Here is a 72089-nt window from a genome sequence, read left to right as displayed (position 1 = left end):
ATTTCCAGGCCCTTGGCCAAAGGCAACTTGGTCCCATGGCGCCCGTTACGTGACGAATCCGTATCCTCTTTGCGGGCTGACGACGGTCGTGCTTGAATCTGGAGACCTCATAGTACGCGCCTCAATAGTACGTTTGGTGTGACACACTGCCTCCATTGCTAGCGTGATGGCCTCGGGCACCTTCACATACGACAGACGGTAACCTTAGTAGTGATATGAGAGTTAACAACGGCTCAGCAATATGTACAGCGCATCGTTCGGTCACATGGGTCGTCACTCACGGCGGCGTTTTCAAGCGGTCCATTCTAGCTCGGCCGCACACAGCAACATTGTCATAGCAATGCCTCCGCAAGCTTGTTGCATTGCCGTGACCTGTCCGATCACCAGATTTTTCACCAATCGAACATGTCTAGGACCCCCTGGGACGCCAACTTCAACAGCCTAGAAGTTTACAAGATCTGGAGAGTCAGTTACAGCAATTCTGGAGAGATATGCCGCAGGATACCATAAGAAAACTTCGTGACACAACACGCATCCGTATTACAGCCTGTGGAGGTGGACCAACAGGATAATAGATCCTATATGAAGGCAGTCATTATTCCTCAATAAAATTATTATGACTTACTATCTGGAAAAAGAATACTGTGGGGAAAGAAACCCCAAACACCACTAAGGGAAGGGGTATAATGTAAAAATAACCGAAAACGACCTATATTATAGTCGAATCAATAGTTTTCAGGTTCATTGAGATAGTGATACTTTGGATGCCATTTAAGTCAAAGTTCAGCACCAATCGGAATGGGTGTTAGAAGGGGTGGAAATGGCTGGATTATGAATGTATGAGTGTGTGTGTTCCAGCATATCTCTCATCGAAACTTGGTACATATTTGACTTACTAATTAAGAAAATGAGGGGCTGCCTGGCCGAGGCGGTAAAGGCGTGCTCGGCTCGCCCGGAAGGACGTGGGTTCGAATCCCCGTCAGGAAGTCGTAAAATTTAAGAAATGAGATTTCCACTTCTGGAGGTGCATATGGCCCTGAGGTTCACTCAGCCTACACCAAAAATGAGTACCAGGGTAATTCCTGGGGGCAAAGGCGGCCGGGCGTAGAGCTAACCACTCTACCCCATCAAGTGCCGAGGTTACGGATAGTGGAAGCCTTTACCTTCCACTCCTCCAAGGGCCTTCATGGCCTGTAGGGAGATGACTTTGCTTTGCTTTGCTTTAATTAAGAAAATGAGGGTAAGGCACCTCTAGCACCCCTAGGGATGGGGTGGAAAAGTGTGGAATATAAGAATTATAGAAAATGACCAATATTAACGTAGAATCCATAGTTTTCGTGGTCGCTGTGATGAATAGTGAAACTGCATGTGTCATTTAAGTTCAAGTTCAGCCCTTATTGGTATGGGTATGAGAGGAGATCTAAAAATAAAATATACAATATGACCGAGATTACGGACGGATGTGCGTTTGTTCCAGTATAACTCTTAACCAAACTTGGTATACACACGACTTACTATCTGGAAAAATTACTGTGGGTACAAGACACCTCTTACACCTCTAGGCGAGGGTCTGAAATATAAAAATAACAAGAAACGACACATAATCTTGCCGAATAGATAGTTTCCGGGGCCATGAGATGAACTGTGACAATTTGGGTTCCGTTCAAGACATAGTTCATCCCAAATAGGAGTGAAGTTTGAGAAGGGGCTGAAAAGGAATGTCCTAAACGACTGAGAATATGGATGTAGCTTATATGTGTATGGTACAGTATACTTCTTAATAAAACATGGTGCACATATGACTTACTATATGAAAAAATTACTGTGGCGGCAAGACACCCCTAGTACCCCTAAGGAAGGGGGTGAGAAGAGGGTTACATATAAAAATAATATAAAACGACTAATATTAATGTCTAATCCATAGTTTCCGGAGTCGCTGAGATGAATTGTGACATTCTGAATTCCGTTTAAGTCCAAATTCAGCCTCCGTCGGTAGGAGGGTTGAGAAGGAGTGAAAAATAAAATATCCAAAATGACCGAATTTGGTGCTGAATTTACAGTTCGGGGTCGCTGGGCTGTCTGGTGACAGCCCCAGTGACAGTTGGAACGGTGTACATCTATATATATAAAATACGAGTGTTGTCTGTACATTGCTCAGAATTTAAAAAGGATGGTATTTATATATCAGTAGTGTCCATAGTAACAAAGAAATGCACTTTTTAATTTTCCGTAATTTCTGTCTGTCTGTCTGTCTGTCTGTCTGTCTGTCTGTCTGTCTGTCTGTCTGTCTGTCTGTCTGTCTGTCTGTCTGTAAGTATGTACGTATGTACACGCATCACGAGAAAACAGCTGAAGAGAATTTAATGAAAATCAGTATGTGTAGTCCGGGAATAAGTCGCTACAATCTAGGCCACAAATAATCTTATTCACGCTGAGAAAAATGGTAGTTTACGGGAAGGCCTAAAATTTAATTCTCAAATATTTATGTTATTAGTGGTCCTACTTTAATTTAAAAGGTATCAAAAGTCTGGAAATAAGTCGCTAGAATCTTAGCCATAATTAATATTATTCACGCTGAGATAAATGGTAGTTTAGTGGAAGGGTTAAAATTTAATTCTCAAATATTTATGTTATTAGTTGTCTTATCTTAATGAAAATCGGTATGCAAAGTCGAGAAATAAGTCGCTATAATCTAGGCTATAAATAAGTTTATTCACGCTGAAATAAATGGTAGTTTAGGGGAAGGTCTCAAATTTAATTCTCAAATATTTGTGTTATTAACGATCCTATCGACAAATACTACATAACTAAAGTTGTATAGTATTATATTTCCGATCATTTATGTCTTTTAAATTTTTACCGTACCGGCTATGATAACAGAGAATATTCATGAATTTCGATTTTTGTTGCTAAGTTCGTATAAGCGCCGAGTCACGAGAAAATGGGTAAACAGAATTTAATGAAAATCGCTGTGTAGAGTCGGGGAATAAAGAACTACAGTTTACGATATAATTAATTTAGTAAGACGCCATAATATTACAGAGTCGAAAGAAAACTAAATGTGAAGGCCTACAATACAGAAAGCTCATTATATTGATCAACAATAACATTACATTGACCATTGTTTGTTGTGATGTGCTTTGTGTGACTGTTGCCACTCATCTCCGATAGATCGGATTACTGTTGGATAACGAATTTTTTGAATTTGCTTTACGTCGCACCGACACAAATGGGACTCATAGCGACGATGGGATAGGAAGGGGCTAGGAGTGGGAAGGAACCGGCCCTGGCCTAAATTACGGCACAATCCCAGCACATGCCTGGTGTGAAAATGAGAGAACACGGGAAATCATCTTCAGGGCTGTCGACAGTGCGGTTCGAACCCACCATCTCCCGGATGCAAGCTCACAGCCGTGCGCCCCTAACCGCACTGCCAAGTTGCCCGGTCGTACCGAGTATAACAGCCTGCCTGAATATTGGCAGGAGGTAGCTGGGGAGTCAGGTAACTTTCTTCATTAGCATGGTCTTCCTCTGGTTCATACATTTTCTGATACTACTGGTACGTAACAAACTGGTTCATCATAACATTTGAGCTATTCAATCCCTACTCTGAGGCACTGATTGGAGTGAGCAGTGTACATATTTAACAGAATAATAGCAGAGGAGTGATCACGGCTGTCTGTGGGCTGGTCATTCCAGCTCTGAAACTTCGGAATCATAGATCGGCACCGTAGTTCTGTTCGTGAAAAGTGACAAAATGTGCCGTTTTTTATAAATCGCTACTTTCCTACTGATGTTTTTGTAATGGCCTAAGTTGACTTCAGCTAAGAAAACCGCAAAGTTAGTCTTTCTGAGGATCTCATATCGAAGCATGGGTACATGAGCTAGTCATATCTATAACGCGTCGCTTAAGTGCATACAGCTATATCTTACTTTTATTATTTACAGTATTGGAAAGGATCAACTATTTCCCAGACAATCTATACTCCCACAAGGTCAACGTTTAACACGCATCTAAATAATCTCAAGCTAAAACTTAAACAATAACGCTACATACAAAGCAGTTCAAAAGATATTAATCAACGTGACAATAAAATAATCTGCAAGAAGTAACTTCAAACAGGTAAAGAAAATGAAAATCCACAGCCTGTTTCCAGTCATTTTGACCGGGTCAGGAATGGAATGAATGAAGCCCCCATCTGGCGGCAAAGATAGGAATTGTGCCGGCTGCCGAAGCCTGTCGCACTCCTCTGGGGTAATGCTTAATAACTGACAGATGGTATGATATTGGAGAGTGTTGCTGGAGTGAAAGATGACAGGAAAAATCGGAGTATCTGGAAGAAAACCTGTGCCTCTTCCGCTTTGTCCAGCACAAATTTCACATGTAGTGACCGGGATTTGAACCACGGAACCCAGGTGTGAGAGGCCAGTGCGCCACGGAGGCTTGTCAGACAGGTAATACAAATCATAAAATTTAACATTCAAGAAATTACTCGAGCCGGGTACTAAAGCTAGTGTTCTGCCAGGGCAAGTCAGTACATATCTGCAATTTGGCTCTAATTGTCTTTAGGTTGATTCTATGGCTGTGTGTGCTACCAGCCGCTAGATGGCTCCGTTGTCTATGTCTGCGGTACGTTCAGAGTTATCACATCAGTTCAGCTTGCGCTATTGCGACGTAAAGATGGCCGCGCTTTTCTGTTTGCACCAAGGAAGAACAACAGAACCAAGGCTAATTTGCATAGGGTTTGCCACGTCATCAACAGCCACTCCTCTGTTATTCATGATCATATCACGTACTTGTTCAATACTGGCATCAGTTACGGCTGCTGATGGACGCTTGGATTTTTCCTCATCCTTGACGCTTGTGAGACCCCATTTCAACTGCTCAATCCACTGGTAAACACTTCGCTGTGGCAAAACATTACCCTTATTGTGCTGAAAGTCTTCTACGAATTTCCGCTCCTGATACACCCTCAGACCACAAAAAATGGATTACGGAACGCTGTTCATTCTTGGTGCAAACAGAGCGTGGCGCGGCCATCTTTACGCCGCAACAGCGCAAGCTGTACTGATCTGATAGCTCTAAAACCTACCGCAGACGTAGACAACGGTGCCATCTAGCGGCTGGTGAGCACACAATGCCATAGAGCCAACCTAAAGACAATTAGAGAAAAATTTCAAATACTTATTGGCTCGCCTACGTATATTCAATGTTATTCCATACCCTACTCAATTTGGACGAAATCTCTCGGTTAAACATTTAAGAGTACTTTGGGAGCGCGGAGAGGAAGGGAGTAGGTAATGATGGTGATTACTGTTTTCATGGGAAATTCAACTGCGCGACCATCCTGTCTTAACTTTAATCAGGAGAAAAAGAAGAAGGAAGTCGGACAATTCGAAGAACAACGGTATTGGCAAGGTAAAGCAAGTCCTCGAAGAGGGTGGAAATGAATCACGCTTTAGGCCACGACAACGTAATAACTTTGGAAAGGGAATGGGGCAAAGTTGGAATTAAAGAGGACAAACTGGGGCAAATATTCGTTTATAGGAAGGGGCGTTAGTGATTGGAATTACTTACGAAGGGAAATGTTCAATAATTTTCCAAATTCTTTGCGATCATTTAAGAAAAGGCTAGGAAAACAACAGATAGGTAATCTGCCACCTAGGTGACTACCCTAAATGCAGATCAGTAGTGATCGAATTGATTGAAAACTAGGATTGGCCAAGAGAGGTTGGATAGTAGGGTGAAAATGAGGAGCCCAGCACAAGCAAGTGTCATCTAGAGGCTCCATGGTTATCAACATACTCTTTGGAAACTCGTTGCCCCTTCATAAGAGGGAACAAACTCTTTCCAATGAAATAATTCGTTTTCAAACAAAAACAGTAGTGAAATTAGTATCAGCTCTTCAGTTATTGTATTATACTGTACTGACATTCTCCTCCTCAGTCTTGGCAAAACAAACCACAGTTAAACTTGTGGCAGCGTCTGAATTTAACATGGGTTAGTCGGATAAAAATACCTACACTGCGATGGTATGTTAATGCTCAAGTCAAGTGTTTTAAAGAATAGAAAATCTGAAGAGATTCTCTTCGTAATGAAAACCTCATGTTTATAGCCTCAATTTAAGTTTTAACTAAATTAATCGAATTCACAGCGTGCCACTGACTCTAATATCATTTAGAAATTCCCACAAAAGTTTGTTATTAAATTATATTCAAGCATATACAAATGAATTCCTGAAATGGTTTTCCTGATATCTGTCTTTAAGGGGGGATGCATTAACTGTGCAAATGTGATTATCGAGCGCTCCACTAATGCTGACAGTGGGTGTAATTATATTACATTGAACTTAGGCCTCGAGAGGCTTGCCAATCAACTCGCGATTAAACCCGGCGGGCCCAGTCCAATAAAACAAACCCACACAATCAAAACTGCTGTATTGCTCTGCAGTCCACACCACTCCATAATCAGCAACACAGCTACTTTTATCCGCCGTCCAATGTAGTCAGTATTTCGTTCCTGATAATTTTCATCAAACTCAGGACTGTATGTATGTATGTATGTATGTATGTATGTATGTATGTATGTATGTATGTATGTATGTATTTATGTACGTATATATGTTTATGTGTACGTATGTACCCCTTAGTCCCGTTTCATTTTTACTGGTTCGGGGATGAGGTGAGATGAATGTACATCCTTGTTTTTTACGTCTCAATGCCATTTCCGACGAGAAGTTAATAAAGATTAAACGAACGAAGAGCGTCGAAATGAAAAACTACCTAAGCGTCAAATCTTGTACTAGTCTACCGCCGGGGTAGGAAAAAAACAAGAGTTGAACAGGAGAGGTCAGGTGGAATGTATAAAACTGAGCAGCCTGGCACAAGTAAGTGGAAGCATTTCCAGGTCTCAGCTAAGGGTTCCGTTGTAAATACCCCACGCTCCTGGAGCCCCGTTTAGTCGCCTCTTATGACAGGCAGGGGTACCGTGCGTGTTATTTTACCACCGCGCGCACCCATAGCGGGATAACTGATGATGGTGGTGGATGTTGTTGGCGTAATTTATTTTATAAGCTGCAAAACTGCGTAGTCATTCGCCTCTGTTGATCAGGAAGACATATATATATATTTGCAATTTGCCTTACATCACACCCATCGCAAGACACGTATATTTGGCGACTATGAGATAGGAGAGGACTAGGAGTGCGAAGGAAGGGACCGTGGTCTTAATTAAGGAACAGTTGGTCTCCTTGTTATCAAGATGGGAAACTCCCTAAAACCATCTTCAGGGTTGCCGACAGTGGGGTTCGAACCTACTATCTCTCGAGTGCAAGCTGTCAGCTACGTGACCACATCCTCGCAGCCACTTGCTCAGTGATCAGGAACATAACGAAGATGGCTATCGAAATGAGTAGATAACCGTGAAGGAACACTCGCTCAATATGTAAAGAAAAATGGAGTTATAGGGGGCAGGGAAAAGAAAGGAGATTAATGTCCTAATATCGTCAAGCAGGAGGAAAGTAGTATGTGGTGACATGCAGTGCCGTAAGTTATTAAAACGTGTCGACAATAACATTACACTGACTGGCTACTAATATTAATTGTGGCGTGTTGTGTCTCTCCAGCGCCACTTCTCTCTTTACCAGTTGGCATTAAATCTGCAGTTACAAAAACTAACAAGTCAAAAACACAGCAGCTAATATCCTACACGCAGAGCACTCAGTAGAACAACCACGTGTGTTTCTGTAGATTCTCTCGAAGTGCTAGGCAAAATAAAGCAAATGTTTCAATATACTGCTAGCCCGGGAACACTACACTCATAAAGTACATTCGTGAGTACCACAGGAAGATCTGCTCGACCCAGTCAAATTTTAGTCATTCATATCATATCCTTTGTATTTCATCAGTTTTTCTTATTTTAGTTGTCTGTTGCATATTTAGAGGACACCAGTAAATGACCATTATGTTCTCTAGTGCTTACATATTTTAACTAATTAAATTAGAATGACAGTGGAAGTAGTTACAGTCTGAAAATTGCGGAGGTACATAAACACATACATTTTCTCTAGCACAGTGGATACAATTTCTCAAGGATAGGAAAGAGCTGTGAGTAGGACGGAAGTAGCCCTGAACGTAATTAAGTTACAGCCCCGACATTTGCCTAGTGTACAATGAAAAACCATGGAAAACTTTCTGGACTTCCGACAATGGGATTCGAACCCACTATCTCCAGAGAGCAAGCTGACATCTAGGTGTCCCAAACCGCGCAGCCAGTCGCTTGATTACAGTATACTAATAGTAAACATTTTAAGAAGTTTTAAAACAGTCACTCTGAATAAATAGCACTGATACATCGAAACTTACTCTCACATCTACAGAACACTTGGTCATGCAAGAAACACCAAACATGGCACAATGCAAAATAATCCTGTTCTCTGAGAATTTAACACTACAATAGTTCACAAATAATGAGGAAATGACTCTGCACAAATAACGTATCAAAATATCACGAATTTAATTTTAGAAACAATCAAACGAACGAGCAAACAAACAAACTTTCCCTAAGAAAAAACAATTGACTTCAGATTTTCTCCTGGCAATTCGGGCATGAAAATAAACACAAGAATTACCCCAACCGTTACCCCAGAAACACGACTGGAATGTCACCATACGTTGTTTCTCATGTGAAGACCGGGTTAGGGAGTTCCATTATAATGGCAGGGCCCTCGCCTACCGACAGGCATACTCGTGGTGGTAAGTTTTCTTTATACCGAGCTCGATAGCTGCAGTCGCTTAAGTGTGGTCAGTATCCAGTAATCGGGAGATAGAGGGTTCAAAAACCACTGTCGGCAGCCCTGAAGATGGTTTTCGGTGGTTTCCCATTTTCACACCAGGCAAATGCCGGGGCTGTACCTTAATTAAGGGCACAGCCGCTTCCTTCCACTTCCTATACCTTTCCTATCCCATCGTCGCCATAAGATATATCTGTGTCGGTGCGATGTTAAGCAAAATAGCAAGTTTTCTTTTTTTTTTTTTGCTAGGGGCTTTACGTCGCACCGACACAGATAGGTCTTATGGCGACGATGGGATAGGAAAGGCCTAGGAGTTGGAAGGAAGCGGCCGTGGCCTTAATTAAGATACAGCCCCAGCATTTGCCTGGTGTGAAAATGGGAAACCACGGAAAACCATCTTCAGGGCTGCCGATAGTGGGATTCGAACCTACTATCTCCCGGATGCAAGCTCACAGCCGCGTGCCTCTACGCGCACGGCCAACTCGCCCGGTCAAGTTTTCTTTATAATGGCAGACACTCACTCTCCACCTGCCTTTTTATATCCTCTGAAATACTTTATCTGCGGTTTTCCCAAAGTCTTGAAATGTCTACCAATGGACAGAAAACCAACAGCAATGATCAACGCAGTAAAGCTGTTTTATAAATACAGCGTGTCCCAATAAAATGTGTACACTATTTAAATTATTATAACACTAACAATTATTATTGTGCCGTGGGAAATCTTCCTCGGCCCCTTGTATTTTATTCAGTCTGGCCAGGCTCTATTGTACCGGGAACACCGCTACGACAGAAGTTCGAAGTATGTTTGTTGAACTTCGCGCGAGATGGAAGGTAGGCAGCCCGCCGAACGCAGTGACGTACCCAGCGAGTGACGTGGCCGCCGTAAGCCAGCTCTCCGCTACCATATATGGTAATGATCCAGCTCGTCCCCAAAAGTACATCTTTGAGTTAATTTATCGCTATTTTGACACTGCCATCTTAAAGGCCCTTACAATAGACATCATCTGTTCAGATTTCAAGAAAATCCACCGAGTATTATAGAAGTTATAAGGGTATATAGTACCCGAGTTCTAGACACTTCCATGCGAACGTGTATAAAAGGAAGACCACCCGACCTACGAATTCAGTGTGTCTGTCACTCCGCCGTCTCTGTGACACGGGTGACAAGAGAAGTCTTGTGTGTGTCGAACTTCTAGTCGACAGTCTGCGATATCCAAGTTCGGTATTTCTCTAAGTGTGTATCAGGACTTTGCCATATTCTTGAAGTGCCTGAATGGGACTTTGTTTTCTGCGAGCATCGTATTGGAACTTTGTCATATTGACACATTGGGACTTTGTTTTTTTGTCGTGTGTCGTGATTGGACTTTGTTTTTTTTCTTAAAGTGCCATATAAGAACTTTGTTTTTTTTCTGAAGCGTCTCATTGAAACTTAGTTATTTTCGCCAAGTGTCGCGATAAGACTTTATTATTTTCTTAAGGTGACATACTGGGACATTGTCATCGAAACTTTATTTTCTTCGAGTGTCGTGTTGGGACTTTAAAATTTCGACACGTTGGAACTTTATTTTCTTCGAGTGTCGTGTTGGGACTTTAACATTTCGACACGTTGGAACTTTATTTTCTTCGAGTGTCGTGTTGGGACTTTAACATTTCGGCACATTGGAACTTTGTTATTTCTACACATTGGAACTTTTTTTTTTTTTGAAGTGCCACATAAGGACTTACTTATTCGACGACGATTGAATTTTCACGTGTGTTGTGTATCGCATTGAACTTACGCGAACTTATATTTTTGAATCAATTTCTGGAACATTGAACTTAGGGGACATTAAACATTACGTTTAATTGTGAACTATGCAATGCTTTCCAAGTGCTGCACAGGGACTTATGTTTTGATTCTTAAAGACTGTGACAATTCGGAATACGCATATCGCATTTCCCTAAAGCCTAGAACTTTCCAGTATTTTGAGTGATCCATAATTTATGAAGCCAGACTTTTTCATTCAAATATTATTTTCTTTAATGGCTATTCACTTCGCTTATTAATGCAACAGGACAGTTTCCGAGTGCTACTTATTCAGTTCATTGCCAATATGTTTTCAACCTTCAGAACTGTGCATTTAGGACTGCAGTAACAGTAATCCTCTAGAACATCCTGACTTACAGTGAGCTTGCCTTATGAACTTGCATTTCTACCAGTACTTGTTCTTCGAGTGATTATTCTAGAACGTTTTTGCAGTAATCATAATTAAAAAGGTCATATCTGTTCAGCCAGTGCCCTGAATGTGTGGAGTGCCGTACAGGAAATTCAGGTGTGAATTACGTCTCGAATCGAACCCAGGAACGCGTACCAATCTTCGAGACATTCCAGAACGTCGAGACTTCCAGAACGTCGAGACACTTCCAGAACCTCCAGACGTTCCAGAACTCCTCATCCGAGCAGGTGTGGTCCCTGCCCAGTCGATGTCCAGCATCTTCCCAGGACTTGGAGGTACCAACCAGCCACGACATTTCCACGCTGCCGTATGAAGGTGATATGAACTTGCTTTTGATGATAAATAAACTCAATTTATCAAAATAATCTCTCAATTTGATAACTATACCTCTCTCTGTACCAGCTCCAATGATAAAGCCACAACTGAGATTAAGCATCATGCTCGTTCATTTAATATCAAGCGCCTTAAAGATATGAACACATTTTTACGGGTACACTATTGTTATGTTTAACTTTATATTTGAAACTGTTTTCTTGTATATGTACAGTATATATATTTATGTATTAATTTCCAGCCTGCCTTCCTTCCCTTTCCTTTCATTTTCTAGAATTACCTGTTGGTACTTGGCAATGATATGAAGTGGGATACCCTCCTCTTTAAGCTTGTATTAACTGTATTCTTTAATTACCTGGGCTGGTTCCCTAGGTTACCTTATGTGATACTTGCAAATCGTGTATTATACGACAGTGTTCTCAATGTATATTCGATAGAGAGTCTTGACAGAGTTTACGATTAAGGTGCGAAGCAATGTTGTCATCGAAACAAGGCAAATTTAAAACATTTACATAATAAAGTTTTGGCACTATGATCCGAGTGCTTATCTGTCCAGCCCCATAGACCCACCACTTCCTTCTCATTCGCTAAGCTTGCCAATTGTGACGCAGAACTGATAGCAGATCATGGTTGAATGGGGCTGGCCTAGCACCAAACGTTGTATGAGCTTGGGAGAGTCATGTGGCCTAAGGGTGTTTCCATCAGTGGGATCTCAGAACTTCCTAATTTTTGTGTGTAGAATGGCTACTCCAGATGTAGCCTATCCTGGGGCTCTCCGGAAGGAGGAACTTTTGTACGAATTAGCTATTTGCGGCTTAGAATCTAGAGGCACTGTTGAGAGTTACGAGGTATTGTTAAGAGCTAATTTAGACCAAGTGATCTCTGTGCCCAACCTAACTGACGGCGAGGTTGGTGGAGCGGCCTCGTAGACTGAAGCAAACCTATCTGACATTTTGTCAGTAATGGTGTTTCTAGAGAGCGATGTAGCATCGAACCACCACCTTAGAAGAGTCCACGGTCGCATTACTCATTATCTTCACCGTATCGAAGACCTACTCTCAATAACCTTGAAGGAGTAAACTAGGAACCAAGTTAAGGATTCAGAAGCTAAAGCCGGTGGCCTTTTAGAGAAGGTTAACTCGTGGCTTTGTTGACAGTTAAGACCAAATCTACCCCGCTTTGTGTAGTTGTAGGTGAAGACGATTTGGGTAAACAGAGAGAATTTAGAATCGGTAGAGCAGCAACCGTTACAGTCAACCTTATCGTCATATAACTCGCCCTTTTCTAATATTCCCCATCCGTTGACCTTGATGTTAAATGGGGCTCCATATTATTGTGTAAATTCGGCTAGCGATACTATTTCTTTCCTGCATTTTCTCGTGGAGTTCCATGACCATGCCTCGGTCTCTGGATTATCACACGCTCATATGTTACAGATTATTTATCTACTTGCTCTTGGTGTTTTGTCGCAAAAGATAGTTAATGTAATTGCTGTGCATATGTCCCTTCAACAGTTTCATGCATATTTATTGCCACATTTCATTCCGGCTCGCGCACTTAATTCCTTTATTCAAAGTTACTATTTTATTGTACAGCGTGTTGATGTGTCTTTATCGGACTTCATTTCCGACATCAGATTTCATACGAGAGTCTTTGCGTTGAACTACTCAGAAGACAAATTGTCTCAACCATCGTAGAGAGGATTTCTCCTATGAATCGCTCCTGTTTGTGTTTTGCGGCCCATCCTCGCAATTTTTCGGAGTTGGAGGCGATGGTAGTATCCGCCGAAGGAGTTCGTCACGCGGACTCTCTGCCTACGTCGAGTGATCCCTCTGTGCCTAAGGCCCTTAGTTCTCCTTCGTCACGCAAGTCAGGGAATGTAAGGAAATGCTATGCCTGCTGCTCATCAGAACATCTGCGAAACCGCTGCCCAGTAAAATTTTCGGATGCGCGGTCTTCTGGAGTCAGCACTGGCGCAAATTGGCAATCAAGGACCAGTAGGTTGGTTTGCTTTAAGTGTGGTCTCGCTGGCCATCTGGCGAGAGATTGTCTGGGAACTTCGATTTTCAGTTGAATAGGTAAGGGAACATTCGTTGATATTTTCACTGATGAATCCCCGTGTGTCAATGGTGATAAAGGTCTGCCTATTTATCATCCTGCTAGTAAGTGTCCGGTAGAGTGTTTAAGCATCTCCTCCAATCTTAAAGGTAACGAACCCGTGTCTGCCCTGTTAGACTCTGGCAGTGTGGTTTGCCTCATAAGTGAGAAGTGGTATGCCACCCATAAGTCTATTTGTAAGTTTTCTGACTTGGAACATGTTTAATTTTCGTGTGTATCGGCCACCTTTCCGAACGTAGATATTAGGGGTTTAGCTAGGGCGAAAATTCGTATCTCTAACTTCTCTTGGAAATTTCCTTCGTAGCTGTAAATTTGTCGTGCCCCGTCATCTTAGAAACACATTTTTCTTATTCGGGATTAATTTTAGACTTCCAGAATCACACCTGTTGCTTTAAATTTTGTCATTCAGTAAAAATGCCGCTAAGTTCTTTTAATTCTGCTTCTATCCTTTCCGTTACGCCCCCTCAGAGCGAGATGGTGTGTGACCTTAGCCATCTGCCTGAGGATCAGGCGCAGAGTGTGAGGGAGTTTTTTGACGCATTTTCCGATGTTTTCCCGAGAAATTGGGTATGACTAATGTGTTGGACTATAAAATCGAAGTCTCGGATCCTACTCCTGTAAGAATTCCTCTTTATCGATTATCTCCTCCTAAGGTCAAGGCCTTGAAGGAGATCATCGATAAAATGCTCGATCAGGGAATCATTCGGCCTTCCAGCTCGGCCTACTCGTAGCCCATTTTTCTCGTTCCTAAACCTCAGGGCGGGTTCAGGCCGGTTCTTGATTATAGAGCCCTAAGTAAGAAAATTGTGTTACAGTCGGTACCTCTCCCTGATTTACACTCGTGCTTTTCAAGGTTAAGAAAGGCCCGCTATTTTACGGTTTTAGATCTAAATCAAGCTTATTATCAGATTCCCCTTGCCGAAGAAACTCACAATTTAAACGCATTCGCCACCGACTGGAATTTATATAAATTCTGTCGGCTCCCTTTTGACCTTCCTTCAGGCGCCGCGGTGCTAACGAGGCTTTGGATAAGATAATTTTCTTTTCTTAAGTTCAATTACCTCTAGCATTATTTGGACGATCTAGTCGCCTATTCGGAAAGTTTTGAGGAGCACCTGGTACACCTCAAAGAGGTATTGACCCGTATCCGTAAAGCTGGGCTCACGGTTAAGCTCTCGAAGGTATCTTTTGCGAAGCCCCAAATGTTATTCCATGGGCATATAGTTTCTCCTGGAGGTGTTTCTGTCGATTTTTCCCGAACTCAAGCTATTCGCGAGTTCCCCCCTGCCAAGGACGTGAAAGGTGTTGCCCGTTTTGTTGGCATGATAAACTTTCTCCGGAAGTTTATCCCGGATTTTGCTTAGCGCACTGCCCCACTGAACGCTCTCCGTCCGAAAGGTATTAAATTTGAATGGGGTCCCTCCCAGCAAGCAGCCTTCGAAGACCTTAAGCTATCTATCTCCAATGCCCCCGTCTTAGCCATGCCTGACTTTTCAAAAACAGTTGTGGCTCAAACTGATGCCTCTTCCTCTGCAGTCGCCGCTGTTGTAATGCAGGACTCCGAGTTAGGGAGACATCCCATCGCGTACGCATCCTGAAGCTTTTCTCCTCTTGAATCTATGTACTCCATATATGAGTTGGAGGGACTCGCCGTGCTATTTGCCCTCGAGAAATTTCGTATGTATTTGGAACACGTCAAGTTTGAGCTTGAGACTGACAACCAGGCGTTGAGCTGGGTCTTGGTAGGCCCAGAAGAACTGGTCGTTTAGCTCGTTGGGCAATTAAGATTTCGGCTTTCAAGTTTGATGTCCGTCATATTCGGGGCACGGAAAATGTAGTAGCCGATTCCCTGAGTTTTACCCCAGCGTTGAACAGGAACACGACTTAGGCCCGGATCGTATAACCTCGTTGTCGATTTCTGGGGCACTTTTGTCTGATGCTCCTCTTCTATAGCATGATATAGCTAAGCTTCAAGTTGACGGTTCCGAGTTAGGACCAGTTATTCAGGAGTTAAATAATGGGAACTCGGTCGTTCCTTATATTCTCAGAAAATGAGTTCTACCTTGTCCTTCTCGCCACGATCAGAAGATGAAGGTGGTGGTGCCTTCGGTTTTGGTTCCATTGATATTCAAATATTATCACGAAACTCCTCTTGCTGGGCATCAAGGAATATTTAAAACTGGGGAATAAATAGGCAGTATTTTATTTGGAAAGGATGGATGGAGAAATTCGAGAACTGCAGGATCAGTAAGCCGGCGATTAGTACCAAGGTAGGACTATTGTCATCGACTCAGACGACGCGGCCCATGGAGCGTATCTTTATTGACTACGTCGGGCCTCTTTCCAAATCGAAAGGAGAGGGGAACCGTTTCATCCTAGTTTGTGTGGACAGTTTTTCTCGCTTTACGTGGTGGTTTCCGACTAAGTGGGCTACTGCTTATGCCACCATAAAATGTTTATAGAGCATTTTTTCTACCTTTGGGCCCTGTCAATTTTTAGCCTCTGACAATGCAAAAGCTGTTACGTCTAACTTGTTCCGGAAGTTCTGCTTTCGCCTTCCATCTCTCATGTTACGACCTCCGCATACTACCCCCAGCCGTCGTACGTAGAGCAGGTGAATCGTAATTTACGTTCCGCTCTCATTGCCTTCCATCATCAGAATGTTTTGAGGTGGGACACATCTATCTCATGGTGAGCCTTTGCTTTCAACACTGCTATCCATGAAGCGCATAAAATGTCGCCCTTTTCACTTATGTTTTCATTCGTCCTAATTCTCCCTATCCAACTTATGGAGCATGAATGACTTATTACCCGAGAATATTCACCCTCCTGATATTAGGGCTACTTGGAAACGTGTTATGCAAAATTTGAAAGTTTCGCATTTGAGAAAGCAGCAACGCTACAATCAGGGGCATAGGCCTACCAGCCTGGCCGTCGGCGATAAGGTTTTTGTAAAAAAATTGTTTCATGTGGTAAACTTGCTCCTAGTTTCTGGGGGCCCTGTACTATTTTGGAGCTTCTCGCTCCTGTTTCGCTGCTACTTAGGGACCCGGTCGTACAGAGAATCTTTAGGGCCCATCTCTCCCAGGTGAAACCGGCGTAGTCGCTCGTTTGAGCTGAGGTTTATTATCCTCCATTTGCCTTTTTTCGAAATACTTAAGGAGGGTTTCCTAGTGTTATATTGGCATTCTAGTAGTTAGCCTATGTTTGGGCGCATTATTTATTGTCTATTGTCTCTGTGTAATTTTGCTCCTTCCACCTGACTCCTTTATCCCTACATCTCGTTTGCTATCTTGTTCGCTCGTTACCTCCATGTCAGGTGCCTAGTCACCCCATGTGGCCTGACCTGATGCCTTTCCGTCGGTCCTTCCTCTAGACAGCAACACGTTGAAAATATACTGTCGGGTCTGTATTGATTGTTCCAGCTTTTGGAGAACCCATCTTGCCTAAGTTCGCCGGGAGGGCCCTCCGATGCTGCTGGCTGGCGTATACCACGTATCCCGGAGCCGATGTTACTTGTTTATTATGTAGTTCAATTATTTACACTGACCTGTCTTCTTTCGAGTTGGCCCTGCCCTGCTGCTCAGCAACTCGTTATATGGAAGATTACTACGTTCTACTGTGCTCTGTGGAAGGACTGTTCGGAGATTCTGTCCATATAATCTTCGACCACTTGTGTCGAATTCGCTTCTGTTGACTTTGTTGCCTACCTTCCGGCGCATTACTATTAGACCTGCACTCTGGGACGTGTTCCCTGCTGTGCCGAGCAAGTTGCTTGCTTTGAAATAGGCCCCGTCTTTATTGCTACAAACAAACCGTGTGCTCAAGATACTTTAATGATGATGAAACATGGTTTCTCATTCAAGAGGCTAACTTCCCGTGGTTCGGCTTAAGGCGAGGAGATCTATCCCATGGGAAGTCTTTCTTGGCCCCTTGTATTTTATTCAGCCTGGCCAGGTTTTGATATTATGTGTAACTTTATATTTGAAACTGTTCTCTTGTGTATGTATATATGTTTATCTATTCATTTCCAAAGCTGCCTCTGTGGATCAGCGATAGAGTGTCGGCCTCCGGATCCCAAGATAGCGGGTTCAAACCCGGCAGAGGTAGTCGGATTTTTGAAGGGCGGAAAAAGTCCATTCGACACTCCATGTCGTACGATGTCGGCATGTAAAAGATCTCTGGTGACACATTTGGTGTTTACCCGACAAAATTAATTAAATCTCAGCCATAGACGCCCAAGAGAGTTTCGGTTTACTCGGTCTGCCACCTAGTGGGGGCCTAGAGAAAAACGGAACGTCGAAATTGACGAGCAGACAGCCAGATGGCGTCAAATTGAAATGTCTGCACACGGTAGCTGAGGCCATACGATTATTATTATTATTATTATTCATTTCCAGCTTGCTTTCCCTTAATAAAGTGTCATTCCTTAATTATTAACTATGGCTCCAGGGGAAGCGGATCTCTCCCAGTCTGGAAGCGTTTCCCCTCTTCTCATGCCTCAATGTCTTTGGGCTACTTCCCCTGTCCCTCTCCGAGGATCCAATTGTTGTTGATCCACTCGGCACGTGACCTCGCCCCTTGAGCAAGGTTACGGTTGACCAAAATCAGAGAGAACACTCTGCTTCTCTTGCTTGAAGGCGACACATTACGGGCCGGTCCCGTGTGGAGGTCGAACTAGGTTCCACCGATATGGAGGTAAGAGTTGAAATTTCTAGAGTTCCCCGATGTCTTACCAAGTAAGAATGGGTATGAGGTGGTTGGACTTTCTTAATGAAAATCAAGGTGTTAGGTTTACACAGAAACTCATTTGTAACTATTCTCTGTAAAAGTCCAGTTGGTGCGTTTACGTAGAGCTAATGGTCGTTATTTCTTGTACATTGTTTCACTTCTGCCGTGGCAGTTGTTTGATGAGGCATGTCCTACCCCTTGCATGCGGATGTTTAAATCATAAAGTTCCTGATTATGAAATGTAAAGCCATGGGTAATGTTATTTGAGGTTCCTTATGATGAAGTGGCAACGTTCTACGCACCTTCGTGTAATGCCAAGTAAAGTGTGTATTAAGTCGCATCTGTTGGAAACGAGAAGAGTTTCTCCGCAGTTCTAAGAGCTGGTTTGATGTTGTTATTGTAATCTCGTGCTTACGTAAAATGTAATAACTTAGTTAATTGGATTGTTAGCCACGTTATTTTTTAGAATTACCGGTTGGTACTTGGCAGTTATATGAAGTGGGATACCCTCCTCTTTAAGCTTGTATTAACTGTATATTTTAAATTACCTTGGCTGGTTCCCTAGGTTACCTTGTATGACATTTGTAAATTATGGATTATACGAGAGTGTTCTCAATATATATATTGGATAAAGAGTCTGACAGAGTTTGCGATTAAGATGCGAAGCAATGTTGTCATTGAAACAAGGCAAATTTAAGTCATTTATATAATAAAGTTTTGGCACTATGATCCGAATGCTTATAAGTCCAACCCCGCAGGCCCACCACTTCCTTCTCATTCGCTACGCTTACCAATTGTGGCACAATTATGATACAGAAAAGTTTTATAATGTGAACGAATGTAGAAACCAGCCAATTTTCGAAAGTGTTCAAATTGTTGGCCATTGTTGTCCAAGAACAGAAGATAACGCTGAGTGAGTGAATCTAAAACGTTCGTACTTATTTCAATTGGTATTTCGGTACATTATCTTTCTATGACTGCTTTCAACTCATTGATTGTAGCTGGTCTTGTGGTTTAAACATTGTGTTTTCCATGCCCCCACAGAAAAATTCATGGGGTCAAATCCGGTGAGCGTGGAGGATACTTGACACTTCCTCTTTGTCCTACCCTTACATACCGATGGTAGTGGGGAGGTTCTCCATCCTGCTGGAAGTACCATTCTTCATTCCTAAACATCTCTTGGATGAGTGGCATAGCGTATTCTTACAGGAATTTGAGATGATTTGCACCATTAACGGTATCATAAAGAAGGAAAGGTCCAATTAAACCAAATGCTGACAAACTACACCACACTGTAACTCCAAGGTAAGTTCACATAGTGTTCCAGTGTCACATGAGGATTATTAGCTGCCCAGTAGGCGCACACGTGACGGGTAAATGAACCACTTATTTTGAAAGTAGCCCCCATCAGTCAAAACAATCTTGTATGGGAATTTATTGTCCTCTGCAGATTTTTCTTGGTACCACTCAAATATTTAATTCTCCCGTCATAATCATCTTCATTATGAGCGTGGACTAATGTAGGAATAATACCATTTTCTCCACTGGGCACGCTTCATAATGCGATGGACACTCGATTTTGGAACGCCTGTCTCACGAGCCGCTTGTCTAACAGATTTTCAAGGCGACTGCTGAAATAGCGCCATGACTGCTGTTTCTCTTGTGGGGCTGGTGGATGATCGTGTTCTTCCGGAATGACTCTTATGGCCATCCTTAACAGTTCCTTCATCCTAAAACTTATCTCGCAAACAAGTAACAGTGATTCTCGTTGGTGCACCGTATTGAAAGTCCATTCTAAAGCGTTTTCGCACTTCACTTATATTCCGAGCCTTCCAGTAGCAATTTGTAATGATTTTTCTTTCCTCAAAATTTAGTCTGACTCCACCCATTATTTTAAGCAGCTACAGTTGAATAAAGGCAAATGAGCAAGGATGTTATGAACAGTCAAAGAGTGTATACATTTTATTGGGACATCTTGTATGTATCTGTGTAAGTACAAAATCAAAAGGAACATTATTAAAGATCAAGATTAATATTTTATTACTGGAGTATATATGGAATAATTGGCCTGCGTGTAGATAACGTGCAAAACGGTTCCTTAAAGAACAGTATGTTTCCAAAGCATATCACTAAAATTTGTCATAACAACTTGGAGAAAAGAATCAGGAAGGCTGTGACTGATCAAGAGGTAAAATGATCTGTGTTCTATTAGTGCTACATCTTTGCAGTAAATATACAAGCTGTAATAGCTGACCGAGTGTGTTTTTATTTTTGTTTTGTCATTTGTTTAATCTATTCATGTTCCTTGACAATCGAAGGCATTTAAACAAAGTAAGTCACAAGGGGCGCCAGTGTACGGTCCTCAAATTGCAGCAGATTCTGTTGTATATGATTTGTTCTTGATTAATGATAAAAGTAAAGAAAATACGAGAACGAGACTGGTCGCCGTAAATCACACACGAATGTGTGTAACTGTTCTCGGATTAAATGGCGCAGCTTCCGCCATTTTTGGCTTATTATATTCGTTCAAAGTAAGGACGTCACACTCCAACCCTCCAAACTATACGCCAAAACAGATAATTTGTCTCTAGAAAGTTATTAGACTTAAGAATTAATTAACTTTTAACAAATTGTGGCAATTCGAATTTAAAGTATACTACTCTGTTCCCGCGTTTAATAGAAGTGACCGTTCAGGCAGCTTATTCACTTTTAAGAGTTAAGGAGGTACGTTTTTTTCTGACTTGATCCGCATTTTCTTTCGCTTGATGGCAAACACAGAAAAAGAGAAGAGCAACTTTTTCTGGGATACTCTTAGAATTACTAAGTAAATGCTTACAAATTTTTTCTAGAGAATCGAATTATAAATACACTCGCTAACTCCATTATTTAATAGGACTGGCCGTTTAGGCGAAGTATTCATCTTTAAGAGTCCGAGGCGTACATTTTCCTACGACTTGCTTCACATTTTATTTCTCTGCAGGGTCCTCTAAAATTCACTGCAGTAGTAAGAAGAACTAAGGTTCCAGTTGCATGTTTGTCAAATTTGAGCACGATCCGTCCAGTAGAATTTTTCGTGAAAGAAGCGAAGACAAAGACACCAAGGTTAAAGCACACAGCAAAACACTTTATCTCGGAAACTATCAGAGATACAAAGGAAATTCATAAAAACCTTTTTTCTGAGAAATCGAACAACAAGTACAATCAGCATGCTCCATTGCTCATTAAGACTAAGAGTTTAGGCAGCTTATTAAATTTTAAGGGCCCCAAGCGTCCGTTTTCAACTAACTTGTGTGATATTTTCTTTGGCTACTTAGCCCACTTAAAAGGTAGCGCAGTAGTAAATACCCTATGTGTTAACCATGAGTCTAGTAGACTAGTAAGGTAAACACCGGTTCTAAAACCATTGGTGCTGAGTCAGCATTTTCCCACGAAGTCATTGACCCCTAGTAGTGTTCCTAGGGGATTCTGACCCGAGGTCATTGACCTCTAGTTGAGTAGTAGGGCACTGGGGTTCGCGGATTTTGCGTAAGAGAGCAAGTCTAACCTCACAATCACCACCTTGGAGGAGCCTAAAACTCACAGGGTGTAGTTTTACAGCCAGATGCCTTTTCCGACACCAATGGCCTAGTTTGACGGACATGTGCCCTTCCCGACACAGTCGTTAGTGTGGTTACATTTAGATGGAGGATATTATCACCTATCAAAAAACCAAGCTTCAAGAGGATATTTTTACATTTTTTGCGATACCTTTAACACCCGAATATGTATTCTAACAATATTTCACAGGGCGAACTTTTTTCTCTGGAGTGTCGGGTGTTTAACGGTACCCATCTGAACTTCATGATGGATACATTGCAACTTGAACCCGGTACCTCATCCTCAACTTCGGTATCTCTTTCATACTCTGCGTACTTTCGTGTTCATTGCCCTCGAACACACCGTCAGATTTGAATTCTGGGTCACTACTGATATCGATATCCTTCTTATTGTCACTATACTTTACTAATAATCCTCTAATGATACGATCTGACAGTCCTTCCATGGAATTAGCCATTTCATGCTCTGTCTCTAACAATAAGGAAACGCGTATCAGCTCGTCAGTCACTTACCTAGAAGTGCAGCAGGAAGGGTTACACTAGGAAAAAAACAGAAGTATACCCTACACTGGGATTTCCGGAATCCTGCGGTATATAATATTCTTTCTGTCCCAAGAATGTTTGCTTCCGCTGACAGACCTGAATTAAGCAGACGGTCTGTGGAAAGAGATTTAAATTTACAAACATGACCCCGTATCCTACAATTTCACATACAAGATTTATTCAATTAAATATTTTCCACAGGTTGTTCAGGAATAGAATTGCACATCACCGAGTAATTACATAGCGTTTATTTATTTAATATATAACTGTAGTTACATCTTTTCTAGAAATGAAAATTAGCTACCGTACATAGCTTCAGGATGATCTTCCAATACAGAATGTTATCAATTCATCCCTTACAGCTCTGACTGACTTTACACTAATTAACGTCGTGTTAACGGAGACTTACGTTCCTCTACAAGGGACACAGGGAAAGAAAAATTTGAAGACGCTTTTAGTGTTTGGGTAGAACGCATATCGCCGAGAGTATTTAACTTACGATTATGTTCAATTTTCAATTGACATGATGAAGCTACCTGTCAAAAAATATTAAAATCTAAAACGTAATTTTTGTCAAATACTACTACGAAGTAGGGCAAAATTCGTGATGTCACACGCATACTATGTTATAATATGGCCCTGTGATGACTCGCGCCCTCAGTTGGAGGTAGGCTGTCGTTGTGAATACATCGTGGTCAGTTTTATAGAATAGCAAATGTAATAATGAAGAAAAGAAACGATTTGATTAGGAGTCGGCAGAAAAGTGCAAAAGAAAGAGTTGAAATGAGAAAAGTGAATGTTAAAGCAATAAAAGAAGAGGAAGGAAAACAGCGTAATAGGAGTTACTACGAGAAATTGAATCAGCGAAAACAGTTTACAAGAAATAACTCTTAAATTATCTCTTGTGTTTCTCATATCACAGACACAAACTACACCGAGTTATTGCCCATATTCCAAGTGTACTACGTTCTATGGAATAATTTATTATCCACATAATGTTTGTCTTTTATTTCTAATACTAATAAGTAAGTCTTTTTTTTTTTTTTTTTTTTTTTTTTGCTATTGGCTTTACGTCGCACCGACACAGATAGGTCTTATGGCGACAATGGGTCAGGAAAAGGCTAGGTCTGGGAAGGAAGCGGCCGTGGCCCTAATTAAGGTAAGCCCCAGCATTTGCCTGGTGTGAAAATGGGAAACCACGGAAAACCATCTTCAGGGCTGCCGACAGTGGGGTTCGAACGCACTATCTCCCGAATACTGGATACTGGCCGCATTTAAGCGACTGCAGCTATCGTGGTCGGTAATAAGTAGGTCTATGAAACCGTCAAAACCTTGCGACGTTACGATAGTTACAGCCTACTGCCAATATAGCTGTCTCTGTGGATCAGTGGTAGAGTGTCGGCCTCCGGTTCGCAAAACATACCGAGTTCATACCCGGCAGAGGTAGTCGGAATTTTGAAGGGCAGAAAAAAGTCCATTCGACACTCCATGTCGCAGGATGCCGGGATGTAAAAGATCTCTGGTGACACATTTGGTGTTTGCCCGACTAAACTCATTAAATCTCAACCATAGACGCCCAAGAGAGAGCTTCAGTTTACTCGGTCTGCCATCTAGTGGGCCTAGAGTAAGAGTCGAAATTGACGAGCAGACAGCCAGATGGTGGCAAATTGAAATGTCTTCACACGGTAGCTGAGACCATACGATTATTATTATTATTATTATTATTATTATTATTATTATTGTTATTATTATTATTATTATTATTACCGCCAATACTTTATATAATAAAGCACTGTATGTAAATGGTAACAATACTTCAGTAATGCCACACAGATATCAAACTTTTAACAGAAACCCTACTCTTCTTTACCAATGCAGAGAAACAACAAAGCACTTCATTTGGAGCGCGAGATGCTTCCCTCCGTACCGGAGCTTGGCTGCAAAATTGTAAAGGCAGTGAAAAGAACTGACAAGTCTTCCTTGCAAACAAGCTTGAATTACGAAACAATAGCTAAGGAAGATTCTTTTACTTGCTCCAGGGGTAGGTCTAGTTCATTAACTTGGATATTTAATTGAAACCCTTCTCCGCAGAACATGTTGAAGTTAAGATTTTATCGTCTTTAATTTAAACTTTTCCAGAAAATTCCCATATTCAATACTTCCTAAAAATGTATATAGTGTGTATCAAAAATAACAGTATAACGAAACGGTGCTCGTACATGACAGGAGAAACAATAAACTCCTCAATGAATCTTCTTCTTCTTCTTCCCAGTCACATAACTTATGTCTGTGTATCCTGATCTCATGTTTACTTTGCTATTTACTGGGAGAGTTGGCCGTGTGTTTGGGGCGTGCAGCTGTGAGCTTGCATCCGGGAGATAGTTGGTTTGAACCCCACTATCGGCAGCCTTGGAAAAGGTTTTCCGTGGTTTCCCATTTTTAACACCAGGCTCTACCTTAATTAAGGCCACGGCTGCTTCCTTTCTACTTCTAGCACTTTCCTATCCCATCGCAGCCGTAAGACCAATTTGTGTCTATGCGATATAAGCAAATTGTAAAAATAAAAAGTTACTATTCAATGGAGTTCATCAGCCTCCGCCATTGTGCACGGTCTTCTAGGTGCGTGAGTGGCGTCTTTGATCTGGTTTATTGATCTCCTTGGAGCTCTTCCACGCGGCCTAATAACATTAACATTCCCATGGACAACTAATTTTCCGAGGCTATTGTCTCTCCTTGTAACATATTCACAGAACTGCAAGGTTCTCTATCTAACAAGAGTTGAAAGTCCATTCGGGATACAAAGCTTGTAGATTATGAAGGAGTTGATTCTTTCCTCCGTCCAAGATATTCGTAACTTTCGTCGCAACCACCACATTTAAAATTCATCGATGCTCCCCACTGTCTATGATTCACAGGCATAAAATAAAACTGAAGAAACCAGGACAGAAGCCAGACTTTCATATGAGTTTTTACTGATTACTCGGTCACGCTAGATCGTTTGGAGCTTGTCCATAGCAACTTTTCCAAGATAAATTCTTCATATAATCTCTTTCTGGTAGCTGCCAGTGTTGATCAGCAAGGAATCAAGATAAACAAGTCCATTCTAACAATTTCTAGGACTGTTAGAGTCCACGAAATTGGAGCGTCTTTCCTCTATTAACAACTATTACCGTGGATTGGCCGCGACTCACTACCAGTCAAAGTTGAATACTTTCGCTTTCTACCCACTGCGACAGTTCACGACTTTCATCTTCACTGCTTGTTAATAGATATAGAATAGAATCATTAGATTCAGCAACATCCTTCCTCCAATTGACACTGCACAATTTATTGCCAGCTGTCCACAGCCCTACGCATGATGTATGTATGTACGTAGGCAAGACAATAAGTAAATGCAATTTTTCTCTTATTGTCTTTGGGCTGGCTCTATGGCATTCTGTGCTCACCACCCGCTAGATGGCACCGTTATTTACGTCTGTAGTAGGTTTCAGCGTTATCAGATCAGTACAGCATGCGCTGTTCCGATGTATAGATGGCCACGCTACTCTCTGTTTGCACCAAGGAAGAACAGCGTTCCATAAACAGTTTTTTTGTGGTCTGAGGGTGCATATGGTTTGCCACGACACCAACAGTCACTTCTCTGTTATTAAGGATCATATCACGCACTTGTTCAATGTTGGCATCAGTTACGGCTGCAGATGGACGCTAGGGTTGGGCACTTGTTTCGGCACACTGTGCCGGTGCACAGTTATGTTCCGCTGTTCCAGAACACCGAGTTTCAATTGTTCCGAAACATGCTCAAGCGAGACGGAGACGCTGACTCGCTGTTCCGTCAGAAGCGCCACTATGCACTGCCCTTCGCCTACTAGCTGAACTGTGCAGTGGGCACACGGGACTGTAACTGCGCAGTGTAGAGAGAACTTCGAGAGGCAACATGACATGCTCCGCGTCTGCTGGAATGTGCCTGTACCGAACGTGCTGTGTGAAGGCCGCACTAGATAGATTAGTTGGCCTTGGCTGTGTCTGACTGTCGATACCGGCGGCTGTGTGCCGCCCTGTGCTTGAGTGTAAAAATTTTTTCATCCAGTTATCTTTAATTCCAAAGCAACGACCTATGTTTTTCTTGGGCTTAAAAGTTTCCTTAAAGTCCAAATTAATTTTTAACGTCAATCCCCGAGAATGTGTTGAGGGAAATTTTCGAGATATTAAAGAAAGTAAATGGAAGTTGAGAGGGAAGGAATTCGAAGTGCAGAGAGCATAACAGCACGAAAGTACAACAATGTTTTCATCCAGTTATATGTTTAATTCCAAAGCGATGACCTATATTTTTCATGGGCTTAAAAGTTTCCTTAAAGTCCAAATTAATTTTAAAGTCAACCCCCCGAGAAAATGTTGAGGGAAATTTTCGAGATATTAAAGAAAGTAAATTGAAGTTGAGAGGGAAGGATTTCGAAGTGCAGAGGGCACAAAAGCACGAAAGTACAACAATGTTTTCATCCAGTTATATTTTTAATTTCAAAGCGATGACCTATATTTTTCTTGGGCTTAAAAGTTTCCTTAAAGTCTAGATTAATTTTTATCGTCAATCCCCGAGAAAGTGTTGAGGAAAATTTTCGAGATATTAAAGAAAGTAAATGGAAGTTGAGAGGGATGTAATTTGAAGTGCAGAGAGCATAAGAGCACGAAAGTACAACAATGTTTTCATCCAGCTATATTTCTAATTCCAAAGCTATGGTCTATATTTTCTTGGGACTAAAGTTTCCTTAAACTCCAAATTAATTTTTAACGTCAATCCCCGAGAAATTGTTGATGGAAATTTTCGAGATATTAAAGAAGGTAAATGGAAGTTGAGAGGGAAGGAATTCGAAGTGCAAAGACACTTTGCATAATGTCGCATCGGAGTCCTGTTCAGGACTTTTTTACTAGAAGAAAACCGACAGAGTTAAATGCAATTTATGTTTATTTTGTCTGCAAAGGGACTTTCAACTGGCACAATGACAAGACATTTCAAACTTAAACATCCCACAGTTTTTATTTTCGTGTTCCGCTTGTATATTGTGTACATGAATAAAGCACTGACGAATGTTTCTTCAACTATGCGAGTATACTTTTAATTGCTGAAAATAACATTGTGACATTTGTAAACATCTGTACTGCCAGTGTAATCGTAACAGGTGTATTTCAGAATGAATGAAAACATTCTTATCCTAAAAAGAAAATTTAGACATGATTTTTTGGGTGAGTATTTTATTCAGAGTTCCGACTGCTTTCTCACGTGCCGTGAAGTTTTATCCTGGCCCTAATTACACACAATACAGGCCAATACATTCAACCAGTGAAAAGATGCTTGGATTAGTTACTTTAAAACACCTGCACTGCCATTGTAACCATGTTATGTGTATTTCATGTTGACCGGAAAAATCTTAACCTAAAAGCAGCCTTTAAACGTGATTATTGGGCGCGAATTCCAGTGTTCCGACTGTTCGTTCACGTTCCGTGCAGCTTTATGCTGGACATGGCCATAACTACACACAGGCACACACCACACAGCACGTTCCGTACAGGCACATTCCAGCAGACGCGGAGCATGTCATGTTGCCTCTCGAAGTTCTCTCTACGACGCAGTTACAGTCCTGTATCCCGTGTCCCTACATTCTGTACCGGAACACTCCGCCTGAAGCTCCTAATGTTGCGGAACAACTGAATGTTCCGGTCTGCCCAAACCTAATGGACGCCCGGATCTTTCCTCATCATTCATGCTCGTGCGACCACTTTTGAACTATTCAATCCACTGGTAAACACTTCGCTGGGGCAAAACATTATCTCTGTATTGTGCTGAATGTATTCTATGAATTTTCGCTCCTGGCGATATCGTATTTTATAAACAATAATAGTGGGGTGAAGTCGTCCACTGAATGAAGAATAAATACTCTAATTCAAATTATACTCAGAGGCGAGACGAATATCGATTACAGTGATACAGAATAATATTAGAGAATGACCCTTTGTCAGCAAGCAGCAGTTAACTTTCGGATACCGGGCCAATTGGCTACGCGGTTAGGGGCGCGCAGTAGTAAGCTTGGTTCGAATCCCACAGTCGGCAGCCTTAAAATGGCTTTCCGTGGTTTCCCATTTTCACACCAGGCAAATGCTGGGACTGTACCTTAAATAAGGCCACGGCCGATTCCTTCCCACTCCTAGGCATCTCCTATCCCATCGTCGCCGTAAGAGCTATCTCTGTCAGTGTGACGTAAAACAAACTGTAAAAAAAGAAAAAAAAACCTTTCGGACAGTGACACCGGATAACTAGTTTTATGTCTTTTGCAGGATAAAGATATTGGGACCAAATGTATTACAAGATGTTTACGCATATAGAAATAAGTTTCACAAAATGTGAAAAATATGCATGGAGAGGGGCCAGTTCCAGATATTCGTAAACTAGTCCTTAAAGGGTTAACTTTCCGAAACTAGTTTCTATTTACATTTGAAATCCATTTTATTGCTGCGATGTCATCTATACAGCCAGTCCTTCGTGATGGCAATCGTTTCTCCCGGTGCGTTTCCTTCTTCTTTTTACAAATGCAGGCATGCTATACAGAAATATGATCTGAGATTGTTAAAGAAATTGTACGCAACTGGGTTACTTAAAGGAGAACGTCCAATAGCGATGCTACTGAAAAATACTGACTTTGAATCGGGACTTACAACTAGCACTCCATTGATGATGATGATGATGATGCCTGTTGTTTAAAGGGGCCTAACATCTAAGGTCATCGGCTCCAGCACTCGATTCGATATGCGTAGTAAGTTTCAGTATTCGTTACATTTAGACATTATAAATGATCAGGCGACTGGCAAAATTGTTCACTTCACACGCATTGTTGTCTCCATACCACCCAATTTTGAAAGAAAGCAATTCTCAATAAATAAGAATTGATTCTGTATCATGAATTACGAAGATTAGGGGCAAACCGTAAATTTACATTTTATTTATTTCAAATCACCAACAGAGATTTCCTTGAATTACAGGTGGCTGAGTCATTAACATTAATGATTAAAAATAACATGTTAGAAAGAACCTAGTATCCGAAAATAAAATAAAAATACACAAAATTATTAAGAAAGAAATAATCGGAATATGCAGTACATTGTTTTTAAAACTCGAAGTAGACATATCTCCTAAAATACTTAATATGTAAAAGGTATAAATAAAAAATAAAAAATTAATGAAATTAAGAATTAGTATGTACAGCACAAAGGAAAGAAATGTAGTCTTAAATAGACACCAGTTATAAAAAGCTGACATTTAAAAAATGGTGTTAAATTTCTCTTTGGGAAAGTCAAATAATCGTAAGTATGCCTTTCAATCAATTAAACTCAAATTTATAAAGATTAATTTATTTACATCTAACGAATTGCTTTTGAGAGATATCTGTACAAAATTTGGAGTCGTCAAGTGTGGGATTCAGTTCATCAAAAGGGAGAAAATGACTCAGGGCCTTTGAAACTACTGCGTATGAAATAGCCAATTCTGTAAAGTATGATGAGACGAGCCTCTTTGATAAAAGAGCCATGTACTGTATATGTCTCGTAGTCATGTCCATCCATCAGTACTGCACATTACAGTCTGCCACGTTGCTAGGTAACATTGCGCGACACATTCTGTATCGCTAATTTCTGCACTTTCCTGATCCTGCGCGGATGTGACGTAAGATCACGTAGACCATTTCTCTCTGTGGCAAACCGAGAAGTGTTCAAATTTCGCTTTACCTTACGCCTTTGAGCAAATTTCTTTTTATCAGCACGTCACACAGTTTTGCGATAATTCGTCCTGCTCTTTGATGAGCCTGCTTTATAACGCGTCAAAACATCTCACTTGATATTTCCTCTCTCCACTTGCCGGAGCCTTCCTTTGGACACGACCAGCTGTACGTTTGACACAGCAAGCAAGCGTACTTAAATGTAGTTTTACGTAATTCTTGTTATCTATCATAGGCAAGGGATTTCTAGTTTAAGTCGAATCCAAACGACGACGACGCGACGGGAAACAGAACTTTATACATTGTGTATAAGGAGATTCTGACATAAACAAACTATTTATACTAGACTAACTAAACTTGGCGTATGACAGGTAAGGTTGGAGGGAGGAGCATTGCACGTGGCATTTCACGATGTTGCAACATTCCAGCATTCCTTTCTACATTCTCTTACCCATCGCTTCCGGCTCAGTTGTTCCCTCCTTCATTCTGACCGCTGTGACATTATTATTCTTTAACAGGAGTGCTACCTATAGCCTGACAAATCCTTCAACATGTCCTTTGTCCTGTACTTTGTCTCTGTACATCTTATTGGCATAAGTGCAGGACGTAAAACAAATAAGAAAAAGTGAGTTCAAGGGCAAAAGTGTGCGCGGGGAGGACGGGGAGTCATAAATCATGTGTACTCTTTTCCACACCAGCCAGCTGTAGAGTACCTCGGGTGTTTCATCGTACTCGAAATATAAATTAAAATACAATGATTGCACGTACACGTACGTACGTAAATAGTATTTAAAATACAATTAGCAACTTACTAACGACCACAAAACAGAAATAGAATGCCACTCACACTGAACTGCTTGCGACAAGATCTTACTCACAAGTGAAGTGAGAGGTTTGGCAACTCCCAGCAAGACGAGCTGGCTAGAAGTTTTATCTCCATGGCAACCGCAGTCGCCCCCACCCTCGTTTCCATGGCAACCATACCGCCACTCCCTTTATCCCGCCCCGGCAGGCAGTAAAGGGACCTCCCTCTAAGAAACGTCAGACACCAACTTTCATTATTACTAGTATAGTTTTTAAATTCATTCATATCCTAAATTCCGTTTCATATAGTAAGCATACGGTATGCAGTTAGATGATGACGTCAAGAAATATGTTATCATTTTTACATTTTTGTACAGTCTAATTTATGTCGCACTGACATAAATAGGTATTATGGCGGCGATGAGATAGGAAATGGCTAGAAGTGGGAAGGAAGCGGCTTTGGCATTAATAAAGGTACATTCCCAGCATTTAGCTGGTGTGAAAAAGGGAAACCACGGAAAACCATCTTCAGGGTTACCTACTGTGTGGTTGGAACCCACTATCTCCCGAAGGCAAGCTCCCAGATGCACGCCTCTAACCGCGCGCCCAACTCGCCGCTTTTAACGTAGACTTACATTCCTCGACAATGGGTACATGCAGAGAAACATTTTAAGGTGCTCTTAGTGTTTGGGTAGAAAAAGAATATCGCCGAGAGTATTCGACTTACTATTACGTTTAATATCTCAATTGACAGATAAACGAGGGGGCTACATGTTGCAAAAATAAATAAATAAATAAATAAATAAATAAATAAATAAATAAATAAATAATGAAACATGAAACGGCGCTTCAACGTAAGGCAACATTTTTGCTAAATATGTGACGTCACACGCATCTCTGTTATAAGATGGCGCCGTGTTGACTCGCGCACTCAGTTGGAGGTTAGCTGAAACAGTGTAAACAGTTTAATAAGTACTATGACACCCTCTAAACCCAGTTACAATAATGACAGCCTACCACCATTGCTTTCTTTCGAAAGTATGACAAAATTGTAGTAAGGTTACATAGATTCATAACTCAATAAAAACAATATTTGATCATGAGATCAATCTATATTTAAGTATTGTAAATCGTCCAACAAGAGCCTTGTCAAAACAACTTTTGTGACCGAGAAACCATAATAATTACCACCACCACCCTATCGTGATCACAGGCACCTGTAATCGAGAACAAACAGCAAACCGTCTTAGTTCGTGTTAGTAGTAGCGTGACCAAACACAATTACATTGAAGGTAGAAAAGAGTACAAGACGGTAAAGAAACAAGTGGAAGAAAGTAGAAGTCTCAGAGTCGTTTCACCGGAGTCTAGAGGTTGGCAGATTCTTGTTGTAACACAACAAACTTCTCATCTGGAAATAGCCAAGAAGCACGGCAGTTACCCTGCCCTTAAACGTTATTTGTCGACGTATCATTCTCAAAAGAAGTTTTAACCTCGTTTTCCCAGGTAGAGAAAAGGAGATATTTTTAAATGTGAATGAGTGGTAGTGGTGTTTATTTTGGGATACGTACAGTAAGTACTGTAGGTGCGTATTGAGACGAACGTAAACACCCAGCTCACGAGCTTAAGAATTAACCACACACACCTAAAAGAGGAACCCCAACCGGGAATCGAACCTGAGACTCTCTGAACTCAAGGCCTTTACGCTGCCCGTTCAGCCAACGTACTGGACTTTCGTTTGAACATAATGAAAGAGAAATATTAAATTATAACTGGTAATTATATTTTTGACATTTTATACTTAATCATCCACAATTATCTTGACAATTCATTCTCTCCCTCTGCAGGTATAGTATACAGCCCCCAATAAATTCTTCCTTTTATAAGAGGCGATTTCGACTATCCCGTACTTAACATGGGAGCATGGGCCACCATGGTTTTCCTAGCTGAGCCTAGCATTGCTTCGACTTACTTGCGCCAGCCTCCCCACTTTCATCTCTATTATCCGATCTTGCTTGATACTCCCGAATCTTGACCACGCCCAATGTTGCTTAACTTCGGAGAGCTCACGGAATCCGGTGTTTCAACATGGCTATGGCCGTGGAGTAGTATCTTCTTTATACTAAACAGAAGGCAAAAGAGAAGAGGTCCAAACTTTCGAACTTTCGAAGAAAGGGAATGGCCACAAAGGGACTGCAAAATGAATACGCCCCACGAACCTAATACCATCGAGGTAGGAAGTGAAGAAACTGCATTTATATTGAAAAAATTGGAAATTAATATTCATTAAATAAAGTACACAATCGTCGAACCTTGTACTCACACTTACTTCTTACCTGCTTACTTACACATACGTTATTTGATGGGCGCCAGCTACCACTCAGTGCAGCAAAAATAGAATGAGAATCTTGACTATTTCTAGGGTGTGGGGTAACTTTTGACAACATACCATATAAGTTCTGGGAAAAGGAGATTGGCGTTCGGTTGCCCCATTAAATTTGAGGTTAAGGAATTTTACTGTATAAATGAAACGAAATATGAATTTGATAGAACAAAATATATTCTTGAAATGGTACATAAAAATAGTAAGTATTGTTGCGATAAAACAGATGAGAATGTGAAATTATGACATTGCAACTGAAAGAAACTAGGCATTAATTTGAATTCTTCTTGACCGGACATTTAACAATTTTATACGAAAGATATCCCTCACTGGTTCACTTGACTGTACCTTCAACACTTTGAGTGTAATTACGACGTATTCCTTAGATCTGGTGTTTACTGTAGATGTGTCACGCCTAATTTGGTGATGTATCCATGTGACTGCTTCTTCTCCATATCATATGACTTCTTGGTAAATCTGTATGGTATGACTTCATTGCAAGTGTATCCTTCTATGGCTCCATGGTAAGCCTTCCCGTCCGTATCTTCAACTAAGTGACCGACCAATCGTGGCCTCACTCTCTCAATGACCAATGACTAATGGCTCACTGAGTCTTCTCCATCTCGTTCACTTAATGGCCAACTGTGGCCTCTCTTTCCAGTAGAATAATGACTGACGCTACAATATGCAGCCACCTTTTATAGACGTTGGTGACGCACCTACGTAACCTCCAGAAATAACTGTGATCTACTCCCACCTCGCGACAAATATTACACCCTATGGCGAAATCGCCCGGCGGCACCCTAGGTAACTCCCACCTCGTGAGCTCATCGCTAAACAAACACGATGACGTAGCAATGACTTAGCAGTAACGCCAGCAATATTGCACAATGTAGCAATGTCATATCCGACATCTGATATATAGCAATTCTCACTGTACATGTTTTCAGTGTTAATCTCCACACACGTATATATGCATACATTTAATTACAAAAACGCAAGTGACATGCATTGCAGAATTGAATTGAATAAGAATGATAATACAATAATAGTAATATCACTGATAAAATAATAATAATACGGACATAATAATAATGATAATAATAATGATATAATAATAATAATAATAATAATAATAATAATATCACAGATGAAATAATCTTTATAAATAAAGTTGTAGTGGGTCCTCTGTCTGTAATTTCTTTTGTTTTGCCTATTTTTCAGATATTTATTCGTTTTAGGTCAAATCAAGACCGTTTCAAGACTTTTTGTGTCTGTCTGTCTGTCTGTCTGTCTGTCTGTCTGTCTGTCTGTCTGTCTGTCTGTCTGTCTGTCTGTCTGTCTGTCTGTCTGTCTGTCTCTTCCACCATCACGTCGAAATGGCTGGATATATTTCAACCAAACTTCGCATTTAGAGTATACTCATCCCGTGGAAGGTTTCGATATGCATATCATTTTAAAATCTTTGAATAGACGGGGGGTTTATAGGAAAACCACAACGGTTTTCCTCCATTTTCTCTTATACTATTGATTTTCTGTAAACTCCGTGGACCGTACGGGAAATGTCTCTTCATTATAAACAACTTTCGTTATGTTCATAATGGACCTTACTCATCACATGACGGAGGAATTTACAGTTTTCTACGGGTATCATGCTCTGCATTGAGTGACCGACAGACCGACAACGAACCTACAGGTTACTATGGCAACGTCTCTGACTGCTTGCCAGCAGGGACGCAACGTATTGCCATTTTCCCCATCATGCTTTGAAATTCGTGGTTGTTCCTTGGGTAGAAGGCAAGAGAGGCGTCAATCGGCCTATCTGGAAGATATTGGCAGAATATCGTTGGAGGTTATAATCGCCTTCGAATGGATTAAATAATAACACCATTAGTCCTCTTCTTATTTGTTTACCTAAGAATCACTGCGCCTAAATTACTCCTATGTTAGCGCTTTATTATATCCAAAACTCACACCATCATATTTTTTAGGGGTATTTTATTTTCCAATACAGTCACTTGGCATTTACATTTTGTCGTTATCCGGCTGTCCTCAGTTATAATCCATTTTCCATTAATTTAAAGTTTCTTAACTGTATTATTTGCTTTGTTAATTACTCCGTATTCCGTATGTACACGGGTGCTAGAATCTAATGGATATATTTCCACCAAACTTCATATTTAGAATCCACCTGTCTTGGGTAGGTTTTAGGGCAAATATTGTTTCTAAATCCCTGAACTGACTGGGGTTTTATACGAAACCGAAACCATGATTTTGCACTCCCACAAAATATCCACAACAAAAGTTATTGGAAATTAATTTCTAAACCTTTTATTCTCATCTGCATCATTTCGATACGAGGATTAATAAGGGAGATATCATTAACGCACCGTTTTTCGGTACAAGTCCCATCGGACTTAACTCAAGAGCGGGTGCGTGTAAAGCGTATTTCTTACAACTTGAAAACTACTTTATATTTAGCATCCATCTGCCCAAAGGTAGGTTTTAAAGGTCAATAACATTTCATGTTCCCGGAATGGACTGGTGGTTTATAGGGAACCGAAATTGTGATTTTACTCTTCCACAATATATACAGTACAAGACCAACCTCTCTGGAAATCGACAAAACGTGATGGAATTCCATCTCTAAAACTTTTTTTCATGTGCATTTTTTCGTCAGGAGGATTAATAAGGGAGATATCATGAATGGTCAGTTTTGCAGGTTAAGTCCAGCGGACATAGCCCGAAAGGTGTTGTACGTGGAACAGATTCCTTATCTAACAATATAAATCAAATCGTAACGACTGTTTGCCTCTACATTGACTATTTGGGCGAAATTTTCGCACAGTACCCGTTTAAGAGCTAATAATGACCATCTGCATATTTTTTTGGTTTAGTTTCCTGAAAGTCCTAATTTTTACCCTCCTCGCCAAAAATCCAGATTGCGGCATGATCTGCCAGACGAAAAAGAAAATGGAAATTTGACAAAATTATACGTTTTAGCCTGTAATGGACGGAAAACTTCCAAGATCTTTCAATTTTTCACTTTTTATCCCCGAAGAATATTGAAATATGGAGGCAATTTTAATGATGGTGCAGACATTGGGGAAGTCCTATCACATAAGGGATTGCACAATCTCTGTTTAATCTGGAATGATCTACAACCTTGGTGTTATGACTTTTTGTCGTATCTGTATCCTTTTTACGTTTGATGTTTCTCTTTTAATCGATGTTAAGTAAATGAGGACTTTTTAACATGCATTATTCATACTTTCAATCACTTATAGGAAATATAGAATCATCAAACTTTTCACGTAAATTGGCCCACCCAGTAGCCATATGTGAGCCAAATGCTATGTATGTAGCTATCACATAATTATCCGAAAAGTAATTCAATGTGAGATAATCTTACAAATACTTTACCCTGTTCATCGTTTCTAACTCAATCTGACCCAAGAATAGATGAGATATCATAGGACCAGCCATTTAGGCCGCTAAATCCGGCGTCTTATGGTATAATCCTTTGTCGATATGACATACGTTTAGCAGCAGTTAATCTGTAAATGAAGGTCTGCAATATTGTAAGCAAGCATATACTTTCGTATGTCGATCTATATATATTCAATGATGTCTATTTTGTAGCGATCGAGAAAGGGTCTGTCTGCTATTGTAATCAGCACTCCCCACACCGAATTTGAATGGCAGTAGGAATGGGGTCTTCTCCAACTCCTGTGTAACTGGCATTAGTAAGGAAGGCCTACCATTGTAATGAATAGTTCACTTCTCGGTTTGACTTGCAGAAGGCAAGGGAGCATGCAGTTTTGTTTAAAACTCCCCTACCCGATTGTGTTTGGCAGTAGGCAAGGGTGCCCGCAATTATAAACAAATGTCCTCATCTAAAATGTGACTGGCCTGCTATTTTGATGGAAACTCACCAACTTGGTGTGACTGGCGGTAAGCTGCTGGCAGTAGGAAAAGGGGCCTGACATTATAATGATAATTGCACGACTCAATTTCGACTGATAGTAGGGTAGTTGCCTGCCATTATAATGATTTAAACTTCCCAACTCGATTGTGAATGGCAGTAGGCAAGTGAGCCTGCCATTACATCACAAATCCGTAAGAAACACTTCACATTGGAAACAGCGTATGGGGACCTCTCCATGCTGTTTCTCGGATAACGCTAAGAGACATGCAGTTTTAAAACAATCTTATTTACTGCATGTACAGTATTTACTTCGGTATCCGAATACAATGTAGAATACCGTAGCGAAGCACGGGTACATTTCCTAGTAATAATAATAAGAATACAGATATCACCTTGTAACGGGATTTGAACCGTTACAATACTTAGCGGAAATACGCACAAAACCTAGTGTCGCGGCTAACCGAATTGTACAGCGCCACAAGTAGTGGAGACAGCGGAGCAGTGTGTAGCATGTTCTGCGACGAAGGATAGCAGGGGTAAATTTTTGCTTGCCGTGCGTATTGGTCAGTCTCACTCGTCAGTATGTCTGTTTAGTTCTGTCTACTGTGTAATCAAGCACTAAATGACTGATGAATTGTATAATCTCGCAGTACTTCTATTGAATTGCAATACATACGTAATTATTGCTCCTTTATTGTATCCCTTTCAGACCTGAAAGAAAACTGGAGGTGTGAATTTTTGTTTGTACGTCAAGAACTGACTAAAATGCTCCTCAATACACATATTAATAGTTTATTTTACAAAATAAAAACTAACATCCGAAAAACAGGACCCACACAATTGTGCGTATCAAAATTCAAAACCTCGTTGTATCACGTACGATGGTGTAGCTTCAAAATTTACGTTCACTAACCAATGTACACACTTCATTGAATATATTCCGGTATTCAGTAAAGCTTCTAGATTAATATAAACGCAGTAAATAAATACTTACTTTCGGCACTACTGCTTCCTGCCATCTCGCCGATCAACTGTGCTTTTTAAACTCTTCTTCCTTCGCCCTGGCGGTCAAGCGCATACTAAAATCAATTGAAATACACGCCACGTGTCCTGCACAATCACTGCAGTCCGGTGTAGCGCCGAAAAAACATCAAATACGGTCTGGGATAACTAAAATACGAACCCGCACAATTGTGCGTACTCGGTCTGAAAGGGGGACTGGCCGGCCCCGCGGTGTAGGGGTAGTGTGCCTACCTCTTATCCGGAGGTCGCGGGTTCGATTCCCGGCCAGGACAGGGATTTTTACTTGCATCTGAGGGCTTCTTCAAGGTCAACTCAGCGTACGTGATCACAGCTGAGGAGCTATCTGACATTGAGATGAAGGCTCCGGTCTAGAAAGCCAAAAATAACGGCCGAGAGGATCCGTCGTGCTGACCACACGACACCTCGTAATCTGCAGGACTTCGGGATGTTGCGCCATGGGGTTTGGTTCCGTATTGTTTAGTAGTATTATTACCGCACATAAGTTGGAAGACTTTCAACCTCTATGTCTCTATCGAAATTCCCTCAGAGAGCATCAAAAACTTACCATTTCATGGCTTGTTTTCATCAATTTTGACGTCACCCTCCCCTCTTCGTTATATCCAGCAGATTTGTTGTCTATACCGTACTTTTTGTGTCCCCTCTCCCCCTCCACAGTTCTTATTCCCAATCGCCGCTACTGGACATCCGAGTCCAAAGAGAAGAACAGATCAAGAGGGCTTAGTAAAGGCATAGCGTATCGCTGTGGTAAAAGTAAAAAAAGAATACAAGACTCGGCTTGGATTCCCTTGGTCAGTAACCCGTGCAGATAAGCTAAGAATTCATGATACCTCGGAGAAGGTAGAAGACAATTCCGTTCCACCGAATAACGAACCCGTCAGCTATAGAAAATTGAGGGTCATGAAGGTAGTGAAAATTTCCCTAGGCTTTATAAAAGAAGAAGAGTTTGTGGCAGTAAGTAAGTGCAACTGGACAGCCACCCTTCGTCGCCCTTGCATTTCTTTGGCCTGTACCTTCATATTTTGAAGTGTCAAATCTCTTCCATTTTTCTTTCTGATTAGTGCTAAATAGAGGATGTTTGCCTGCTTGTACTTCCTCTTGAAACCACCATCACCACCACCTAGATTTAATGTCGGATAAACTGATCGTCGAGGAACCAAAGGCACTCATCATGAAATCAGTATTATATGCGGGGAAACATCAAAATCAAGACTGGCCTTTGAGCAAGTGAAGGAAAGTTTGTTCATTGAAGGCATCAGACAGAACACATCTATACCAACCGAACACTTTCTTCAGCTCATCCCAGTTATATCGGGGGCCGTTTAAGCCACCCAAGCTCATCAGATAGATGGCTTTCTTGATGCTGAGTGATATTTCAGATGAACATCCCAACACAGGATCGACCGGGATTGGAATCTTACCCTGTCTTGTGGAAAGCCACAGCTAATCCACTGAGGTAATAACGCCCTTCATCAACCGAACATAGACACGTATCAAAATACTCCAAATTCTACGAGAGAAGAAAAACGATATGAGTTTTATTCAATGGATGTAATCACTATAAATGAGAGGACACAATCGAATCACAAGCTAAAACACACAGGGGTATGTTTTTCATTACATGGTTTTCACCATAAGATATGTGCCATGACTTAAACAAAAGATGCAAGTTGAAGTTGCAACCGCTGTCATGTCAAATGGTGGGGGTGGCGATTATTGTTCTAAGAGGAAATACATTGGGCAACCATCCTATATTAACACTAATACGAAGGGAAACGTAAACGGGTTCTGACACTTCCAAAAATTACAATACCGAGCTCGATAGCTGCAGTCGCTTAAGTGCGGCCAGTAACCAGTAATCGGGAGATAGTGGGTTCGAGCCCCACTGTCGGTAGCCCTGAAGATGGTTTCCCGTGGTTTCCCATTTTCACACCAGGCAAATGCCTGGGCTGCACCTTAAGTAAGGCCTCGGCCGTATCCTTCCAGTTCCTAGGCCTTTCGTATCCCATCTTCGCCACAAGACATATCTGTGTCGGTGCGACGTAAAGCAAATAAAAAAATTCCAATATCTTCCAACGGATGACAAGGGCCACGAAAAGCGTGAAAACGAAAGGCTCCCTAGGATTCACAACGTAACACCTTTGGGGTCGAAAAGAACGCGAGTTGGCCAAGGGAGGTCAGGTAGGATAGATGAAAGAGAGGAAGCCTGACACAAGTAAATGGAAACAATGCCAGGACTCAAATAAGGGCCCTGTGGTTGCCAATCCACGCTCCTAAATGAAGAGCCCCTTTTAGTCACCTATTACGACAGGCAGGGAATACCGTGGGTGTTATTCTACACCCCCCTCCCACTCACAGAGGAGCTATCGTGTCAGAATTTGTGGAAAGAAATCAGTGCCAATCACAGAGTTTTGCTCTGAGTAATCAGAATTTCGAACAATCAGATATCAGTGACAAACTTGTGAATATATGCATATCGATTTATAGATTGTTTTGTTGTTCGTCACATTTCTCTTTGTAGAGTTCACACACATTCATGGACATTATTGAATGAGGACTGAGCTGGTATTCATATACTGCAGTAACAGCCTAACGAATATTGGAAGTGTGTAACAAGAAGTGAAAATTGTAAGGCCGGATATGATTCACCCATTAATTACAAACAAATTACTGTGTGAAGTAATAATCAGTGACAAGATAGTTATTGATAGTATTGACCTTAGCGTAGTCCCTCATTGTTCTCAAATAGTTCCCACAAGACGCTCTGCACACAGGAGTGAAAATTTCAATACAAACAATTAGTTCACGATTAACAAGTGAGACTAATAGGCTTCTTTGTGTAGAGTGTATATGATTTGAAAAAAGAAATGAAGGAGAATACGCTTATTTTTTTTGCTAGGGGCTTTATGTCGCACCGACATAGATAGGTCTTATGGCGACGATGGGATAGGCCTAGGAGTTGGAAGGAAGCGGCCGTGGCCTTAATTAAGGTACAGCCCCAGCATTTGCCTGGTGTGAAAATGGGAAACGACGGAAAACCATTTTCAGGGCTGCCGATAGTGGGATTCGAACCTACTATCTCCCGGATGCAAGCTCACAGCCGCGCGCCTCTATGCGCACGTCCAACTCGCCCGGAGAGAATACGCTTAAATGTTCTACTGCGCTTTAAAATATACAGAGAAGTCTTTATTCTTTTCCAATGCATATCAGCTTACAACTCTTCATATAGTTTGTACATGTCCCCGGACGTTTCTGCTTCTAATCCTAACTTCGATCCTCGTTATCTCAAATTTTTGTATGTATGTATGTCCAGTCTGTCAGTGATGCCGCTGGTCTGACCCTCTACAGCTCTGCCATCAGCTGTCATAGATGGCCTAGGCATCACTGAAGAGGCGTACTAGGGAAATGAGGAGTGAGGTAGTTCCCCATTGCTTTCCTCACCGAGCCAGAGTTGCTATTACAGTACATATCAGTCTGCCAAGCCCACTGAAATGCATACACCAGCTGACCCTATGAGCAACATTTTCACACCATTCATAGCAGGGACTGGCTGCATAAGGATTGGCATTACTAGCATCACTCATACCTCAGTCACTTTCATATTGTCAAAGCCAAGGATAAGACAGAGGTAGATCTATGAAAGTAACAAAATTGCTCTAGCCTATACCAGAAGACATAGTGCACTGTAAACACTAGGTCTTGCCAGCAAGGGCATTAAATTGTTGTGGGTTGTTCAAATTAATTGGAATTATCGAAAATTCGCATCATGGAAGTACATAAAATAATTATTAATATTCGAAATATCATGTACGTAAGCGTGGTACAAAATGTATATCTGCATGATATATATCCTGTCTTTACTAAATTATTATTCTTGTTTCTGGATGCTATCACTTGTCACGGGAATGGTTTGGTCAGCAGCTACTGAACCATATTAGCTCCTGAATTAGAAATTAGGAATTTTGTTCGACATACGAAGTTTCGCATAATTCGCGATAGGCGTAGACACTTGAACGTTTGTTGACCCTAGATCAAGATTAGTGCCGCTCCGTCTGAATGTTCTCTCTCCCAAGGGAATTCTCCACTTAAAATGGAGAAATAAAAGCATATCGCCACTAGCTGGGCCAGAAAGTGGGAAACAGACGTTATGTGAGGATTAGCGTTGAGCTCTTCAGGCCATTCATTGGCCCTCTTATGACACAGTATGTGGGATAACATTCCACAGCTGCTTGCACACCATTTAGATAGTGTATCATATGAGTGATACCTCAAAACTCTCGTTGATAATGTAGGTCAATGGTTCTTAAGAGGTATACACGCAGACTTTGTCTGTACATCCTGAACTCGTTTTCAGAACACTTAAGAAATGTTAATTCAAATACTTTGATCACTCTGTGGGTAGGGATGGTAGAATATATCTTCGGCACTCCTTGTCTCCCACTTGCTGCCATTTCTTCGTCTGCTCTCGGCACAGGCCTGAGCAAAATGTAGCTTCCACCGAAGTCCCGGTCTCATCCATGGCTGTGACAATATGGAAGATGTTGAGCGATGTGTGGAGCGGAGTAATGACATTCAGAGCACGAACAGTGCGTCTGAGTGTTATGAAAGGTGTTGCTCATAGGGTAAGTCGTGCTGCAATAGCACTTTCTGGTCCAGTCAGGAAAGTAATCACAAGCAATCTCACTGCTCATTTTGCCTAGCACGCATCATTTTCTCGCGGCCATCGGTTGTTGCGGTTTCCCCGCGACAGCATTACCTTTCTTGGTGCTATTTGACGATCCATCCACCGTCTGGACTGATCATCAAGCAGGCAGGCTCCTTGTCTGTGGTAAGAGGCGACTAAACAGGAGAATCCCAGGGGCTCTTAGTTTGGAAGGTTTGGTTTGTGACCACGGGGCCCTTAACTCAAACTGGCATTGCTTCCACTTACTTGTAGCAGCCTCCTCACTTTCAGCTTTCCTATCTGACCTTCCTTGGAGAAACCATTGTTGTCTTCCTACCCTGACGTCATTAGCTTTGTGCAGCGCACAGAGTCTTTAATATTCACGTCCTTCTTAGCCCCTCCCTTTCTTTTGGTGATATCAATTCATTGTTGGGAGTACGCGGCTGCATGGCTGAGTCGTCAGCAATGTGGCTTTCACATCAGTGGAACCTGGGTTCGTTTCTCGGCCAGACCGGCGATTTTAACTGCGCGTGATTAATTCCTCCGACTCTGGGATTAGGTGTTTATGTTTTCAATACACGTCTTCACCTACACGCAGCATTATCAACCACCACAGAAATACGCAATTGCGATTACGTCAGCCGACATAGGGTTGGTGTCAGGAAGGTCAGGCGACTATGAAACTAGACCAAATCATCACACAGTCAGTTTCAACCCCGAGAAACTGGGAAAAAGGTAAGGAAGAAGAAGTGTTCTTCGAAGTGTCAGAGCTCTTTAATTTGTTTCTCTGGTTAGTGTGTTAGGAGTTGTTTCCAGTACACATGAGAAAAATTAGGTGAAGTATTTCGAGAGTAAATCAGGCGGTAGTACCTACCTACCTACCTACCTACCTACCTACCTACCTACCTACCTACCTACCTACCTACCTACCTAACTACCTACCTACCTACCTACCTACCTACCTACCTACCTACCAACCAACCAACCAACCAACCAACCAACCAACCAACCAACCAACCAACCAACCAACCAACCAACCAACCAACCAACCAACCAACCAACCAACCAACCAACCAACCAACCAACCAACCAACCAACCAACCAACCAACCAACCAACCAACCAACCAACCAACCAACCAACCAACCAACCAACCAACCAACCAACCAACCAACCAAACCAAACCAAACCAAACTGAATTTATGACGATTTTCGTCTAGCAATGCCTTATACAGAGAAATTTTCTTTTCTACTTGTACTGAAACAAAGGACATAATTAAAATACACGATAACGCTAGTCACTAAATCACTATCAGCTGTTTCGAGTAAGGATTTTTTTTTATCCAGATAGAACCTTAGGTTTCGGGTGGAACATTGCGAATATTTATTGGATGTGTGATTGGACTAGATCGTTACATAGAAATGGGCGTTAATATCAAATAATATTGAATGTGTATAAACAAAATATTTACTCAACATAGCTAAAATTGACAGTGTAAAAGAAATATGATCAATGGAAGAAAAGTACATGGAATTAGTGAGGATTTCTGGATAGATTTCGACTAAAATGTCTTGAAAATTAAAATAATTTCAAGAGATAAAACTGCTAAATAATGTCCTAAGAAAGTTATCTTAAAACGCTCCATTTTTCTTAAAACATTTACTAAAGAGGTATGATGCTGTGTTACCAGGGAAAGGATGAAATTTCATCAAAATCCTAGCCTTAGAGGTACTGAATCAGACTAATGAGAGATGTACAACTCAGTAACATTTGATACGGAGGGGAGATATATTGATGCAACATATTTTGAGACGCCCGGTACTTGTTCAGTTGGATTCGGAGGGCAGAATATGGGGGTAATTGTAAAAGAGATCCAAGGCATGAATATGACAAGCAGATAAGAGTAGTTACGTAGAGATGAAGAAGTACGTAAAGAAGAGGATGAAATGGAAGGCTGCATCATACCAATACATATAATAAATGACTACTAGGAAGACAAAAGATACACAAAAGATATCTCTGTCTTTAAATCACCTAATTAAACTTAACTACAAGAGATTCTTGTGCAAATTGTGTATATTTTGAAGTACCCAAGCAACAATTCTCAACATGTACCTCTGAAATATGTGAAGTAATTACTCCGCTGTTGTAGGAAAACCATTTAGAAGTATTTCCCAAACAATAACTTCAAATTTAATCATATTCAATGTTTATACATTTTATCATAAGTACAAATGTGGAGCGTATTTTGTGCTGAATTCAAGTAACTTTCTGATTATTTCATTGAAAATAATCCTGCATTCCGTTTGATCCTGGAAATATATTCTTGAGTACAGACTTTCATTGTTTTTCGCACACTACAATGTCTATTTGCCACCAAATACGTCACTTTCATCCTTAATTCCTGTTGGTGTTTTCTTTACGTGGGTTGATGTTTGATAGTTCGAAATGGCGGTGGAAATCGTCACCAAGAATTTGCATGATTGCAGGAAGCTATTTGGAACTTAACAGTGCGCGAAAAATGACCGTACTTCGCAAATGTGTTGTCACTGCCAGAAAATAGGAAGTGAACATTTAGTTGAACTAACTTCAGAAATATGTCCAATAATTCGTGAGATGTAAAGTCGATTCCAACATGCTACGTTTACACGGTTTGTTAAATAAGTTATTATTCATTCGGGTCAGCTTTTATACCTATAAGCCGCTTAGTGTGAAAGTATTTGTAACATGCTTGTCAAATAGTTGGGCATTAAACCGCGAAAGCAAAATTCATCGAACTGTAGAATAAGTTATTTGAATAAACTCTGGGACGTGTCTTCAAACTGCCAAGCAAAACAAGTATGGACCAATAATGACGTTTTGATTTAATTGCGCTGAAGTGTAAAACTATCTGTCATTGACTTATCATGTGCATGACGACATTTATGTCCACCCCTCACACTGTTCTCCAGATTCTGAGGCAAATAAGTGTGTATGCCTCTTCCTGTCAATGGCTTGTCGTGACGTACTCGCTTCATTGCTCTCTGTGGTCCTTGTAAGTTTCATTTTTTTCATTATTGCTGATATTGATGGTTCATGGTGTGGGTTACTGGAGTCACGTCCTAGTTCGTGAACCATGGGCAAAGGCTGAGTGTCCTAGTAAGTGGTCCTGAGAGTGGAATGGAAGTGGGCATCTCGGACATATTCTGAGTCATGGCCTTCCTTGTGCTCAGGCGGCTAGGACTATACAATCCAACTGTGGTCCCTAACCCGTTAGAGGAGAGATCCACACTTGACTATGTGCAAGTAGGGTAGCATCCTTGATGAATCTACCGACCTCAGAACGTTTTAAGCAAGCCTCAGACCTACGGGAATAACGGAGTCCCCCTCTCATTTGACAGAGGAGGGACTCCTTGGTAACAACTTGGCGACCGAAATGGCATTCGATGGGGAGCTATCAATATTAATGGGGTTTATGGAAGAAAGAAAGTAGAACTGGCTGAGTCAGCAAGATCTGGATGTACTAGGAGTAAGTGATATTCAGGTAAGGAGGAGATAATGAGGAAGAGATGGAAGATTATAAAGTGTACTTGACGGGTGTTAAAAAGGGAAGGGCAAAGTACGGGGTAGGGCTCTTTATCACTAATACTATTGCACACAACATAGTTTTTGTTAGGCACGTAAATGGGTGAGTGATGTGGGTAGATTTAGCAGTTGGATGAATTAGGACGAGAATTGTCCCAGTGTATTCACCATGTGAGGGTTCAGATGAGGATGAAGTTGACAAGATTTATGAAGCATTGAGTGACATCGTATCAGGGTCAACAGCAAGAATAGGTTATTGCTAATGGGCGATTTCAATGTAAGAGTTGGAAATAGAACTGAAGGATACGAAATGGTGATTGGTAAATGTGGTGAAGATATGGAAGCTAATGGGAATGAGAAGCGTTTGCCGGAATTCTGTGCTAGTATGTGTTTAGCAGTTACGAATACATTCTTCAAGCATAAGGCTATTCACCGCTACACATAGGAGGTTAGGGGTACCAGATCCATAATAGACTATATCTTAACCGACTTCGAATTCAGGAAGTCTGTTAGGAATGCACGGGTTTTTCTATGATACAGACCACTATCTGATCTGTAGTAAACTAAGTATATCTAGGCGTAGGGTAGAGAAAGTGAAATCTGTCTGAAAACGAATAAGGGTAGAACATCTCCAGGACGAGTAAAGTAGACAGAAGTACATGGACATGATTAGTGAGATGTTTCGAAGAGTGGATAGTAAGCAGGTTCGGGATATAGAAAAAGAATGGGTGGCATAAAGAGATGCTGTATTAGAAACAGCAAGGGAATGCATAGGGACGACTGTGTGTAAAGACGGGGAAAAGCGAACATCATGATGGAGTGATGAAGTGTGAACAGCTTGTAAACGTAAAAAGAAGTCTTATCAGAAATGGCTCCAAACAAGGGCCGATGCAGACAGGGAATTGTACGAAGATTAAAGAAACAGTGCGTAAGAAGTAGTTATTGAATCCAAAAAAGAAGTTATGGGAAGATTTTGGTACTAACCTGGAAAGGCTAGGTCAAGCAGCAGGGAAACTTTTATGGACAGTAATAATCTTAGGAAAAGAGGGAAAAAGGAAATTAACTGTGTTTTGAGTAATTCAGGTGAACTCATAATTGATCCCAGGTAATCACCCGACAGGTGTAGGCAACATTTTAAAAATATTCTAACGTAAAAGGAAATCTTCCTGGTGGTGTCGCGAACAACTAAGCTCATGGGGAGGAAGAAAATGATTTTGGTGAAATTACGCTTGAGGAAGTGAAAAGGATGGTAAATAACCTCCATTGTCATAAAGCAGCAGAAATGGAAGACATTAGACCTGAAATGGTGAAGTATAGTGGGAAGGCAGGGATGAAATGGTTTCATAGAGTAGTAAGATTAGCATGAAGTGTTGGTAAGGTACCATCAGATTGGACAATAGCAATAATTGCACCTATGTGTAAGCAAGGGAAGAGGAAGGATAGCACATTTACCGAGGTATCTCATTGATTAATATACCAGGTAATGTATTCACTGGTATCTTGAACGGGAGGGTGTGATCAGAGGTTGAGAGGAAGTTGGATGAAAACCAGTGTACTTTCAGACCAGCGAAGCTGCGTGGACTCAGGACATCTTATTCATAAGTTAGAAGTAACAGACATGAATGTAGCAAGAATGATTGCTGGTACAAGCAGGTGGGAACAGTGGCAGGACGGTAATGGAACGAGGAGATAAAGGCCAAGTTATGAATGAAATCAATGGAGGAAATGTACGCATAAACCGGCTTCGGTGGTGGTGTCATGTGAGACGAATGAGGAGTAGAGGGCGACCAAGACGACGGTGGTTAGACTCAGTTTCTAACGATTTAATGATTTGAAGTATAGAACTAAATGAGGCCACAGGACTAGTTGCAAACAGAGGATTGTGGCGACATTTGGTAAATTCACACAGGCTTGCAGACGGAACGCTGAAAGGAATAACGGTATATATTGATAATATATGTATGTATGCTGATATTGATTTGATCTCTTCCCTTATTTATACAAAAGACAAGTATCGGGTTAATATTTAAAAAATACTGACAGATATACAACAGACTTTGAAATGTTGCTGACACAATCTCCATAGCAACTCCTTTTAGAGTCTATACAGATAGCTATCGGTTCTTTGACTTACATTTTCACACGACTGGCATTGCTGTTTCCCTTATTTTTCACTCTATCAGAAATAGGTACAGAGCAAAATTTCGCCATGAACTATTTTTGTGCAAAATCAAACTTATGAGAGTGACATCGAGTTTTATCCTTTGTGCCCCTTCTGAAACATCCTCCCGTTGTGAGATGTTTTGGACATCTCACAGCTAGATCTTTCTCGATCTTATTCTAAACTGAAACATCAACTTTCATTAAAACCTACCCATCAATTATTTCGCGATGCTGTAATAGACACAGACAAATATTGAATTGAAATCGATATAGGCCATTACAACGATGTCAGTGTTCTTGTCAGAATTCAATAGTAACCGACTGGAATATCGTGGTTGAAACAATGATATAATATGAAATTCTCGATCAAATGAAAAACGGCACAGTTTCTCACGTTTCACGAACAGTAAGTACTACGCTGGTTTTTAACAGTTCCAAGTTCCAAAACTGGAATGACCCGACCGCGGTGGACACTGCTTATTACTAAGAAGAATTTCATTCCTCCCCTGACGGAGTGGGATGTGGAGTGGCCGACTCTCTGGCCAGGTGGTCACTGCTCTTCAGTTTTCCGTTAAGTGTGCACATTCATCCTTCTCACCAGCGCCTCAGAGCAGAAATCGAATTGATGAAAAACTGTGATGAACCAGCGTGTCACAAATCAGTAGTTATCAGAACATTAATGAACCAGAGGAATGACGTACTTAAAAAGGAAGTTGTCTAATTTCCCAGAAACTTTCCGCCAATATTCAGACAGGCTGTTCTACTACTATGGAGGCGCAGTAATGTCATCTATGGGAGATGAGTGGCAGTTGAAGTGACAAAGTACGGCCGACTTGATCCGGCCTTGACAATCGGGTCCACGGACTATAATCGGAGTAATTTCATAGCTCGATACGTGGCGCTGGCGGCCTATGTTTTTGCGGTAGAAATGCCTACTCCTCTATGGAAAATATATTGAGTATGATTGCCGATTTATCGTAATTTAGAGGTATGAAGGATGGCACATATGTTAATACTGTTAAAACGATTAATCATAAAGACTACTTACGTTGATATTCGCCAAAATAGTAGTCCAACTGACGTTCTGATATTGACTTTGATGGCGATTTATCTTAATTTAGAGGAATGAAGGAGTATGTTACATTGGCTAATACTGTTAAAATGATCAAACGTTTCGACTACTGATGCGGTAGTCACCTGCGGAATACAGGAGAGAGTACCTAGACGACGCCACAGAAGATGACTACCGCAGTAGTAGTCGAAACGTATGGAAAGAATGAGAGGAGTGGACCGTGGAGTAATAGCCCGGAAGAATTTTTTATACTGTTAAAATGATTAACCCTAAAGGCTACCTTCGTTGATATTTGCCAAAGTAACGTCGTGAAATGAAACTACGGAGAGATCGAATAGTCCAGCTGACGTTCCTTAACTGTGAGGAATAATAGTAAATAATTTTATTAGCCATAGAATTTAGATACATAGCAGAACTTACCACAATAGTTTTGTCTTCAGTAGTATAATTGGACAGTTCGGCGGCCACCACCTCCTCCGGCTCCTAGAGGCCACCTCCACCACCACCACAGCCAGAGGCCTCCCGGAGGCCACCTCCACCACCACCACAGCCAGAGGCCTCCTAGATGCCTCCTCCACCACCACCACAGCCAGAGGCCTCCCAGAGGTCTCCTCCACCACCCGCGGGAAATTTGAATTTGTAAACAAAGCCACGTGCTTTTTGACAGCTGTCATCGACAACAACGCATCGCTAACCTCACTGCTGCCATCTTGACGGGCCTAAACCTTAGTAGTGCCAACTTAACCTAACTAGCGAGAGGTAAACAAAGCCACGTGTTTTTTGACAGCCACGTGCTTTCTGACAGAGAACAACGCATCGCTAACCTCAGTACTGCCATCTTGACGGGCCTAAACCTCAGTAGTGCCAACTTAACCTAACTAGCGCGTGGTAAACAAAGCCACGTGCTTTTTTGACCGCCACGTGCTTTTTTGACAGCTGTCATCCGCCATCTTTAATCCAGAGAGCACCGTGCTGCCCTCTTTATCGTAGTAGATGTAAATTCATCACCTGTCATCAGCAGTGCTGCCATCTTGGCGGGCCTAAACCTTAGTGCTACCAACTTAACCTCACTAGCGTGAGATAAACAAATCCACGTGTAGCTGTCATCCGCCATCTTTAAACTATAGAGCACAGTGCTGCCCTCTTTAGCTACTTACCTTTGAAATGTGGTACGTCACAGCTGTCATCCGCCATCTTGCATCGCAAACCTCAGTGCTGCACTCTTTAGCTAGATACCTTTGAAATGTAGTGGCGGTAATTTGAGAAATTCTTTATGCTCTTGTTTGTAAACAAATCCACGTGCAGCTGCCATCCGCCATCTTTAATCCATAGAGCACCGTGCTGCCCTCTTTAGCTACTTACCTTTGAAATGTGGTACGTCACAGCTGTCATCCGCCATCTTGCATCGCAAACCTCAGTGCTGCACTCTTTAGCTAGATACCTTTGAAATGTAGTGGCCGCAATTTGAGAAATTCTTTATGCTCTTGTTTGGAAACAAAGCCACGTGCAGCTGTCATCCGCCATCTTTAATCCAGAGAGCACCGTGCTGCCCTCTTTAGCTACTTACCTTTGAAATGTGGTACGTCACAGCTGTCATCCGCCATCTTGCATCGCAAACCTCAGTGGTGCACTCTTTAGCTAGATACCTTTGAAATGTAGTGGCGGCAATTTGAAAAATTCTTTATGCTCTTGTTTGGAAACAAACCTATGCGCTTTTTTTTGACAGCTATCATCCGCCATCTTTAATCCAGAGAGCACCGTGCTGCCCTCTATGTGGGGGTGGTAAATTCTACGCGCTCTTGTTTGGAAACAAACCTATGTGCTTTTCTGACAGCCGCCGACCGCCAGAGAGCACCATGCTGCCCTCCTTGTGCCAGTGGCAAATTCCACGTGCTTTTTGACAGCTGTCATCCGCCATCTTGCATCACAAACCTCAGTGCTGTACTCTTTAGCTAGATACCTCTGAAATGTGGTGGCGGCAAATTCTATGTGCTCTTGTTTGGAAACAAAGCCACGTGCTTTTTGACAGCTGTCGTCCGCCATCTTTAATCAATAGAGCACTATGCTGCTATCATGCGGGTAATTTCGTCAGATGTCATCCGCCATCTTTAATCTACAGAGCACCGTGCTGCTCTCTGTAGTAGCGGGCAATTTGAAAAGTTCTGTTAGCTCTCATCCGCCATCTTTAATCAAGAGAGCACCGTGCTGCCATCTTTAGCTAGATACCTTTGAAATGTGGTGGCGGCAAATTCCACGTGCTCTTGTTTAGTAAACAAACTCACGCGCTTTTTGTCAGCTGTCATCCGCCATCTTACATCGCAAACCTCAGTGCTACACTCTTTAGTTGAAAAATGGTGGCGGATAATTTAAAAAGAAATATTCTACAGCAGCCATCTCTCGACGCTAATTGCACAAGATGGTGGCTATACATGACTCCTTAAAGGTGCTTATGCAAGATGATCGCTATACATAGTTTCTTATGAGACGCCCTTGGGATGCTTGCGCAAGATGGCGGTTATACAAGGCTCCTTATGAGTCACCCTAGGGATGCTTGCGAAAGATTGTGGTTGCTCTTATGAGGCGGCTTAAGGATCCTTGCACAAGATGGCTAGAGACGCCACCCTAAGGATGCTTGTGCAAGATGGCGGCTATACATAGCTCCTTATGAGACAGCCTAGGGGGTGCTCGCACAAGATGGCGGCTACTCTTATGAAGAAAGCTAGCTTAGAGGCTACTGCGCAAGATAACGGTTGCTGTTATGCATGCGATGGAGAGCAAATTGAAATTCTATGTGCTTAATCAACAGAGCACCCTGCTACCCTCTTTAGCTGAAATGTTGTGGTGGGTAATTTGAAAAATTCTTTTGACAGGTGTCATCTTTAAACAATGACGACTATACATAGGCTGTTAAGACCTTATCATTCTCCTCCTCCTCCGCCTCTTATGTCAAGGCATAGCTTTATATCGAACAAGTTTAAACCTGCATCGCGAAGGCAAGCGTGTGCAGCGATAACATTATTGTACATGTTTAGACTTGCGAAACATAAGAAGAGTAGAATCAAACGCTGTACTCGATACAACATGTGATCAGAACATTGATTGATGTGTTCAGAACACAAAATAAGTGATCAAGACTAGAATCGAACACTGTACTCGATGTCGCTAACTTCAACATGTGATTAAAACATTGTTTGGTGTGTTCAGAACACTACATAAGTAGAATCGAACGCTGTACTTAATACAACATGTTAGGGGATACTTTTGTTATAAGAAGATCAGATAGAAACATAACAAGACTAGAACTGAACACTGCACTCGATGTCGTTAACCTTAACATGTGATCAGAACATTGATTGATGTGTTCAGATCACTAAACAAGTAGAACCGAACACTGTACAACATGTTAGGGGATACCTTTGTTCTAAGAAAATTAGATTGAAACATAACAAGACTAGAATCGAACACTACACTCGATGTCGTTAACCTTAACATGTGATCCGATACAACATGTTAGGGGATACATTTGTTCTAAGAAAATTAGATTGAAACATAACAAGACTAGAATCGAACACTACACTCGATGTCGTTAACCTTAACATGTGATCCGGTACAACATGTTAGGGGATACCACTGTTCTTAGAAAATGAGATTGAAACAAACCAAGACTAGAATCGAACACTGTATGAACATTGTTTGATGTGTTCAGAGCAAAAGTACAACTTCAATGATTTACCTAGTGTAAAAATCAAAAACACACACTGTGCACAAATCGCATAGCTATCTCGCCTATCACTTGCCTAGTATGAAAATCAAAAACACACTGTGCACATATCGCATAGCTAACTCGGCAACACTTCAAATGATTTCCTTAGTACGAAAATAAAAAATAAAAATCTATACCACGTAGCTAACTCGTTCATCGCACTGCTAAGACGCTTAGTAATTGCGAATACACTGATATATCTCATACGAAAATCAAGAAAGCACACTGCGTAGCCAACTCGCTCGGTCACTCGCTTAGTAATTGCAACACGACTAGAACACTGATACACGTTACTCTTTTTTTTCGAAACACACACACACGGATAAGAATGTTTCGAGATACTACATACTTACATGTTTTTTTTAAAAAATAGGGGGTGAAAGATCATAAATTATATGTACACATGTTGTCTCCTCCAAGTTGTAAGACGAAATAGTCGCAGTACTGCGAGTTTCCGCTATAGCTGGCGAACGGAAGTAGCATGATATCTCAGCAAAAAACATACGCGTGAGCTTGCATACACGCAAGTCAGACACAATGATGGATACCGCGATTCAAATCCTGCCAACTTATGCCGTCAGGAAGGGCATCCGGCTAGATCATGTTATGACGATCGCGCAGGTCCCTCGCCTAGCATTTGCTATTTTTTACGGCTTCCGACAGTAGGAGGTCGAACCTGCTATCTCCCGAAGTAGCGAGAATGATTGAAGAGTGTTGAGGTTGATTCATTTGTCGGATGGAGGTGATAAGCCTTGCGCAGGCTTCTTCGGTAGGAACATGTAAGTATGTAGTATCTCGCAACATTGTTATCCGTGTGTGTGTGTGTTTCGAGAAGAAAAAGAGTAACGTGTATCAGTGTTCTAGTCGTGTTGCAATTACTAAGCAAGTGACCGAGCGAGTTGGCTACGCAGTGTGCTTTCTTGATTTTCGTATGAGATATATCAGTGTATTCGCAATTACTAAGCGTCTTAGCAGTGCGATGAACGAGTTAGCTACGTGGTATAGGTTTTTATTTTTTTATTTTCGTACTAAGGAAATCATTTGAAGTGTTGCCGAGTTAGCTATGCGATATGTGCACAGTGTGTTTTTGATTTTCATACTAGGCAAGTGATAGGCGAGATAGCTATGCGATTTGTGCACAGTGTGTGTTTTTGATTTTTACACTAGGTAAATCATTGAAGTTGTACTTTTGCTCTGAACACATCAAACAATGTTCATACAGTGTTCGATTCTAGTCTTGGTTTGTTTCAATCTAATTTTCTAAGAACAGTGGTATCCCCTAACATGTTGTACCGGATCACATGTTAAGGTTAACGACATCGAGTGTAGTGTTCGATTCTAGTCTTGTTATGTTTCAATCTAATTTTCTTAGAACAAAGGTATACCCTAACATGTTGTACAGTGTTCGGTTCTACTTGTTTAGTGATCTGAACATATCAATCAATGTTCTGATCACATGTTAAGGTTAACGACATCGAGTGCAGTGTTCAATTCTAGTCTTGTTATGTTTCAATCTAATTTTCTTAGAACATAGGTATCCCCTAATATGTTGTATCGAGTACAGTGTTCGGTTCTAGTCTTGTTATGTTTCAATCTAATTTTCTTAGAACAAAGGTATCCCCTAACATGATGTATCGGATCACATGTTAAGGTTAACGACATCGAGTGTAGTGTTCGATTCTAGTCTTGTTATGTTTCAATCTAATTTTCTTAGAACAAAGGTATCCCCTAACATGTTGTACAGTGTTCGGTTCTACTTGTTTAGTGATCTGAACACATCAATCAATGTTCTGATCACATGTTAAGGTTAACGACATCGAGTGCAGTGTTCAATTCTAGTCTTGTTATGTTTCAATCTAATTTTCTTAGAACATAGGTATCCCCTAACATGTTGTATCGAGTACAGTGTTCGGTTCTAGTCTTGTTATGTTTCAATCTAATTTTCTTAGAACAAATGTATCCCCTAACATGTTGTATCGGATCACATGTTAAGGTTAACGACATCGAGTGTAGTGTTCGATTCTAGTCTTGTTATGTTTCAATCTAATTTTCTTAGAACAAAGGTATCCCCTAACATGTTGTACAGTGTTCGGTTCTACTTGTTTAGTGATCTGAACACATCAATCAATGTTCTGATCACATGTTAAGGTTAACGACATCGAGTGCAGTGTTCAATTCTAGTCTTGTTATGTTTCTATCTGATCTTATAACAAAGGCATCCCCTAACATGTTGTATTAAGTACAGCGTTCGATTCTACTTATGTAGTGTTCTGAACACACCAAACAATGTTTTAATCACATGTTGAAGTTAACGACATCGAGTACAGTGTTCGATTCTAGTCTTGATCACTTATTTTGTGTTCTGAACACATCAATCAATGTTCTGATCACATGTTGTATCGAGTACAGCGTTTGATTCTACTCTTCTTATGTTTCGCAAGTCTAAACATGTACAATAATGTTATCGCTGCACACGCTTGCCTTCGCGATGCAGGTTTAAACTTGATCGATATAAAGCTATGCCTTGACATAAGAGGCGGAGGAGGAGGAGGAGGAGGAGGAGAATGATAAGGTCTTAACAGCCTATGTATAGTCGTCATTGTTTAAAGATGACACCTGACAAAAGAATTTTTCAAATTATCCACCACCACATTTCAGCTAAAGAGGGTAGCAGGGTGCTCTGTTGATTAAGCACATAGAATTTCAATTTGCTCTCCACCGCATGCATAACAGCAACCGTTATCTTGCGTAGTAGCCTCTAAGCTAGCTTTCTTCATAAGAGTAGCCGCCATCTTGTGCGAGCACCCCCTAGGCTGTCTCATAAGGAGCTATGTATAGCCGCCATCTTGCACAAGCATCCTTAGGGTGGCGTCTCTAGCCATCTTGTGCAAGGATCCTTAAGCCGCCTCATAAGAGCAACCACCATCTTGCGCAAGCATCCCTAGGGTGACTCATAAGGAGCCTTGTATAACCGCCATCTTGCGCAAGCATCCCAAGGGCGTCTCATAAGAAACTATGTATAGCGATCATCTTGCATAAGCACCTTTAAGGAGTCATGTATAGCCACCATCTTGTGCAATTAGCGTCGAGAGATGGCTGCTGTAGAATATTTCTTTTTAAATTATCCGCCACCATTTTTCAACTAAAGAGTGTAGCACTGAGGTTTGCGATGTAAGATGGCGGATGACAGCTGACAAAAAGCGCGTGAGTTTGTTTACTAAACAAGAGCACGTGGAATTTGCCGCCACCACATTTCAAAGGTATCTAGCTAAAGATGGCAGCACGGTGCTCTCTTGATTAAAGATGGCGGATGAGAGCTAACAGAACTTTTCAAATTGCCCGCTACTACAGAGAGCAGCACGGTGCTCTGTAGATTAAAGATGGCGGATGACATCTGACGAAATTACCCGCATGATAGCAGCATAGTGCTCTATTGATTAAAGATGGCGGACGACAGCTGTCAAAAAAGCACGTGGCTTTGTTTCCAAACAAGAGCACATAGAATTTGCCGCCACCACATTTCAGAGGTATCTAGCTAAAGAGTACAGCACTGAGGTTTGTGATGCAAGATGGCGGATGACAGCTGTCCAAAAGCACGTGGAATTTGCCACCGGCACAAGGAGGGCAGCATGGTGCTCTCTGGTGGTTGACGGCTGTCAGAAAAGCACATAGGTTTGTTTCCAAACAAGAGCGCGTAGAATTTACCACCCCCACATAGAGGGCAGCACGGTGCTCTCTGGATTAAAGATGGCGGATGATAGCTGTCAAAAAAAAGCGCATAGGTTTGTTTCCAAACAAGAGCATAAAGAATTTTTCAAATTGCCGCCACTACATTTCAAAGGTATCTAGCTAAAGAGTGCAGCACTGAGGTTTGCGATGCAAGATGGCGGATGACAGCTGTGACGTACCACATTTCAAAGGTAAGTAGCTAAAGAGGGCAGCACGGTGCTCTCTGGATTAAAGATGGCGGATGACAGCTGCACGTGGCTTTGATTCCAAACAAGAGCATAAAGAATTTCTCAAATTGCGGCCACTACATTTCAAAGGTATCTAGCTAAAGAGTGCAGCACTGAGGTTTGCGATGCAAGATGGCGGATGACAGCTGTGACGTACCACATTTCAAAGGTAAGTAGCTAAAGAGGGCAGCACGGTGCTCTATGGATTAAAGATGGCGGATGGCAGCTGCACGTGGATTTGTTTACAAACAAGAGCATAAAGAATTTCTCAAATTACCGCCACTACATTTCAAAGGTATCTAGCTAAAGAGTGCAGCACTGAGGTTTGCGATGCAAGATGGCGGATGACAGCTTTGACGTACCACATTTCAAAGGTAAGTAGCTAAAGAGGGCAGCACTGTGCTCTATAGTTTAAAGATGGCGGATGACAGCTACACGCGGATTTGTTTATCTCACGCTAGTGAGGTTAAGTTGGTAGCACTAAGGTTTAGGCCCGCCAAGATGGCAGCACTGCTGATGACAGGTGATGAATTTACATCTACTACGATAAAGAGGGCAGCACGGTGCTCTCTGGATTAAAGATGGCGGATGACAGCTGTCAAAAAAGCACGTGGCTGTCAAAAAACACGTGGTTTATTTACCTCGCGCTAGTTAGGTTACGTTGGCACTACTGAGGTTTAGGCCCGTCAAGATGGCAATACTGAGGTTAGCGATGCGTTGTCTGTCAAAAAGCACGTGGCTGTCAAAAAACACGTGGCTTTGTTTACCTCACGCTAGTTAGGTTAAGTTGGCACTACTAAGGTTTAGGCCCGTCAAGATGGCAGCAGTGAGGTTAGCGATGCGTTGTTGTCGATGACAGCTGTCAAAAAGCACGTGGCTTTGTTTACAAATTCAAATTTCCCGCGGGTGGTGGAGGAGACCTCTGGGAGGCCTCTGGCTTTGGTGGTGGTGGAGGAGGCATCTAGGAGGCCTCTGGCTGTGGTGGTGGTGGTGGAGGTGGCCTCTGGGAGGCCTCTGCCTGTGGTGGTGGTGGAGGTGGCCTCTGGTAGCCGGAGGATCTGGTGGCCGTCGAACTGTCCAATTATACTACTGTCTCCTGATGTTTATCTTGAGATTAAAAGTCATTGTTCAAGTAGAGTTTTAAAATTCTTCAGGTGCTGCTGTCAAGAAAAGGACGAGGTCAAAACATGAAAGTGTTATTTTTTCTACGAAAATATTAGGTGTATGGATAACATAAATATTTTGACTCAAACATGTTTAAACATAAATTTCATTATATTGTAACATGAAATGCTCGTACTTTAGGCTTGAAGAGCACGAGACTTTACGCAGGGCGTGTGCGGTACATCATTTGGAGTGGTACATAGAGAGAGAGTTTCCAATTTAAATGACGTTCGAAGAATTTTAAAACTATCTAATTTATTGAGGACCCATCCTGTATGCGACGATGTCCCGCGTTGATCCGCTACTCTTCTCGTACCACCATTGATCAGCTCCCGGCACCAAGGAACCACGACTCCTCCAGCGATGGAAGCTCTAGAAGTTCTATAAGGTCTAGGTATTCTGGAAGTCTTGTAGTTCGGTACGTTGAGATTGGTCACTTGGAGGAATGGCGTGAACACACGTATTGATCTGAGGTGCATCTTCTGCACAGAGGAAAATAAATGAAATGTTGAACTCGAGGACAAAATGTTTCTATAACACCAATAAACAGTTCACTCGGGAGATTAGAATGTTAGCTTTCACGCGGTAGAATGTTAATGAAATAGAACCTTCGACTTAAATAGCTCACTTGAAAACAGAGAAGTAAACTTTTATGTGGTCTAATGTTAATGGAATCGAACACGCAACCAAATTGTGACACTTGAGAAATAAAGAAATATACTTTCATGCGGTCGAATGTCAACTAAATCGAACTCGCGAACAAATTTGCCACTTGTAATAAATTACTGCACTACACTTTCATGCGACCGAATGTCAATTAAATCGACCTCGCAAACAAATTTAAAGTACGTGACACTTGTAACAAAATAGTTCATTTAAGTTTTCAAAGAATAGAGTCCTACGACTCGGCGATTGTTTACAAGTATTTACACTGTTTATCTAACACGGAGGGCAATATCTTTAATTTGTCAGAAAAGAAACTAAATACTTTACTCTTGAAGTTAGTCTCGTTCACACCCACTGTCGTGAATAATATTGCTGGCAAATACTTTGATAATGGAAATTAATTCTGTTCATTTACAGTTTCAGGTTTATTCACACGGAAATTCTTTCCTAATATTCAAATTCCATCTGAATAAACATAAATCCGAATGTACTGTTCTAAGTCTATTATATTCAGAAATGTTTCGATCATTTGAGAAATATTCTTCACTCGATAAAATACAAGTCCGATGACACTCTAAGTTTATTTACTGGAGAAATATTTCAATCACCTTAAAGAGTTTGACACCTAAGAAAAGTCCTACTACACTGTTCTGAATTTGCTAACTGCAGAAATATTTTAATCTTTTGAAGGCATTTAATACTGACGGAAACACAAGTATTACTGCATTTGACCCTTATTGTATAAATAATCAATCACCTTGAAACGTTAATACCGAAGAAAATGCAAGTTTTTCCGCACTGTTGTGGGTTTACGTTCACTTGCTGTAGAAATAATTCAACCACTTTGAATCGTTCAACACTGAAGAACATACAAGTTATAATGTGCTGTTATAAGTTCATTCACTGTAGAAATAATTCAATCAATTCTCGCAATATCGTAGACTATCACATCGTGACGCGAACATCCACAAGCCGATCATCGGGTCTCAACCGTGGGACTTGACTGTGTCCTGATGAAAATCCGCTCCCCTTTTATAGCCGAATAGCGGCAATTGCAGCTATTTTATTTCATTTAACATCTTCTTTGGCGGATTTTAACAGAACTTGGTTGGATTGAAGGTATTAAAGTAACGAATCCGGTGACATTGTCATATTTTTTATCTTAATTCCAAAATTCCTACGTCACCCGCTCCACGTCGCACACAGCATTCTCGCTGCTGCCAGCCGCTCCGTTGGAGTGCGGCGTGTATTTTAAGTTTAAAATGCATGGACTTTATTACTGGACCAGCGTTCCTGAGAATATATAGTTCAAGATTACATTTTATTCGTACCTTGCACTAGAATTTCAAATAAAAATTCAGTAAGAGAAAAGTATTTTGAGTAAATACTTGGCAAACTGTTCACTGCACACGTAACACTTAGCTTCATACGTTGACCTTACTATCATAACAGTAATGGTTTCACTTGTCAGTGTTTAAATGTTAAACTTCAGATTATTTTGGAGAAAAATTAGTTGTGTTTCTGTCATGTGGCATATATGACTCCACCTAAAGGACTATTCAATGAAAGAAAATTTAGGGGCAATAAATACCCGAAAATAGAAACGGAAAACTAAGATGAAAGTTCTAATTTATTCAAGGGTGGTTGTAGGGAGCTATAATATAAACATAGGTGTTTCAATCATCCTTGTGCTCGTGATGTAATTTCTGCTTCAGGCATTTCTCCACGTCATTATAGTTGTTATACAATGAAACTGACATGTGACAATGAATTTGTAAGTAAATCTCAGCAATATCAGATTTCATCAGATTATTTTTTCATAGATTTCAACAGTGGGCTTTGTTTCAGCTTGTTAGTTGTAGTGAGAGGTAATAAATTATTTCTGAAAAATGGGAAAACTTTGAAGTCATTTCCTGAAATGAAGGCTACAGGCAACAAAAGAAGAAGAATTAGTGTTAGTGACAAAGTTATCGTGAGAAATCGCTTTGAGCCACTCCTGAGTTTTGTCCTGGTCTACGGAGAATTCGTGAAATGATAGCGTCCCTTTGCTCTCTTTCCTGTCCGAAGTACGAAAAGGCGCACAACGATATCATATATTCCAAGATTTGTAAACACAATTGAAAAAATCAAAACACCACTATCAACTCTTAATAATAAGCCAAGAAACACCCCATAGCGAACACATTACCAACACTTACAACAGAAAAACAACATAAATGAAACTGGAAATGCGGTAATTTCGGTATAGAGCTTCCTATCAGTGACTTAGGAGGCCAGCGCTCCAGCGGCATTATGGTGAAACTTTACAATTAGAGCTTTATGCTAGGCTTCACAAGCGATTGTCTAGGCCGGTAAAAGGAGCACAGCGAGGGATCCAGTCGGGCATGGACAAAGCATATCACAACAAACAATAGTCAATATAATGTTATGGTTGATCTATGTCATGGCCTTTTGATATTGTACTCCTTCTTATTTAAATTCCTTACGACTCTGTAATATTTGGGCATCCAATGTAAATGGAGAAGTTCTTCCTCGTTTCATGACCGTAATCATTTTCACAATTTTCCTTGACAATATGGACTGTCGACACGCGGGTTTTCACCTTAAGACAATCACGACGAAAACACCACCATCGCGAGTTAACACGATTAGTATTTCCACGCTGGCAATGCTTGTCGTTCATATGGAATAAGCAACAAAAATCTAAAGTCATGAATTCGGTTATCATATTTGGTGTAGTAGAACTGTATAAGACATAAATGATCTTAAATACTAAAATATCTCCCATAAACTTTTTACGTGGTACTTTTCGATAGGACCACTAACAACGTAGATATTATTGAGAATTAAATTCTAGGCTCTCCACTAAACTACCACTTCACTCAGCGTGGAAAGATAATATAGTCGAAACTGTAGTACCTTACTCCCATACTTTACATAAAGGTACCGATTTCCATTAAAACATGTTCATCCATTTCTCGTGATGCGTATACATACATACATACATACATACATACATACATACATACATACCATGGGTTCCGCATTCGAGAAAAGATCGCCGTCTTATGCTTGCAGGAAAGGTTATTCATGAGAAAATGTTTTCAGAAACCATAAAAATATTCAACATGTATTACACTTTACTAACATTCTTTCAAGATTCTTAGCGCTTTATTCTTGTAGAGAAAAATAATTCATTTAGTTATTATATCCTTCAGAAAAATATGATCAAAACATAATGCCTGAAAATTACTCAAATTGTTCTCTTAGTTGTAAGTCTTAATTAATTTAAGTGGTTATCTATGTCATAATATGGTACCATTATCTATATCTGACAGTCATTCAACCAGATCATGCTCTTTTCAGGTGATATAGCTTGTACGAAGACTCTATCGACTATTAACAATCTTCAAATTTTGTGAAGAAAAATTACCAGTGATATTGGGTAATGCAGTAAAATAAGCTTCCTAGCTTTGCTAACCTGAGTAAGAATTTTTGTGGTAAGAAGAAACACAGGAAAATAGGCTATTTCTATGTTATCTCTCTTATTAGGAATTATTCGATAATCTACCAACTGAATATCAACATAAGAACGTTGCTGAGATCGTATTCTACGCTATGTGTGGCTTATTCAAGTATCAACGGTCAATTGAAAACAAATTGTAATCATCCATCATCTCAAAATACGCAAATTGAAACAATATCATCGCTAAAATAAACTAAAACTTCACTTGCGATGAAACAATAAATATCAACAACATTATTCATCATAATCTCTTACCATTGCTCGCATATAAAACCATCACTTCACATTATTCATCTCATATAACATTCCACATTACCTTAAACATATCAATTCATTTCAACATGACGTATATTATTATGCCATCATTTACCATTCACCTGATCATTCCGTTGTATACTCAATCTTGAATAAATTCATAAATATCATCACATTTTACTATTAAGCCTTCAAAATCTTATATACGATCTCATTTCCACTCAAACCTAGTGACTACCACAACGTCGTATATCATTCACCTAAAGGAAAAACTTAAGCTCTTTTCACTTAATATTGACACCAGTACGAACGGGATACCTAATTATCACTGGTTAACTGCCTCCTATATATGGATTTGACGTCTATGTCAGATGATTACCTATCAACCTCTAACCTATTTATTCGTCTTCTCATAATATGTTATTACTCCAACGATATTAAGATAGCACTTTCAAAAGTAATGAATTTCATTTACAATAATAACCCCAATGACTTATCTCTCTCTGCATTCCCTCGTTGTCATCACATGTCTCGGTGGTTAGACATGCAGGCTTGGTTCACGACATTTCCCTCATCTATTTGGGAACTCCTGGGACAGTCTCGGTCAGTTACCGGTCATCATGGGTTGGATGCGTCATCTCGTGTCGCCATAATCTAGGTAGCTGTGCGTCCTCTTCCTTAGTGCATGATGTTCTTGGTCTCTTGCGCAATCAAAACAGAACAATACGTCAGCATGGTTAATTTCGTCATCTTACACATATAGCCTCCTATAATCTACATGTCATATGGGATTACTGCTTCTTAAATTGATCTTTGGATTACTCTAAGACTTGTAATGTATCTACGAATATTTCAATTGAGCTCTGGTAGTAAACGTTTTTCTTTTCTCTCTCGCTATGCTGATATCACTGCTATGTGGCTTATCAAAGTCAATTATACCGGCTAACACGTCGTTTTATAAGATGTCGTGACGTAGTAGTACGGAAGTCTTTTCTTTACTCTGTAGGGACAGTTTAAATTTTCGAAGTGAAATATTATTCAGTGCCGATATCTCGCAAAATAGTTCGTGGACAGTAACCCTTATCTATCTGTTGTCTTAAACTTCGTCTGGACGATATTGTTCTTCCTCTCGAGTAGTTCTGGATGAGGTTCTCCTTTTGTACCTTCAGTGCGAATGGAATGTTTTATTCCAATAATAAATTTTAACAATCTTCTTGCGTCTTTCTTCACCACCGCCTTCTATGCTCATTTCTCATCAAGTACCTGACCAAAACAGCACTCCGTTGATATGTAAGAATATTCTGACGCTCTATCAATGACGTTCTCATGGCTCAAACTCAATTTTTGTTCCAATTAGACCTGCTTGGGAACAGTGAAATGACACAATACATACATACATACATACATACATACATACATACATACATACATACATACATACATACATACATACATACATACATACATACATACATACGTACGTACGTACGTACATACATACATACATACATACATACATACATACATACATACATACATACATACATACATACGTACGTACGTACGTACATACATACATACATACATACATACATACATACATACATACATACATACATACATACATACATACGTACGTACGTACATACATATACATACATACATACATACATACATACATACGTACGTACGTACATACGTACATACATACATACATACATACATACGTACGTACGTACATACATACATACATACATACATACATACATACATACATACATACATACATACATACGTACGTACGTACGTACATACATACATACATACATACATACATACATACATACATACGTACATACATACATACATACATACATACATACATACATACATACATACATACATACATACATACATACATACATACTTACGTACGTACGTACGTACATACATACATACATACATACGTACGTACGTACGTACGTACATACATACATACATACATACATACATACATACATACATACATACATACATACATACATACATACACAAACGAATAGACAGACAGAGATAAGGAAAAATTATGAATTGCTTTTCCTTCATACTGTGGACAAGACCGATACAGAAATACCGTTATTTTTTAAATTCTGAGTAATGTGCAGACAATTCTCTTACTATCTACTGTATATAGATAGACGGTTTATGTATTCAGGATATAAGCAGAAAAGTTCCTACATGTGTTCCTCCTCTAAAAGTGATGTGACTATTTCATGTATTTAAAGTATACATATTGAGGATTATTTCTTGGATAGTATAAGTACATAATACTTGCATAAGAATCTGCTGTGCTCAGAAACAGTAGGGTGATTCCGGAAAATATGTGTTTTTCTTGAATATTGTTGGCTGGTGTGCCTAAACTCTTTATTCATAACAAGATCTTCGATTTTAAATGTCATTATTGTGCTCATTTTTTATGGATTCATATGTATACATGCTTCATATTAGTCAAGACTGGACACTTTGAACACTTGCTTTGAGTGGCAGTCAGAAAATTTTAAAGCTACTTTCTTACGACTTATTGTTCGTTATTAACACAAGTTACTTGTTGTCTTCCTTCACAAGATAATTGCAGTACTGGAACTGACGGATTACGGTGCATTTCGTTGGCTGTACAATTATAGATCTATCCGTTATTTTCCCACATTTTCAAAATTCTAGATAGAATTTTAAGTTACAGATTGTCTGTTCGAACTCCGGTTGTAATAACACATCAATCCATTCACAGGACTGAATGCACCATAAATTGTGAGCACCGTATAACCATTGAAGTTGCCATGGAAATGCGAATTTTGTAAATTATTGTCGAAAGGGTATTCGACTGGTTACTTGACTACAAGACTTCTGTCCTTTCTAACAGCTTAACACTCCAGTCAGTTTGCCTTTAGCGTGTTGTGGGCACGAGATTTCCTAAATCTTTGAAGTTACTAGTGATAGTGCAACTATTTCCGAGGGTTACGATAATTATCTCTTATCTCCATTAATAGTTACAGTTGATATTAATATGAATAAATTAGCTTTTGTTGTCATCATTCTTATAATTATTATAATCATCCTTGTATTATCTAAAAGTTGAGTGGCCTATAATGCATTTATTTCATCTCCTAAAAGTCTTTCTAATTCCTTCTTTAATAGCGAGTCCTGCCTGATAGAATCTCTCCAGCCGGTCTTCTTCAGTCCAGTCAATTAATATGTTCCTCTAATTTCAGTCTCTAACACATTAACTGTATTTTCAATTCCTTCTACCTAATTTAATTCATACAGTAGTACAAGACGGTGAATAATGTTCTTCTTATATGATTAATCTAATTTATACAATTCTTAAATTCTTATAGGTTCCTTAATAGCAAACAAGCTAGGTTGTGTGGAAGATTGCGTGTCTTATGCTGGATTGTTTCTGGACTCGAAGTGGCTTGAATAGTTAAAACCCATCGTGCTTGTTAAAATCGTAAATTTACATATTTTTCATGACATGTCCTTCTTTCTCAAGTGATTCCTTCAATGATCCTACTCAGTTTTCCTGTACCTATCCATGTCAACAACCACTCACGAAGCGAAGAGTTAGCACACATTTCCAGTATCTGTAACATACTGAATACTTCTGAAGGTATTTGTTAGGAAAAATTAAGATGAAGAATGAAATTATTCGTAACGGTTAGGAACAAATTGAATAATACAAGCATACTCGACGTATAGCAGCCCTGTCAATGATATGCTCTATTCAAGAATACTCTAACACTAACATGAGACCAAAGTATGCTTGTAACATCGGTGTTATAGTAAGAATAACAGTAGTGCCTTAAAACCATATTTTCTTCATTTACTTAATGCTGTGAAACGGCATTTAACTAGAATGTATTATTACAAGGAACATAATTATCAGCTGCATCCGTACAATTCATGTAAAATGGCGTCGTCTACAAAAGATTCGCCTAAGGAACTATTATGGACGCATTATGGAAGTACACGGGATTAAATAAGTATGGAGAAAGAGATAGAAAACTGATGTACGTTTCTACCATCACTAACCATCATCATCTACAGAGGATTTGGCCACCTAGAAGAGCTTGATATTGACTTAATCAAATAAGGGAAAGTTGTGAGAAGTGTAATTCATATATGAAGAATTTTATCGTCCTGTAGTTCCGTGGAAATCTAGAGCAGATATCGAGAAGTATCTATGGAGATTTAAATGGAGGTGGATAATGTTCAAGCAGCGTCAATGGAATATTTTGTGTTTAATAAGTAGAAATGACTTTCCGTGTCATTAAATAAAATAAACTGGCATTCTACTTCAAATAAAAATATTATAGTGTCCATGTTTCAGTGAGTTCGTCTTAAAACTGAGCTTAAACATTAGACCCCAATGAAGCAGAAGTACTCTTTCACGGCCAGTAGTTATGGAAAAAATTTATTTTCTGGATTGCAGAGTCATCGTTCGTTGGAAATCCTTCTTTGAGACACTTTTGTCTAAAGCTACATTTGACATTTTCGTGGACATGATTGCTTTGGTTCAAAACCCCTTCTTGTCATAAAAGTAGCAACTGAGCAGGAAGGAGGAATTCCAGTAGATCATAAGTCTCCAGCAAAGAAATATACATTGCACACTGGACCATCATCAGCTCATGCGTTCTTCAAAACTATAGGCTTCTACTCACTACTTCGCATGCGTAGAAATTAATTTTGTGGCCATTTATAGAACTAGCAAGCACTGAAATTAGTATCAAAATGCGTTCAATATATTTCATCATTAATTTTGGAACATGTTAATTTCTGTTGACGAACTTTGCCTATTTTAATCAAAAAGAGCGTATGTATGTGGAGAAACCATCAGTTCATAGAAAATCATTGAACTGGACATATAGCACAAGGATCGGGAAGAATCTAAGCCAATAGTGCCTCCAAGTGTTACGTTCATCACCAAAACTGACTTCTCAAAACATCTCGTGCAGTGCTAAAATAAGGTACTTTGGATTACTTTATATTTCACGCAGTGACCATAAGGCAAGAAAATATCACACTCTGGACCTGGGTGCCATACCAGTGGCGTTAGAATACATCCACGGTATTCCCTGCCTTTCATAAGCGACCACTAAAATGGGGATCAGGTTCTCTCAGTTTGGAAGCGTGGGCCTCAGATCAAGGTTCCCCAGCTGAGTCTGGCATTGCTTCCACTTACTTGTGTCAGGCTCCTCACCTTCATCTTTCCTTGGTAATTGGGGTAATTGCATAAATATGATTGTAAGTAAAGGGCACAGACCTCTGCACATGGTTATGAGAGTATTTAGGGGTTGTAGTAAGGATGTAGAGGAGAGGGCCTGTAAGTCTCCGGTAAGACCCCAGGTAGAGTATGGTTCCAGTGTATGGGACCCTCACCAGGATTACTTGACTCAAGAACTGGACAAAATCCAAAGAAAAGTAGCTCGATTTGTTCTGGGTGATTTCCGACAAAAGAGTAGCGTTACAAAAATTTTGCAAAGTTTGGGCTGGAAAGACTTGAGAGAAAGGAGAAGAGCTGCTCGACTAAGAGGTAAGTCAGTGGAGAGATGGCGTGGAATGAAATCAGCAGACGAATAAGTCTGAATGGTGTCTTTAAAAGTATGAAAGATCACAATATGAAGATAAAGTTGGAATTCAAGAGGACAAATTGGGGCAAATATTGGTTTACAGGAAGAGGAGTTAGGGATTGTGATTGATGTTCAGTAAATTTCCAATTTATCTGCAACCATTTAAGAAAAGGCTAGGAAAACAACAGATAGGGAATCTGCCACCTGGCCGACTGACCTAAATGCAGATCAGTAGTGATCGATTGATTGATTGATTGATTGATTGATTGATTGATTGATTGATTGATTGATTGATTGATTGGCCGCTTTTACGACCCCGATGGTATTAGATTTACGAGGCTTTGGGAGTTTTTCAATTTCAGGCCCTTCGTGGCTCTTTCGTTGCTTTTCCCGATAACATCGTTCTTAGAAAAATCGGATCTCTTCCATTTTCCTTCCGATTAGTGTTGTTAGAGAACAGATGCTCAGTTGTACTTCCATAAATACGAAGTTTACTCGAAAATTAAGTAATCTAAAACTTGAAATCAAACACATCTAAATAACTCTAAAACTACATAATAGGTCGTAGCATATCAATCTGCAAGTCAAAAAGGAATTCCATAAAAATTCACTTCACACATAACTAACTGGTAATGCAAATCTTAGGAGGAAAGATTCGGAAACTATCCGGGCAACGCCGGCTACTACAGCTAGTCAACTATAAAATGATAATTACCATGGCTACAGTTCGGCTCCTTGGCTGAATGGTCAGCGTAATTGACATCGTGTTTGTACTATCCCCAACATCCCTGCACTAACACTACCATCCACTACAATAATACTTAGTTTCCCAAACGCGACAGATGCCACCCACACTCGTTGGAAGGTCTGCCTTACAAGGGATTCACCAGGCTAGCAATAGTCACACGAAATTCTTACTATTATGGCTACACTATATAGTGATTTCTTCTTATGCTCACTTTTTTTTTTGCCTACAGTAGACATATAGGAGATTGTGTCCGTTAATGATTATTGTTGTGAAACCTGAATAACTCATATTGCACACTCTGTGATTCTAAGGCCGGTGAGTCCGAAGCTCGTCCATATAAAATGACGTAGCGTTTATTTTTAAGGTGAAAATTTCAACCTAGGATCAACCGAGATTCGAACCTCGATTGCCAGGGAGGAAATTCAGCATCTAAGGCAATACGCTAAACACGTCCCACACAGGAAACGTAAGAATATTTTTTTAAGATGTGTTACAAATGTAATCGTCCACATTTAGTGAGAAGAAAGTATTAATTACCCGTTGCGGGGTAGGCCTAAGAATAATAGACATGAAGATAGATTATTTTACCAGACAGTTGAGGCGCTGGCCTTCTGACCCCAACTTGGCAGGTTCGATCCTGACTCAGTCCGGTGTTATTTCAACGTGCACAAATACGTCAGCCTCGTGTCGGTAGATTTACTGGCTCGTAAAAGAACTCCTGAGGGACTAAATTCAGGCACTTCGTCGTCACTGAAATCGTCAAAAGTATTATTATTATTATTATTATTATTATTATTATTATTATTATTATTATTATTATTATTATTATTAATGTCCTGCTCTGTGGTGTAGTGGTTAGCATAATTAACTGCAAGCCCCGGAGGCCCGGGTTCGATTCCCAGATCTGCCGCAAAATTTGAAAAGTGGTAATGGTGTTGGAACAGGGTCCACTCAGCCTCAGAAGGTCAACTGAGTGGAGGGGATTCGATTCCCTCCTCAATCATCCTGGAAGTGGTTTTACGTGGTTTACCACTTCTCTTCCAGACAAATGCCGGAATGGTACCTTACTCACTGCCACGCTGCTTCCTTCCCTCTTGTTTGTCTATCCCTTCCAATCTTTCCATCCACCCCCCAAGGTCACTGTTCAGCACAGCAGGTGAGGCCACCTGGGCGAGGTACTGGTCCTCCTACACAGTTGTATTCCCGACCCAAAATCTCACTCTCCAGAACACTGTCCTTGAGGCGGTAGAAATCGTGTCCCTCGCTGAGTCCGAGAGAAAAGCCTACCCTGGGGGTAATGAGATTGAGAAAGGATATTATTATTATTATTATTATTATTATTATTATTATTATTATTATTATTATTATTATTATTATTATTATTATTATACCGGAGGTACACCTACTCCGTTCATTTAGAGTGAGCGCCTTTTAGAAGGCCATCTGTCATATGAACAGTGAAACTTATCTCCGAAGAAGTTTCGACCTTTGTCTTCAGATGTCTCTATTGTCGAATTATGTGCACCCACTGGTGGGAGGATGGACAATTAATTTTCGAGAGAATTTTGGTATCATGAGTTTTCTAAACTGAATTGTTTGTAGACTGTTTTTGGTGTTCTAAAGTTTCTAGCACTTCTATCTCTTCCCTCCTTCTTAAAATTTTAGCCAATAAAAATTTTGGGACTTTTATTAATTAATCAGAATTGAGGTTGTGTACAGGTCTTCGGCCCAGAGAGTTCTGGAACCTACCTCACCGCCCTAAAAGCTGGGACCTTTTGGGCCATGTCGTCTTTTCCATCTCTCCAGTCAAGAGGTTTAGAGTGTGTCGGAGGCAGGGGGCAAGCTCAAGGTAATGGCAGACATCTTTTAATAATGTGGTAGTCTCAGAAATCTGACTTGAGGGGAAGGTTTCAAATTTCTTTCGTAATGTAAATTTCAATGTAAATTTTCGAACAATTCTAAAGACCTTATTCTAACTTAGGGAATAAAGAGCGTGAACACTCTTTTAATTCCCAGTCAACTTGGTATTGGGTTGACTATGATTTCTTAAACTATAAAAAATGATGGCTTCCTTTTGTAATTTAAAATGCTGTAGGCCTTGGGGAGGTTGGAATGTTGTAAATTTTGGGGGTCCGTCTCCTAACCAGTAATTGATAGCAGCAGTAGAGTTCTTTGTAATAGTGTAACGCTTGAGCTGCCATACTCATCTCTTAAAAGTTATTATGTCTATTGTACCTGATTATTCTTAGGTTTAAAATAACAATTGCTTCTAGAGCTAACGAGCTCGCCTTTTGTCTATCCAACTGTTACTTGGTGTTGTTCTTTTAGATCTGAAATGTGAAAAAGGGAAAGAAAAGTAAAAGGAAAGAAATAAAATTCCAAATTTTAGAGTTTTAAAATTAAGATTTGAACTTTTCTCTGTCCACCCATTTAAGCTCGCACATTCTTACACCTCTCTGGTCTACAAAACACGTTAACAATTATTATATTATTATTATTATTATTATTATTATTATTATTACTATTATTATTATTATTATTATTATTATTATTATTATTACCGGGGTTGGTGGACCAGCAGAGGTGAAAGAAGGTGCCGGGGCGAATGGGTCCAACTACAAAATCAAAGTTAATTTAAAACTTTAACAAAGGTTTTTAATTTCAACAATCGACAACAACA

The sequence above is a fragment of the Anabrus simplex genome, chromosome 3, assembly GCF_040414725.1.
Source record: "Anabrus simplex isolate iqAnaSimp1 chromosome 3, ASM4041472v1, whole genome shotgun sequence".
In the NCBI taxonomy this organism is placed as follows: domain Eukaryota; kingdom Metazoa; phylum Arthropoda; class Insecta; order Orthoptera; family Tettigoniidae; genus Anabrus; species Anabrus simplex.
The sequence above is the reverse complement of the archived record's forward strand: the minus strand, read 5'-3'. Positions refer to the sequence as shown.